Here is a 72,089-nt window from a genome sequence, read left to right as displayed (position 1 = left end):
TCATCAAAGAGGTGAGTAGTGAGTTTGTTAGTGTCTGAATATAAACAAATTAACTTTTGTTAGATGGCATGGGGTCAGTCAAAATTATTTGTTTTGAGAAGATTCTATTTGATTGTTTTTTAATTTTTTATTCGCAAAATACTTCTGTAAGGTCAGTTTACGTGTAAAGTTATTTAGATCAACAAAAATGTCAAACATTTAGGCGTATTTTTGTGGACAAGAAAGAAAGCCCTCGCTTTAGCACTCTTTTGTCTGGGATAGATAGTTTGTATGTGGAAAGATTAAAAATCCCTTGATCTAATCTGGATAATTCCTTTTCCTGGCGGCAAGGGCTTCTGCCTCTGGAGCCTCGTTTTCTATAGTGTGAGGTCTTTTGCCTGTTCTTATCTGTGGACTTTCCATTCTCATTTGGGGGGCCTACCCCTAAAAAAGGTAATGGGCTATTGCTGGTAGTAGGGCTCTCTGAGTCAAAGTAGGGTCCTCGGTGTTCAATAGATAATGCTCTAAATCTATTTGGATGTTCAAACGTATCGTGTTGTGATGTGTGTTGTGTAATGTTATGATGGTGAATTTGTCCATTGTTCCTTGGTCCCCAATATAGATTGTTTGGTGGTGGGACATACTCTATCTGTTGGTGACTGTTATTATTGGTCTTCCATAATACAAATCTTTATGGGTAGATGATGTTTCTCCCAATTGGTGTGTGTGTTGTGGTTGAAAAGATTTGTTAGGATTATGTTGTTGTGCTTGATCGTGTTGGTATGAATGTGGGTTATAAGGGTGTGGGTGCTGAACTGGTGTTGGTTGATGGGAATTTTTGTAATAATTATTTCTATGGTAGTTTTGGTATTGATTCCTTTGGAATCCATCTTTGTGATTGCGGTGTGTATAATATTGTGGTCTGTTATGACCTGTGTAGGGTGTTCTGTTGTGGGACCAGGTATTTGTGGTATGTGATTGGTTTGTCTGTATATGTGAGTTGTTAGTATTGATATCAGTTTGGATTGGTGGAGTCATCTGTTTTTTGTTTTTATTCCCCCTATGTTGGACCCTTGTCCATTCGTTCTGATTGTCATTACTATGATTCACTATATTTTCTTGTGAATCATTCCTGCGATTGTATGTGTAGACACAATCATTGATATAATCTTCGTGATCCCTTTGTAGTTTCTTGTTTTTGTTATTAACTAGATTCTCTTGGTATCTGTCAGTTCTATCATTAATATCTTTATTGATTTTATTGTATTCTGGATTTTGTTGATATACCTTCAGGTCTGTCTGGATTTTTTCTATATTAATGCTACTCTGATTGTACAGTTGTCTCCTATGATCTATTAGGATTTTGATAAGGCTGAAAGAGCATTCATCCAAGGCTTCATACCATCTCTTGATGGTTTCAGCATTGTCGTCCTTGAATGAACAGTGTTTCAGCAGTCTGAGTCCTCTGGGAATGTGTTTGATTTCTAAATATTTCTCTATAAAGCGGTGTGAGATCCCACCAATGTCTATTTTCTTTGTTAATTTCCTCTTCTAATAAGTAAAAAAGATCTCTCATGGGTTTAATATCATGAGTTTCAGATAGTATTTCCACCATAGAGATCTCTTTAGACAAATTGAAGCCCATACGCTTGAGTTCCTTTCTTCCTTAGACGTGCATGTTAAAATAGTAATCAATTAGTCCAAAAAGATATAAATCGTCTCAATATGTCTTAGATAAAAAATATGCTTAAAAAAATATTTATATAATATTAAAAATGTAAAATAGTGTGTAATTGTATAGTCTATTGCTTGCTCTTAGATAGAATGTATCTACTGAAGTATGTCTATTGTCGTTTTGGAGATCGTGAGCATAAAAGGGTGTACTTAGTCTTGGGTATAGAGACCTGTGTTAGCCTGACATCAGACGCACTGTTTTGTAAAATTCACAGAATAATCAAAAATTGTGACCATGAGATCTGAGTGGTCGTACTGGCTCACATGATTTGGTCGTCCGAGGGTGAAATGGATGATGGAGGGGAATCTATTAATGTTGTAAATTATTAGGTTGAATCGTGTTAGCACCTTAATATATAAAAATAATAATGATGCCAGTAATCCCTATACCTGCCTGTAATATAACTAAACATGTGCTATTAAATATAGTATCAATATAAACAAGATGTATACCTGTGGGTGTTTGGAAGACAGACGGACGATATTATGCTGTTCGTAAAGGACGTGTTGTTGGGGGCGTGTCAGGTAAGCGTGAGACCTGAGTGGTCAAAGTGATTGGTAGCGTGAACAGCGATACGTTGATTTGAAGATCAACGCTTGTAACATGTGTCAATATTAGAATAACAATCTAATGATATATTATGTACTAAAAAAGTGCTCAAATATAGTGACAGTGTACCAACAATAACCAATGTTCGGATGTTGTGTGAAAAAATATATATCCAATGCTGCAAACCATATAACATATAAATATAGTGTTATAACGTGAATTATAAATTGCATGTATAACTATAAATGTGATAGTTACTGAAAACAAAAAAGAATAGATATGACAATAAAAACAATACAGTGATGAAAAGTGATAATAAAACACAAAAAAATCAGCAGCTGCTTTGGATATTCTCTTAAGAAGTGAAGATAAAATATCCCAGACAGGGATATAAAAGTGCGCTGGAAAAAATACAAACAAAAGTCATGTAAAATCAACAATCAAGTTGACAAGTCAAAGTCAATGTGCAACTCTACCGTGAACCGGCGAGTCCTGGAAAAAAAGATTCTATGAATCCGTGTGGGTGTTTTTCTTCTTGGATGCAGTGATGGCGTGAAAAACAGGCAGCTCCTCTTGGTCCCGGGAGAGTAGGGAGAAATACTAGAAGAATGAAAAAAGGAAGAGAGGGCGCCATGATAACGTAATATTGTCTGGTTAGTGTAGGTAAAAAATATACAGACAGGTAATATGCTTACCAGAGCAAAAGGGCACTGTACTATGACCAGTGCGTGACAGCTTGCTAGCACTTAACAGTGGCTAGTACACTGGGGAGAAAAGAAGTTCCTTGGAGTCTTTTCTGATGCCCCCTAGGGCGAACTCCTCTTGGTGCTTGTAATTACAAATGGGTCGGTGGACTTAGCGTGGTTGTTGTATTAGGAAATAGGATACCACAAACACAAACAGACATCTCTGTTAAAATAGCTTTAATATGACGCTTTTCTCACCCCAACTGGGTCGTTTCCTCAGATAAAGAGCGAATAATAGTAGTTTACAGTATGTTGACATTATATACACATTGTATCACAGGCAAACAGGAAGGTTGTCATAGAAGGTATTTTGTCCAATGAGAATTACATTTTCAGCTGTGAAAGGCCTGTCTCGCCATCAGCTGTTACAAGTTAAAAACAATTACTAAATGATATACTATATGTGAAAGGGAATTGTATGATGAAAATAAATTAATATATATATAAAAATGATCCCTTTTGTGAGAACTCTTGTATTTTCTCGGTGCTGTTAAGACCTATTCGACAACAGGTATAACTAAAAACATATATCAAAAAACCTGTGAACCCTGCAAAAGAGAAAATTCCTACGTGGACAATGTATGATTTTAATGGCTATGTAATCCTCAACCATATTAGTCGGTGGTCAAGATTTCTAATGTCATGTCCAGAATTATATTGATGTCCTAAAAAGCCTGTAGAACTGTACCAGATACTCAAAAATAGTTAATCTAATATGTTAATGATATCTTAAAGATTAGTAAGAAGTTCTTGCGCTATATTTCTAAGATGTTCTTGTGTATATTTCCTAAGTGGATATTATTTTGCTGCATATTTGATCTACGATTCAATCGCTGTAATTCTACATCCACAATTGTCTGCTGTGTATGGTTATACTATTCCCTATTTGTATATGTTTATACGTCTACTAAAATACAAAATGTCCAGTAGTGTTTATGAATCTCCAATTGTCTATTGTGTAATGTAAAATATAGTATAGTATTAACTATACTCGTATGTTTAGGTAATGCTAAAAATCAGTGTGTGTTTGAACTTGTACCTATAACTGAATGTCCTGTTCAAAAAGTGAAACCTATTTATGGGTTATTTGAGGAAAGATACATCTATCCTGAAGAGTTTGGGGTGAACCTGGTCTTCTATGGCCGATATATAGATGATCTAATCTTTCTATGGGAGGGTGACATCACCAGGGCCAATCTTTTCATAGAACATCTGAACTGCAACGACATGGGGTATAGACTTCACTGCAAACATACAATCACAAGATATTGAATATCTAGATCTCGTATTAAGTATGAACAAATCCAATAAAAGTTCCAAAACATAATTTAAAGATGTTGATAGCAACAGCTTTCTAAATTACCACAGCAATCATCACAAAAATTGGTTATCTAATGTACCATACAGTCAGTTTCGTCGGATAAGACGCAATTGTAGCGATTATAACATCTTTCTAGAACAGAGCCAAATATTGTATAACAGATTTATAGAAAAAGAATTCCCCCAAGTTTACTTGACAGTGCTTTAACAAGAGCCAAAAACCTAAATCGAGAAGATATCTTATCAGACAAAAAAACTATTAACACAGAAACTACATTTGGAGAAAAGAAACTATTTTCACAACACAATACAACTCTAATTTTTACCAATCAAAAACATATTGCACAAACATTGGCATATAATACAAAGAGATCCTGTTCTTAAACATCTAGTAAAGGATACACCGAAAATTGGTCTATAGAAGAGCTGCCTACACTCAGAAACCAGCTAGCTCCCAGTAAGAAAGTAAAACACAAATCAGACAAAAAATATTACACTACTCGAACCAAAACAAAGGGCTTTTTGCATGTATGGAAATTATAAATGTGGGAAAGACAGGTTGTGGATCATGCAAAATTATAAGATCAGGCACAAAAAACTTCAAGTCCACAGTTACGGGCGAGTTATTCCAAATCCCAATTTTTTTCAATTGCAACTCATCTTTCACAGTCTATCTCATGGAGTGTGTATGTGGCCTCCAATACGTAGGGGCCGCACCCTCAGGAAGGCTGAGAAATAGATGGGGGAGAACCATCATCGCAACTGCAAAAAAATTCTAAAAAAACAAGATCAAACATAGTATACCCAATCATTGCTTAAACCAAACACAATGGGAACCCATATAATATACAAATATATTCCTATGGATTTTGTCCCACAAAAGTTCAGATTAAAATAGACTCAATAGACTCAGACAACGTGAGAACATATTGGATCTATCGATTGAAGACACTACATCCTTATGGGCTCAATGCAAATCTTGGATTTGGCAGCCTTCAATTGATAGATCCTCTCAATCTACATACCCCACGTTATTTCACCACCACCATCACCCAAATAAAATTTATCCACATTCTATCTAAACATCCTCTTATCTATACATCCTATACAATACCCTCCTATCACATACATTCAACGCATCATCCAACACCTATGTATATATCCATGAGCTTGATCCCACTCATAACAAATTCAGTATCCACATCCATTCACCTACAGTAACATCACCATTTGCATGTACAATTATGTAGTAGTTTCACCATCATGGTGTCCATCAGTGCATAGGGTTATGATTCACGCTTACAATGGTGTTCACACCTTCAAACCATGATGAGGTGACCTGATTTTAATTATCCATAGGAACTTAAATATCCACTCATATAATACATTTTTCTATCATTTTATCTATTTATTCAATCAGTGATAGGTCACGTACATACATTCCCTTTTCATATAATATAACCTTTCACTTTTTGAACAGACATTCAGTTATAGGACAAGTTCACACACACACAACTGATATTTAGCATTACCTAAAACATACGAGTATAGTTTAATACTATACTAAATTTACATTACACAATAGACAATTGGAGATTCATAAACACTACTGGACATTTTGTTTTTAGTAGACGTATAACATATACAAATAGGGAATAGTATACCATACACAGCAGACAATTGTGGATGTAGATTACAGCGATTGAATCGGTAGATCAAATATGCAGCAAAATAATATCCACTTAGGAAATATAACACAAGACCATCTTAGAAAATATAGCGCAAGAACTATTTTGAGTATCTGGTACAGTTCTACAGGCTTTTAGGACATCAATATAATTTGGACATGACATTAGAAATTTGTACCACCGACTAATATGGTTGAGGATTACATAGCCATTAAAATCATACATTGTCCACGTAGGAATTTTCTCTTTTGCAGGGTCACAGGTTTTTGATATATGTTTTTAGTATACCTGTTGTCGAATAGGTCTTAACAGCACCGAGAAAAATACAAGAGTTCTCACAATGGGATCATTTTATATATATATATATATATTTATTTATTTTTCATCATACAATTCCTTTCACATATAGTATATCAATTAGTAATTGTTTTTAACTTGTAACAGCTGATGGCCGAGAACAGCCTTTCACAGCTGAAAATGTATTCTCATTGGACAAATACTTTATGACAACTTCCTGTTTTGTGTGATACAATGTGTATATAATGTCAACATATGTAACTACTATTATTCGCTTTTATCTGAGGAAACGACCCAGTTGGGGTTGAGAAATGCGTCATATTAAAGCTATTTTAACAGAGAAGTTGTTTGTATTATGTGGTATCCTATTCCAATACAACAACACGCTAAGTCCACCGACCCATTTGTAATTACAAGCACCAAGAGGAGTTCGCCTAGGGGGCATCAGAAAAGTACTCCAAGGAACATTTCTCCCCAGTGTACTAGCCACTGTTAAGTGCTAGCAAGCTGTCACGCACTGGTCATAGTACAGTGCCTTTTGCTCTGGTGAGCATATTACCTGTCTGTATATTTTTACCTACACTACCAGACAATATTACGTTATTGTGGCGGCCTCTCTTCCTTTTTTCATGCCCAAAGAATTCTGCTCTTTTGCCTGTAAAAGAAAAAATACAACCCCCCAACATTAAAACCCACCACCCACATACCCCTAATCTAACCCAAACCCCCCCTTAAATAAACCTAACACTACCCCCCTGAAGATCATCCTACCGTGAGTCGTCTTCAGCAGCCGACCACCGATGGAACCAAAGAGGAGATCCGGAGCGGCAGAAGGTCATCATCCAAGGGGCGCTGAAGAAGTCTTCCATCCGATGAAGTCATCATCCAGGCGGCGCTGAAGAGGTCTTCCAACGGGCGATGTCATCTTCCAAGCGGCATCTTCAATCTTCTTTCTTCGGGATCCATCTTCATCCCGCCGACGCGGAACAATCCTTCTTCCCCGACGGCCGTCGACTGAATGAAGGTTCCTTTAAGGGACGTCATCCAAGATGGCATCCCTCGAATTCCGATTGGCTGATAGGATTTCTATCAGCCAATCGGAATTAAGGTAGGAAAAATCTGATTGGCTGATTGAATCAGCCAATCAGATTCAAGTTCAAATCCGATTGGCTGATCCAATCAGCCAATCAGATTGAGCTCGGCATTTTATTGGCTTGTTCCGATCAGCCAATAGAATGCAAGCTCAATCTGATTGGCTGATTGGATCAGCCAATCGGATTGAACTTCAATCTGATTGGCAGATTCAATCAGCCAATCAGATTTTTCCTACCTTAATTCCGATTGGCTAATAGAATCCTATCAGCCATTCGGAATTGAAAGGACGCATCTTCGATGCTGTCTCCTTAAAGGAACCTTCATTCAGTTGTCGGCCGCTCGGGGAAGAAGGATGTTCCGCGAAGATGGATCCGGAAGAAGAAGATTGCCGCTTGGAAGATGACATCACCCGGTTGGAAGACCTCTTCAGCGCCGCCTGGATGATGACTTCATTGAATGGAAGACTTCTTCAGCGCCCCTTGGATGATATCTTCAGCCACTCCGGATCTCCTCTTCAGTTCCATCGGTGGTCGGCTGGCTGAAGACGACTCAAGGTAGGATGATCTTCAGGGGGTATGTGTTAGGTTTATTTAAGGGGGTTTGGGTTAGATTAGGGGTTATAGTGGGTGGTGGGTTTTAATGTTGTGGGGGTTGTATTTTTCTTTTACAGGCAAAAGAGCAGAATTCTTTGGGGCATGCCCCGCAAAAGGTCCTTTTTAAGGGCTGGTAAGGTAAAAGAGCTGGTAACTTATTACTTTAGAATAGGGGTAGGGCATTTTTTTTATTTTGTGTGGCTTTGTTATTTTATTAGGGGGCTTAGATTAGGTGTAAGTAGCTTAAATTTGTTGTAATATGTTTGAAATGTTTGTAACTTATTTTTTTTTATTTTTTGTAACTTAGCTTTTTTATTTTTTGTACTTTAGTTAGTTTATTTAATTGTATTTTATTGTAGTTATTTGTAGGTAATTTATTTAATTTAATTTAATGATAGTGTAGTGTTAGGTTTAATTGTAACTTAGGTTAGGATTTATTTACAGGTTAATTTTGTATTTCTTTTAGCTAGGTAGTTATTAAATAGTTAATAACTATTTAATAACTATTCTAACTAGCTAAAATAAATACAAAGTTACTTGTAAAATAAATATAAATCCTAAAATAGCTACAATGTAATTTATTAATTACATTGTAGCTATCTTAGGGGTTTATTTTACAGGTAAGTATTTAGTTTTAAATAGGAATAATTAATTTAATGATAGTGTAGTGTTAGGTGTAATTGTAACTTAGGTAAGTTTTTATTTTACAGGTTAATTTCTCTTTATTTTAGCTAGGTAGCTATTAAATAGTTAATAACTATTTAATAGCTATTGTACCTAGTTAAAATAAATTGAAAGTTGCCTGTAAATAAAAATAAATCCTAAGATAGCTACAATATAATTATTATTTATATTGTAGCTATATTAGGGTTTATTTAAAGGTAAGTATTTAGCTTTCATAGGATTAATTTAGTTAATAAGAGAAATATTATTTAGATTTATTTAATTAATATTTAAGTTAGGGGTGTGTTAGGGTTAGTGTTAGACTTAGGTTTAGGGGTTAAATAATTTTATTACAGTGGCGGCGGTGTAGGGGGGGGCAGGTTAGGGGTTAATAAATTTAATATAGGTTGCGGTGGGGTCCGGGAGTGGCGGTTTAGGGGTTAAACTATTATTTAGTTGCGGCGAGGTCCGGGATCCGCAGGATAGGGGTTAATAACTTTATTATAGGTGGCGGCGGTATAGGGGGGGCCAGGATAGGGGTTACTAGGTATAATGTAGGTGGCGGTGGGCTCCGGAGCGGCGGTTTAGGGGTTAATAGGTATTATGTAGGTGGCGGTGGGCTCCGGGAGCGGGCGGTTTTAGGGGGTAATACATTTATTTAGTTGCGGCGGTGTAGGGGGGACAGATTAGGGGTGTTTAGACTCGGGGTACATGTTAGGGTGTTAGGTGCAGACAGCTCCCATAGGAATCAATGGGATGTCTGGCAGCAGCGAACATGAACTTTCGCTATGGTCAGACTCCCATTGATTTCTATGGGATCCGCCACCTCCAGGGCGGCGGTTTGAAAACCAGGTATGCTGGGCCGGAAAAGTGCAGAGCGTACCTGCTAGTTTTTTGATAACTAGCAAAAGTAGTCAGATAGTGCCGCACTTGTGTGCGGAACATCTGTAGTGACGTAAGAATCGATCTGTGTCGGACTGAGTCTGGCGGATCGAAGCTTACGTCACTAAATTCTACTTTTGACGGTATCTAGGGCTTGATAACTAAGGCGAATCAGCCTCGCCACAAATACGCTGCAGAATTCCAGCGTATTAGAGGTTGACAGCTGATGTCGCAAACCTAAAATTTTCGCCATTGACTTCAATAGGCAGGCGAACTTTAAAACCTACAAGGACTCTTTCTGGCCACAATAATGATGGAAAAGTTGTTTCAAGGTGACTAACACCTGTACTGTGGCATGCTGGAGGGGGATCCCTGGCAAAACTCCAATGGAAAAATTACATAGTTTATGCAGAGTCTGCTTTTAACCCATAAAGTTCCTAAATCACCTAACATTCCCCAATTGTTTGCAATAAACGTGCTTTAAAACAGTCAGTTATGATGTCGTATCTATCAGGTAGTGTAAAGGTTACGGCAGCATCACAGTGACAGAGCAAACTCCAAGTGTAACGCACCGCAATCAACCGCAAACAGTCCACTTGCAGAACCATGAGATAGATAGATTTGATAGATAGATAGATAGATAGATACATAGATTACATAGCTCAATCAATGCAATATACATATGATTGATACACTGTACATAGCTCAATAGATGCAATATACATTTGATAGGATACGATTACAATCGATCAATAGATGCCAATATACATTTGATAGATACGAATGTTATCGAATCAAAGATGCAATATACATTTTATAGATACGAATGACATCACCCAAAATATGTAATATACATTTATAGATACGAATTACATCGATCAATAGATGCAATCTACATTGATCGATACGTTTGATAGTTCGAGTCGATTTGATATATAAATAAATCGATTTGAAATATATATAATTTCCCTGACAGAGTATAACAATAAGACAATGTGGTCTGTGACCTGTGGTGTGTTTAAGTAGTACTATTCTTAACATTTTACTACAACCTGTTACTCCCCCTATCGGATGAGGTCTATATGGCCTTCATTTTTTGGAACCGGGAGATGGAAGAAGATGATTGTTCTGTCCTCCTACTTCAAATTTGTCAAAAACACAAGTGGCTGTCTCAAAACAGTCCGGACAGAAGATAGATCGATAGATAGGATAGATAGATATACATAGATTGATAGTTAGATAGAATCGATAGAAGAGAAATAGATAGATTTTTTAGATATATAATTACCCTGATAAAGTCTAATAATTAAAACATGCGGTCTTGGACCCAACTAGGTTGTGTTAAGTAGTAATATTCTTCGCACTTTCAGCCCTGTAACTCCCCCTATTGGTGGAGGTCTATATGGCGGTTATGATTACCCTGACAAAGTATAACAACAAGACACGCGTCTGGGAACCATGGTAATTTTTTTGTGTTAAGTAAAACTTTTCTTATCACTTGAATCCCTCTTACCCCCCCCTTTTGTTGGAGCTCTATATGGCCTGCATGATTAGCCTGACAAAGTATAATAATAAAACATCTGGTCTGGGACCCATGGTATTAGGTTGTGTTTAAGTAGTACTATTCTTAGAACTGTAATCCCTGTTACTCCCCCTATCAAGGGAGGTCTATATGGCCTGCATGATTACCCTGACAAAGTATAACAACAAGACACGCGGTGTGGGACCCATGGTAACTAGCCTGTGTTAATTAGTACTGTTCTTAGCATTTTAATACCTGTTACTCACCCTATCTGGGGAGGTCTATATGGCCTGCATGATTACCCTTACAAAATAGAATAACAAGACATGCGGTCTGGCACCCATGGTAACTAGGTTGTGTAAAGTAGTACTCTTCTTAGCATTTTAATACCTGTTACTCACCCTATCGGGGGAGGTCTATATGGCCTGCATGATTAACTGAATAAAATATAATAATAAGACATATGCTCTGGGACCATGGTAACTTTGTGTTAAGTAGTACTGTTCTTAGCATTACAATACCTGATACTCACCCTATTGGGGGAGATCTATATGGCCTGCATTATTACCCTTAGAAAATATAATAACAAAACATATGCTCTGGACCCATGGTAACTAGGTTGGGTTAAGTAGTACTGTTCTTAGCAGTTTAATACCTGTTACAACACCGAATGGTGGCAGGTCTATCTGGCCTTCATGATTAGCCGCACCCAAACCCAAAAAAAAGCAAGCGGTCTTAGACTAACACCCATTGGCTAAATCGGTTGTTTCAATTAGTACTTATTCTTAGGCACTTCATCCCTGTTACTTTCAGGCCTCTTGGGGGTGGTCTACTGGCCATCATGATTAGCCTAACAAAATACTACAATCCAACCTTTGCTCAGTCTTCATAGGCCCTTCATTGGCTGTATTTTGGTAGTACTGTCTTATTAGTTTAATAGCTGATACAACACCGAATGGTGGCAGGTCTATATGGCCTGCATGATTAGCCACACCCAAACCAAAAAAAAGCCAAGCGGTCTTGGATTATCACCCATGGCTAACTCGGTTGTTCAAGTAGTACTATTCTTAGCACTTTCATCTCATCCCTGTTACTTCCAGGACTCTCGGTGGTGGCTTACATGGCCATCATGATTAGCCTAACCAAATACTACAATCCAACCTTGGCTCAGTCTTCATAAGGCCCTTCATTGCTGTATTTTGGTAGTTCTGTTCTTATTAGTTTAAATAGCTGATACAACACCGAATGGTGGCAGCTCTATATGGGCCTGCATGATTAGCCGCACCCAAACCAAAAAAAGCCAAGCGGTCTTGGATTAACACCCATGGCTAACTCGGTTGTTTCAAGTTGTACTATTCTCAGCACTTTCATCTCATCCCTGTTACTGTCCAGGACTGTCGGTGGTGGTCTACATGGCCATCATGATTAGCCTAACCAAATACTACAATCCAACCTTGGCTCAGTCTTCATAAGGCCCTTAATTGGCTGTATTTTGGTAGATCTGTTCTTATTAGTTTTAATAGCTGATACAACACAGAATGGTGGCAGCTCTATATGGCCTGCATGATTAGCCGCACCCAAAACAAAAATAAAGCCAAGAGGTCTTGGATTAACACCCATGGCTAACTCAGTTGTTTCAAGTAGTACTATTCTTAGCACTTTCATGTCATCCCTGTTACTTCCAGGACTCTCGGTGGTGGTCATGATTAGCCAAACCAAATACTACAATCCAACCTTGGCTCAGTCTTCATAAGGCCCTTCATTGGCTGTATTTTGGTAGTTCTGTTCTTATTAGTTTAATAGCTGATACAACACCGAATGGTGGCAGGTCTATATGGCCTGCATGATTAGCCGCACCCAAACCAAAAAAAAGCCAAGCGGTCTTGGATTAACACCCATGGCTAACTCGGTTGTTCAAGTAGTACTATTCTTAGCACTTTCATCTCATCCCTGTTACTTCCAGGGACTCTCGGTGTGGTCTACATGCCTATCATGATTAACCTAACCAAATACTACAATCCAACCTTTGCTCAGTCTTCATAAGGCCCTTCATTGGCTGTATTTTAGGTAGTTCTGTTCTTATTAGTTTATAGCTGATACAACACCGAATGGTGGCAGGTCTATATGGCCTGCATGATTAGCCGCACCCAAAGTCCAAAAAAAGCCAAGCGGTCTTGCACTAACACCATGGCTAACTCTTTGTTTTCAAGTTGTACTATTCTTAGCACTTTAAATCTCATCCCTTACTTCCATGCCTCTCGGGGGTGGTCTACATGGCCATCATGATTACCCTCACCAAAATATAACAACAATACGTGCATGCAGGGAACCATGGTAAGGTTACTCCCTTTAGCAAAATCAAGTATAACAGTTGCAGGCAGAGGTTCTGACCCTGCATTATGGCTGCACCTCTCCCTAAAAGAGGCATGCGTTACAGAGTCTGTGGGCATGTATGCAAAGAGCTTGCCTGCCTAAAAGTAGCAGCAAGGCAGTACAGGTCGTTCTCCTTCAGCCGTTTTATACGCTGTCCCACGGCCACGACCCTCAACAGCCACAACAGAATGAAACACCACATATGCCATCCTTTTGAACAATAGAGTACAGGTATGGCATTGATTTTAGTTACACAGCGATATTTATTATGAACCGTGAAATTGAAACAAAAACATGATTGGACACCCAGTACAGTACAGGGTCGTTCTCCTTCGGCCTTTTTAGAAGAGTGTTCCGGACCCTCAACAAAAACAACAGCAGGAAAGAGGACATATGGCATCCTTTGAACAATAGAGTACAGGTACATCATTGATTTTAGAAACCCAGAGATAATTTTTGGCAAATGGGAATTAGAAAAAAACATTCATTGGACACCCAGTACACTTCTTTATCCTTAGGCCTTTTTATAAGAGGGTCCCGGGACCCTCAACAGAAACGACAGCAGGAAAAAGGGACATATGGCATCCTTTTGAACAATAGATGACAGGTAAGGCATTGATTTTAGAAACCCATAGATAATTTTTTTTGCAACTGGGAAATAAAAAAAAACATTGATTGGACACCCAGTACACTTCTTTATCCTTAGGCCTTTTATAAGAGGGTCCCGGAGCCTCAACAGAAACAACAGCATGAAAGAGGACATATGGCATCCTTTTGAACAATTGATTACAGTTAAGGCATTGATTTTAGAATCCTTGAGATAATTTATATGAACAGGGAAATAGAAAAAAAACATTGATTGGACACCCCAGTACACTTCTTTATCCATAGGCCTTTTTATAAGAGGGTCCCGGAGCCTCAACAGAAACAACAGCATGAAAGAGGACATATGGCATCCTTTTGAACAATTGATTACAGTTAAGGCATTGATTTTAGAATCCCTGAGATAATTTATATGAACAGGAAAATAGAAAAAAACAATTGATTGGACACCCAGTACACTTCTTTATCCTTAGGCCTTTTTATAAGAGGGTTCCGGAGCCTCAACCGAAACAACAGCATGAAGAGAGGACATATGGCATCCTTTTGAATAATAGATTACATGTAAGGCATTGATTTAAGAATCCCTGAGATAATTTATAGAACCGGGAAATAGAAAAAAACATTGATTGGACACCCAGTACACTTCTTTATCCTTAGGCCTTTTTATAAGAGGGTCCCAGAGCCTCAACAGAAACAACTGCAGGAAAGAGGACATATGGCATCCTTTTGAACAATAAACAACAATAAGGGTAGATGGCGCTAAACAGCTATTGGGTAACTAAATAGTGGTATATAGTGAGGGATAATTCTCAAAACTCTCTTCTAAATTTAGACTATATCTGGATAGTCACAATTTTTCCAACAAACTGATTCCCACTCTGTAGTTCAATCAAATCTATAACAACTTTTATTATCAGTATTTGTGAACAATTTTGCTCTAATAGACCAACTTGTACAATAAAATTTCTTCAAGCATTTCAAAATGCAAATAAATCTAAAATCATATATATTAACTGACTGTCAGCTTAAAACATCTTAAAAAACGTTTGATAGACACCATATCTCTAAAATTCTTGCTACAGTGACTGCTTCGTTTCTATGCAGTTAGAAAACACAGCTCTAATGCTTCAAATGTAAAACATATTCACAGTGATAAATGACAGCGGTATCTCTTTAAAAAAAATTTTTGTCTGCAGGCTGTAACGTTTTTTTCAGATAGTACAGTCTTTCCTTTGTATGCTGTTTTCACAGACAATTGATGCAGGTGGCTTTAAGTTGCAAAATTACAGTCTCTGCTTCTATTTCAATTGGTGTGGGTGTATTTCTTTAAAAAACTTTGTGCTCTGAGACGTGGTGATTATACAGTTCAGAGTATAATAAAATATTGGTTCTTGTGATTTATGGGAGGGTAGCTCCCTTACGCTTAATCTATTTCAGCCTCTTTGTGTTCAGATGATTTCTCACCTCTTTGGCTGCCGTCTGCAGGAAACTTTAGGTGTATATACACTCTCAGCTGCTTTTGGCTTTCCTTCCGGCTGGTCTTCTCCCGCTGAGACACGCTGTGCACTGGCGCGTCTCAGTCTGCTGGAAAACTTTGTGTGGTTCTTCACTTGCGCAAGCCTTACTTACCACAATCGGACTCCCATCCAAGGAATGAAGATGCAATAGTTGCTCTGCTCTTAAGTACCAAGTACGCAGAGTTTCTCCTTTCAAGTGTCTTTCTGTTACCTCTCACAGCAGCTTGCATACAATCCTTTCTACGATTTCACCCTTTCACTCAGGGCTTTTTCAAGATCTTGAGCAGAGCAACTATTGCATCTTCATTCCTTGGATGGGAGTCCGATTGTGGTAAGTAAGGCTTGCGCAAGTGAAGAACCACACAAAGTTTTCCAGCAGACTGAGGACACACAGTGCACAGCGTGTCTCAGCGGGAGAAGACCAGCCGGAAGGAAAAGCCAAAAGCAGGTGAGAGTGTATATACACCTAAAGTTTCCTGCAGACGGCAGCCAAAGAGGTGAGAAATCATCTGAACACAAAGAGGCTGAAATAGATTAAGCGTAAGGGAGCTACCTCCCATAAATCACAAGAACCAATATTTTATTATACTCTGAACTGTATAATCACCACGTCTCAGAGCACAAAGTTTTTTTAAAGAAATACACCCACACCAATTGCTAATAGAAGCAGAGACTGTAATTTGCAACTTAAAGCACCTGGCATCAATTGTCTGTGAAAACAGCATACAAAGGAAAGACTGTACTATCTGAAAAAAACGTTACAGCCTGCAGGCAAAAAAAAAAAAAATTTTTAAAGAGATACCGCTGTCATTTATCACTGTGAATATGTTTTACATTTGAAGCATTAGAGCTGTGTTTTCTAACTGCATAGAAACGAAGCAGTCACTGTAGCAAGAATTTTAGAGATATTGTGTCTATCAACGTTTTTTAAGATGTTTTAAAGCTGACAGTCAGTTAATATATATGATTTTAGATTTATTTGCATTTGAAAGCTTTGAAGAAATTTTATTGTACAAGTTGGTCTATTAGAGCAAAAATTGTTCAAAAAATACTGATAATAAAAGTTGTTATAGATTTGATTGAACTACAGAGTGGGAATCAGTTTGTTGGAAAATTGTGACTATCTAGATATAGTCTAAATTTAGAAGAGAGTTTTGAGAATTATCCCTCACTATATACCACTATTTAGTTACCCAATAGCTGGTTTAGCGCCATCTACCCTTATTGTTATTTGTATACCATATTTGAACTATCTAGGAAGGAGGTAGTATATTAAGATTGGCTAGTTGTGAGAGCCAAGCGCATCACTCACACTAAATCTATTAAATCCTTTTGAAACAATAGATGACAGGTAAGGCATTGATTTTAGAAACCCAGAGATAATTTGTTCAACTGGGAAATAAAAAAAACATTGATTGGACACCCAGTACACTTCTTTATCCTTTTTGCCTTGTTATAGAGGGTCCCGGACCTTCAACAAAAACAAGAGCAGGGAGCTGGGCATAGGAGTACAAGGGAGTGTGACAATAATAATGTGAAGGGGAAGATTGCGGAGTTGTGGCATTTTGAATTTGTTATCGTGGGAAGTACTTGCAATGACCTTGCTCTGGTGAATCCATATCGCAAATGTCTTTTTTTAAGGCACTGTTTGTCTATTTTTGAATATCAGCATTTGGTAAATGAAGCGTGAGAACGACCTTTCTTCTGGCTGTTTGAAAATGTTGTGGCTCTGGACAAACATGTGAATAAGGGGCCATCTGCCATAATTTGCACGCAACCCCTTTAATGATTGACGCTAAACATGTGTCACCTGCAAGCAGAGCTCGTTACTTCTGTCTAAATCTTCCTGGTATGGACACGCCACTGTTTCCCACAGCAAGTCATAAGCTTGAACTACAAGATTGTCTTGAGTATGGTAGGAAATCAATGTTTATTAAAGTCTGTACTATCACCACAAAAGCTGAACTTCTTGAAGCAAGGAAAATGCCAGCATTTTCCTGTGCTTATGGATGGACAAGGACGTCCTGTGGTGCACAGAGATGGAGAGGATTTTTGGTTTGTCCCTGTACACTACACAGATGTCTCCAACATCACCAGAAACACAAGACAGCGACTCTTGGGAAGTTCCTGGAGTGTTCCGGTAGCCATCTCTTTGCGCCCTGAAAGGAATACTTTATCAGTCTTTTTGTAGGACATTTGACATCAGATTTGGAGACTGTGGTGACGCACATTTTATTTACTGTTGTGCAAGCTGTGGCAATTTCAATTGGCATTAAAAGTAAGATTTGGAGAGGTGACACACATTTATGCAAGCTGTGGCAATTGCAATTTGCAGTGAAAAGAATCTGCTAACAACCACTACCTAGGACCACGCCTGACTCCTGAAGTCATGCTTCAGTTAGTAACTCAAGTTAAATTAAATAAAAAAAAATTTTTTATTATTATGCTCAGCAGATTCAAAACATACCATTCTTCTAGTCATATCACACGACATGTCAAAGATGCTGCATGGAAAATGGCATTTTGCAAAGTCATAATCTTAGTTAACCTATAAGTGCATTAAATTTTCTAAAATAAACAAAAATACCGAAAAAAAAAAAAAAAAAAAAGGAAAGAGGACATATGGCATCCTTTTGAACAATAGATTACATTTAAGGCATTGATTTTAGAATCCCTGAGATAATTTATATGTACAGGGAAATAGAAAAAAACATTGATTGGACACCCAGTACACTTCTTTATCCTTAGGCCTTTTATAAGAGGGTCCCCCCGGAGCCTCAACAGAAACAACAGTATGAAAGAGGACATATGCATCCTTTTGAATAATAGATTACAGGAAAGGGCATTGATTTTAGAAACCCAGAGATAATTTGTTGCAACCGGGAAATCTAAAAAAACATTAATTAAGACACCCAGTACACTTATTTATGCCTAGCCTTTTTAGCAGAGGCTCCAGGACCCTCATAAAACCAGCAGCAGGAAGAGGACATATGGCATCCATTTGAAAAAATAGATTACAGGAAAGGCATTGATTTTAGAAACCCGGAGATAATTTGTTGCACCGGGAATTTGAATAAAAAAAATTATTCGATGGACACACAGTACACTTCTTTCTCCTTAGGCCTTTTTATAAGAGGGTCCAGGACCCTCAAACAAAACACCAGCATGAAAGAGGACATATGGCATCCTTTTAAATAATATATTACAGGAAAGGCATTGATTTTAGAAACCCAGAGATAATTTGTTGCAACCATAAATTTGAATAAAAAAAATGATTTGATGGACACCCAGTAAACTTCTTTCTCCTTAGGCCTTTTTATAAGAGGGTCCAGGACCCTCAAACAAAACACCAGCAGGAAAGAGAACATATGGCATCCTTTTGAACAATAGAGTACAGTCACAGCATTGATTTTACAAACCCAGAGATAATTTTTGGAAAATGGGAAATAGAAAAAAACATTGAGTGGACACCCAGTACACTTCTTTATCCTTGAGCCTTTTTATAAGAGGGTCCAGGACCCTCAAAAAAACACCATGCAGGAAAGAGAACATATGGCATCCTTTTGAACAATAGAGTACAGCATTGATTTTACAAACCCAGAGATAATTTTGGGCAAATGGGAATAGAAAAAATACATTGAGTGGACACCCAGTACACTTCTATCTCCTTATGCCTTTTTATAAGAGGGTCCAGGACCCTCAAAAAAAAACACCAGCAGGAAAGAGAACATATGGCATCCTTTTAAACAATAGAGTACAGGTACAGCATAGATTTTACAAACCCAGAGATAATTTTGGGCAAATGGGAAATAGAAAAAAACATTGAGTGGACACCCAGTACACTTCTTTCTCCTTAGGGCTTTTTATAAGAGGGTCCAGGACCCTCAAACATAACACCAGCAGGAAAGAGAACATATGGCATCCTTTTGAACAATAGAGTACAGGTAAAGCATTGAATTTAGAAACCCAGAGATACATTTTTGCAACTGTGAAATATAAAAAAACATTGATTGGACAGTTGGACACCCAGTACACTTCTTTCTCCTTAGGCCTTTGTATAAGAGGGTCCCAGGACCCTCAAACAAAACACCAGCAGGAAAGAGGACATATGGCATCCTTTTGAACAATAGAGTACAGGTAAAGCATTGATTTTAGAAACCGGGAGATCATTTTTTGCAACCTGGAATTTGAATCAAAAAAAGGTTTGGATGGACACACAGTACACTTCTTTCTCCTTCAGCCTTTTTATAACAGGGTCCAGGACCCTCAACAGAAACACCAGCAGGAAAGAGGACATATGGCATCCTTTTGAACATAGAGTACAGGTAAAGCATTGATTTTAGAAACCCGGAGATAATTTGTTGCAACCGGGAAATTGAACCAAAAAAATGATTGGGACACCCAGGACACTTCTTTCTACTTCAGCCTTTTTAGTCCAGGACCCGCATATGAAACAACAGCAGTAAAGAGGACATATGTCATCCTTTTGAACAATAGAGTACTGGTACGGCATTGATTTTAGAAACCCAGAGATAATTGTTTGGAAACGTGAAATTGCCCAAAAAACCATGTTTGGACACCCACTCCAGGTCGTTCTCCTTCAGCATTTTTATAAGAGGGTCCAGCACCCTCAACAGAAACAACTGCAGGAAACACCACATATGCCATCCTTTTGAATAATCCAGTACAGGTATGGCATCCATTTTAGAAACCCGGAGATAATTGAGAGGAAACCGGGAACATTTTCTAAAAATTTGCTGGGGCACCCATTACAGGTCGTTCTCCTTCAGCCTTTTTATACCATGGGCCATGGACCCACAACAGCACAACAGCATGAAACAGGTATGGCATAGATTGAACACAGAGATAATTTAGAGCAACCAAGAGATGGATAAGATGCTTGGTCGGTCCTCCTCCTTCAAATGTGGGGCACTGCGCGTTCAATTTAATGGTCCACCAGATATGAGTGGTGTGCTAAGTTGTACTATTCGTAACAGTTTAATCACTGTTATGTACCTTATTTTTTTTTATTTGAGTTTTGTACCCACAGAGCAGCAGCAGAGGCCAGAAAAATTAGGAATGTACAAAATGACTGAAACATTTGGGTATTGTTGTATCAACTGCTGTAGCAGCGGCCAGAAAAATTGATGTTTGTAAAACATTTTAAGTGCCCTAAAAGCTTGTGGCTTGAACACTAGTTGTTGGCGGATAAGTCAAGCAAGTCCTCCGGCTTTATAACAAAAAAAAGGCCAGCCTGTGTACCAGTTGTAGCCCAACGCAGCTCATCTCATCATCAGGCCTTTTTTAATCAAATGTATCGCCCAATGTCAGTCCCTTCAGGATCCATCCCTCATTTTATTTTTATAAAAAGTGAGATAGTCAAGGCTTTTTGACCTAGGCGACTTCTCCTTCTCAGTGACAAAACCTCCTGCTTCACTGAAAGTCCTTTCGGACAGGGACACTTGAAGCGGGGCAGGCCAGAAGTTCCATTGCAAATTGGGATAGCTCAGGCCACAAGTCAAGCCTGCACACCCAGTAGTCAAGGGGTCCATCGCTCCTGAGAGTGTCGAGATCTGCAGTTAAAGCTAGGTAGTCTGCTACCTGTCGGTTGAGTCTTTCTCTGAGGCTGGATCCCGAAAGCTCTGGGGATGCATGGGAGTTAAAAAGGTACGCATGTCCTCCATCAACAAGGACGTCAGGAAGCGTCCTGTCCTTGCCGCCGTGTTCGTGGGAGGAGGAGGAGGATTTAATTTCATCTCTTCCCCTGTTTACATTCCCGTGGTGCTGTGACATCACCCTTATATGCTGTGTAAAGCATTACTTTTTAATTTATTCTTAAAATGCTCCATCCTTTCCGACTTGCGGGAATTGGTAACATTTCAGGCACTTTATGCTTATACCCGGGGTCGAGGAGCGTGGACACCCAGTACAGGTTGTTCTCCTTCAGCTTTTTTATACGAGGTCCCTCAACAGGCACGATAGCATGAATGAACCATTTGAACAAGTTGGATGCCGAGCTAATCATGTCCCGTTCCTCGTCCTCACTGATCTCACTGAGGGTATCTTATTTCCCCCCAGCCACATACAACACCACGGGTTCCAGAGAGGTGACAAAAACGAGCACCCTGGGATGCCTGTTGTGCTCTGTCTTCCTCCTTCTCCTCCTCCTCAAAGCCACATTCCTCCTCTGACTCACTCTCTCCTCACAATCCCTCTTCCTGCATTGCCGCAGGTCCAGCAAGCGGTTGCTGATAAGGCTGTTTGTGGGGGTGATGGGACCACCACAACTCTTCCTCTTCACGCTCATCTACTGCCTGATCCAGCACTCTTCGCAGGCACGCTCCAGGAAGAAAACAAATGGTATGATGTTGCTGATGGTGCCTTCGGTGTGACTGACAAGGTTTGTCACCTCCTCAAAAGGACGCATGAGCCTACAGGCATTGCGCATGAGCGTCCAGTAATTTGGCAAAAATATCCCCAGCTCCCCAGAAGCTGTCCTAGCACCGGTCATACAAATACTCTTAACAGCTTTTTCTTGTTGGAGCAGGCGGTCAAACATTAGGAGTGTTGAATTTCCACGTGTCGGGCTGTCGCAAATCAAGCACCTCACTGGCAGGATGTTTCGACGCTGGATAACGGACAAGTGCGCCATGGCCGTGTAAACGCCTGAAATGGCCACACACCTTCCTGGCCTGCTTCAAGGACATCCTGTAAGCCTGGGGTACTTATGGACAAATCGTTGTGCAATTAGATTACACACATGTGCCATGCACGGCACATGTGTCAACTTGCCCAATTTCAATGCCGCCACCAAATTACTTCCATTGTCAGAAACAAACCTTGCCAATCTCCAGTTGGTGCGGAGTCAGCCACTGATCCACCTGTGCGTTTCAGGGCGGTCAGGAGTGCTGGTGCGTGTGACTCTCCGCTTTCAGGCAAGTCAACCCCAAGATGGCGTCACACTGCCGCACCCGGGATGTAAGCATAGTACCTGGGGAGCTGGGGGGGTGCCATAGATGTGGAGCAAGACGCAGAAGTTGAAGAGGACTCAGCCGAGGAAGAGGTTATGGAAGAGGATGGAGAAGGAGGAGTAGAGGAGGTGAGCAGCAGGCCTGCCTGCAAGTCGTGGCGGTGTCACCAACTCTTCTGCAGGAGCCACGCATTCCATGCTTGTCAGAAGTCAGCAGGTTTACCCAATGCGCAGTGTAGGTGATATACCTGCCCTTACCATGCTTTGCAGACCAGCTATCCGTGGTCATATGGACCCTTGCCCCAACGCTGTGTGCCAGACATGCCATAACTTCCTTTTTCACAACAGAGTACAGGTTTGGGATTGCCTTTTGTGAAAGAAATTTCTGCCAGGTACCTTCCCTGCGGTGTCCCAATAGATACACATTTTTTGAAAGCATCAGACTCCGCCAGCTTGTATGGTAAAAGCTGGCGGGCTAAGAGTTCAGACAAGCAAGCTGTCAGATGCCGGGCAAGGGGGTGACTTTGAGAAATTGGCTTCTTACGCTCAAACATGTCCTTGACAGACAGCTGACTGTGGGCAGATGACCAGGAACTGCTACGTAAGGAGAGACTGAGTGGAGGGATGGTTGAGAGGGGGCAATGAGGACAGCACTGGTTGACGTGGCTGAAGATGCTGGAGCAGGAGGAGGAGGGCGGCTTTCACTTTGTGTGCTGCTTCTACTCATGTGTTCTTCCCATCGGCCTTTGTGATGGGAGACCATGTGCCTTCGCAAAGCAGTTGTACCTAGGTGGGTGTTGGACTTCCCACGACTCAGTTTCTTTTGGCAACAGGTTGCAAATGGCATCGCTGTTGTCAGAGGCAGACACACACAAAAATGCCACACTGCTGAGCTCTGTGATGACGGCATTCTGGTGGTGGCAACAGCATGCGTTGATGGGCGTCGGCGTGCTGTCTGGCTGACCCCGGTGTGCCGATGCATGCTGTCTGACTGTGCCACTAGCTCCTTGAGACGACCTCCCCATGCTTCCAAATCGTCTCCTCCTCCTCCTCCTCTCTGTCTCCCCATCTGAACTTTCCCCCTCTTCCTCTTCTCTTCTAGCAGGCACCCACGTGACATCCACCGACACATCATCATCAACCACTTCACTTGTATCTGACCACATCAAGAAAGGAAGCAGCAGCGGGTACAACATCATCATCATCACACCGTACCTCCATGTCGGTAATGCTGCCTGACTGAGACTGATCACTATTATCTACATCCTCTGTCAATGATGCTTGCGCATCACTCATTTCTTCCAACTGATGTGTCAATAACTCCTGTGACAGATCAAGTGAAGCAGCTGTGGTGCTAGTGTAGGTGGTGGCGACAGGCGCGGCGAGTGGCACTGGTCACTTGAGACCTGCCCAAAGCACAGCTGGACGTAGATGGTGCGGTCAAGGTTAAGAGGACTAGCAGCGGAAGCTGAAGAAGATTGGGTGTCCTGTGTTAGCCATTCAACTAGGGCTCTCTCAGAACTTTTCGCGTCCCCCCTGGCACCCGGCGTACTGAACAATGTGCATATTTGTAGGGTCTAAAGGAATCACAGCACCACGACCACAACCACGGAACCTGCGGGTGGCCTGCCTCTGCCTGTCATTTCTTTTTAAATGGACACTAACAATACTATTACACCAATTATATGAGTGGTGGCACTGTGGCAAGTGGGCACAGTATACGCTGTGAGACTGACAACAACAAAAAAGACAGATGTTTTAAAAATCACAAATTGTTAATTTTTTAAAATATTAAAAGTACTGTGACAACAAATATGATTGTTGGCAATAGTTGGCAAATGGGCCTGTCTGGCACACACGCTGGGAGAAAGGAAACTGCAATTCAATGGCACTAGGAGACTGAAGAATCACAGTCAAAACAGTTATGATTAACAAAAATTTCATTCCTGTTACAAGAAATATGATTGGGTGGCACTAATTGGCTAGTTGGGCCTTGCACACAGGCAGGAGAAAATGCAATTCAAGGGCACTAGTAGGACTGCAGATTGACAGTCAAAACAGTGATGATTTGACAATTTTTGCAATACTGTTAAAAGAAATATGATTGCTGGCACTAATTGGATAGTTGGGCCTGGCACACAGGCTGGCAGGCAGGAGGAAAGTGCAATTCAATGGCACGAGCAAACTGAGGATTCAGAACAACAATCAAATTTTTTTTAATTTTAATTAGTAACAATACTGTGACAACAATTATGATTGGTGTAAATAGTTGTCAAGACGGCCTGGCACACAGGCTGGCAAGCAGGAGGAAAGTGCAATTCAATGGCACGAGCAAAACTGAGGATTCAGAACAATCAAACATGTTTTATTTTTAATTAATAACAATACTGTGACAACAAATATGATTGGTGGCACTAATTGGCTAGTTGGGCCTGGCACACAGGCTGGCAGGCAGGAGGAAAGTGCAATTCAATGGCACTAGAAAACTGAGGATTACGAATAACAATCCAAAATGTTTTAATTTTAATTATTAACAATACTGTGACAACAAATAAGATTGGTGTAACTAGTTGGCAAGTCGGCCTGGCACACAGGCTGGCAGGCAGGAGGTAAATGCAATTCAAGGACACTAGGAGACTGAATACTGACAGTCAAAACAGTGATGATTGACAATTTTTGCAATACTGTTAAAAGAAATATGATTGCTGGGAATAATTGGCTAGGTGGGCCTGGCAGCACAGGCTGGCAGGCGGAGGAAAGTGCAATTCAATGGCACGAGCAAACTGAGGATTCAGAACAACAATTACCAAAAATTTTAAATTTTAATTATTAAGAATACTGTGACAACAAATATGATTGGTGTAAATATTTGAAAGTCGGCCTGGCACAACAGGCTGGCAGGCAGGAGGAAAGTGCAATTCAATGGCACTAGCAAACTGAGGATTACGAATTACAATCAAAAATGTTTTATTTTTTAATTATTAACAATACTGTGACAACAAATAAGATTGGTGTAACTAGTTGGCAAGTCGGCCTGGCACACAGGCTGGCAGGCAGGAGGTAAATGCAATTCAAGGACACTAGGAGACTGAATACTGACAGTCAAAACAGTGATGATTGACAATTTTGCAATACTGTTAAAAGAAATATGATTGCTGGGAATAATTGGCTAGATGGGCCCTGGCACACAGGCTGGCAGGCAGGAGGAAAGTGCAATTCAATGGCACGACGCAAACTGTGGATTCAGAACAACAATTACCAAAAATTTTAATTTTAATTATTAAGAATACTGTGACAACAAATATGATTGGTTGTAAATATTTTGAAAGTCGGCCTGGCACACAGGCTGGCAGGCAGGAGGAAAGTGCAATTCAATGGCACGAGCAAACTGAGGATTACGAATAACAATCCCAAATTTTTTTTAATTTTAATTATTAACAATACTGTGACAAACAAATAAGATTGGTGTGTAACTAGTTTGGCAAGTCGGCCTGGCACACAGGCTGGCAGGCAGGAGGAAATGCAATTCAAGGACACTAGGAGACTGAATACTGACAGTCAAAACAGTGATGATTGACAATTTTTGCAATACTGTTAAAAGAAATATGATTGCTGGGAATAATTGGCTAGGTGGGCCTGGCACACAGGCTGGCAGGCAGGAGGAAAGTGCAATTCAATGGCACGAGCCAACCTGAGGATTCAGAACAACAATTACCAAAAATTTTAAATTTTTATTATTAGAATACTATGAAAAAATATGATGGCTGTAAATATTTTGAAAGTCGGCCTGGCACACAGGCTGGCAGGCAGGAGGAAAGTGCAATTCAATGGCACAAGCAAACTGAGGATTCAGAACAATAATCAAAAAATATTTAATTTTTATTATTAACAATACTGTGACAACAAATATGATTGGTGTAAATAGTTGGCAAGTCGGCCTGGCACACAGGCTGGCAGGCAGGATGAAAATGCAATTCAAGGACACTAGTAGACTGCAGATTGACAGTCAAAACAGTGATGATTGACAATTTTTGTAATACTGTTAAAATATATATGATTGCTGGCACTAATTGGCTAGGTGGGCCTGGCACACAGGCTGGCAGGCAGCAGGAAAGTGCAATTCAATGTCACGAGCAAACTGAGGATTAAGAACAATAATCAAAAAATATTTAATTTTTATTATTAACAATACTGTGACAACAAATATGATTGGTGTAAATAGTTGGCAAGTCGGACTGGCACACAGGCTGGCAGGCAGGATGAAAATGCAATTCAAGGACACTAGTAGACTGCAGATTGACAGTCAAAACAGTGATTGATTGACAATTTTTGCAATACTGTTAAAATATATATGATTGCTGGCACTAATTGGCTAGTTGGGCCTGACACACAGGCTGGCAGGCAGGAGGAAAGTGCAATTCAATGGCACGAGCAAACTGAGGATTAAGAACAACAATCAAATTTTTTAATTTTAATTAGTAACAATACTGTGACAACAATTATGATTGGTGTAAATAGTTGGCAAGACGGCCTGGCACACAGGCTGGCAGGCAGGAGGAAAGTGCAATTCAATGGCACTAGGAGACTGAATATTTCCAGTCAACAAAATTATGATTTAAAATTGTTTATATACTGTTAGAAGAAATATGATTGGTGGCACTAATTGTCTAGTTGGGCCTGGCATTTATGATTAAACAACTAAAAATCTATGCGCTGGTGGTAGATAATACTTCACATAAAAATCAGATACCCCAAGTCATCTGAATAAATAGTTTTAGTACACAGGCTGGCAGACAGGAGGAAACTGCAATTCAATGGCACTAGGAGACTGAATATATGCAGTCCAAAAAATTATGATTTTAAATTTTTTATATACTGTTACAAGAATTATGATTGGTGCCACTAATTGGCTAGTTGGGCCTGGCACACAGGCTGGCAGGCAGGAGGAAAAGGCAATTCAATGGCACTAGGAGACTGAATATTTGCAGTCCAAAAAATTATGATTTTAAATTTTTAATATACTGTTACAAGAATTATGATTGGTGCCACTAATTGGCTAGTTGGGCCTGGAAAACACGCTGGCAGGCAGGAGAAAAGTGCAATTCAATGGCACGAGCAAACTGATGAATCACAAGCTAACAATTTGGAATTTTTAAGATTAACAATACTGTTACAACAACTAGGATTGGTGGCACTAATTGGCTAGTTTGGGCCTGGCACACAGGCTGGCAGGCAGGAGGAAACTGCAATTCAATGGCACTAGGAGACTGGAGATTTGCAGTCCAAAAAATTATGATTTAAATTTTTTTATATACTGTTACAAGAATTATGATTGGTGCCACTAATTGGCTAGTTGGGCCTGGAAAACACTCTGGCAGGCAGGAGGAAAGTGCAATTCAATGGCACGAGCAAACTGATGAATCACAAGAGAACAATTTTGAATTTTAAAGATTAACAATACTGTTACAACAACTAGGATTGATGGCACTAAGTGGCTAGTTTGGGCCTGGCACACAGGAGGAAACTGCAATTCAATGGCACTAGGAGACTGAATATATGCAGTCCAAAAATTATGATTTTAAATTTTTTATATACTGTTACAAGAATTATGATTGGTGCCACTAATTGGCTAGTTGGGCCTGGAAAACACGCTGGCAGGCAGGAGGAAAGTGCAATTCAATGGCACGAGCAAACTGATGAATCACAAGAGAACAATTTTGAATTTTAAAGATTAACAATACTGTTACAACAACTAGGATTGGTGACACTAAGTGGCTAGTATGGGCCTGGCACACAGGCTGCCAGGCAGGAGGAAAATGCAATTCAATGGCACTAGGAGACTGAATATTTGCAGTCCAAAAAATTATGATTTTAAATTTTTTATATACTGTTACAAGAATTATGATTGGTGCCACTAATTGGCTAGTTGGGCCTGGAAACACGCTGGCAGGCAGGAGGAAAGTGCAATTCAATGGCACGAGCAAACTGATGAATCACAAGCGATCAATTTGGAATTTTAAAGATTAACAATACTTTTACAACTAGGATTGGTGGCACTAATTGGCTAGTTTGTGCCTGGCACACAGGCTGGCAGGCAGGAGGAAACTGCAATTCAATGGCACTAGGAGACTGAATATTTGCAGTCCAAAAAAATTATGATTTTTAATTTTTTATATACTGTTACAAGAATTATGATTGGTGCCTCTAATTGGCTAGTTGGGCCTGGCACACAGGCTGGCAGATATGAGTCGTGGGTGGTAGTTAGGGCAGCAATTTAACACAGTATGCTGTGTAAGTGACAAAAACACAGGCCTGATAGAAAATTAAGTTAGATTACACTAGCAAAATAATTTAAAATTTTATATTTTAATATTAAAATAATGTTAAGAAGTGCAATGCACATATGAGTGGTCGCACTGACTGGCTGCTACATAGGGCAGCAATTAACAACAGTATGCTGTGTAAGTCAGATATACAGTTAGACACAGGCCTGATAGAAAATAAAATTAGATTACACTAGCATAATGATTTAAAGACTTTTTTTGGGAATTTAAAGAAAAAGGTTAAGCACATACATATGAGTCGTGGCTGATAGCCTTGGAAGGGCAGCTATTAAAAACAGTAGGCTCTGTAAGTCAGATACACACACGCCTGATAGAAAATACTATTAGATTACACTAGAAAAATGATTTAAATTTTTTTTTTGTGGGGGAAATTAAAAAAAGGTTAAACACATATGAGTCGTGGCTCATAGACTAGGGAGGGCAGCAAGTAAACACAGTAGGCTCTGTATGTCAGCAAAACACACAGGCCTGATAGAAAATGATATTAGATTACACTATCAAAAAAATTTAAACTTTTTTTTTATATTTAAATTAAGGTGAAGAAGGTATGAGTGGTGGCTGCCTGGCACAGACCAATTAACCAAAAGACTGAAAAAAATGAGGTATATTAATGCTGTATGAGCCTGACAGACACAGGCCTGATAGAAAATGGAATTAGATTACACCAGCAAAATTATTTAATTTTTTTTTTAAATTTAAAATAATGTTATAAACGGATATTAACACTGGTGGCTGGCACAGAGCAATGAACCAGAGTATATGCTGTGTGACACAGGCCTGATAGGAAATGAAAAAAAATTACACTAGCAAAATAATTAAAATTTTTGTTTGGTTAAATTTAAACTAATGTTGTTAGGCAGATATCAGTGGTGGCAGTAATCACAGCATATGCTGTGAGCCTTAAACACACAGGCTGAAAGCCAGGCAAATGCTAATAAAAATACGGAAAAAAAAAAAACCGGCTCGAATTATAGCCCTAAAAAGGGCTTTTTGGGGTGCTGTCCTTGCAGCAGAGATGAGTGGAGTCCTTCTGGACTGTAGTGGACACTAAATACACTAGCCTAGCTATGTATTTCCCTATAATGTCAGCAGCACAAACACAACACGTCCTCCTCAATAAGAAAGCAAGGTCTTATGAGTCTAAAATGGCCGGCTTCCGAGTAGCTGGGAGGGTCTGTGAGGGAGTGTCTGATGTTGATTGGCTCTAATGTGTCAGAAGGCTGTGACATAGAGGGTCAAAGTTTCCTCAATGATGACACATAGGGGGCGGATGCGAACAAGCTATGTTCGATGTGAACCCGTTCGCGGAGTGAACAGTTCGGGACATCACTATTGACAGCTTGATAACTAGGGGCCATAATCTTGTTTACACGAATATGATCAATAATATAATCCCTTATAATCCCTTCAAATATCTTCCCCACTATTGATGTCAGACTAACTGGTCTATAGCTTCCTGGATCATCCCTGCTTCCCTTTTTGAAGAGTGGCACCACATCAGCTTTACGCCAATCCTGGGGTACCATGCCTGAGGATAATGAGTCTTGAAAAATTAAGAGTAGAGGTTTGTCTATAACAGTGCTAAGTTCCCTTAACACCCTTGGGTGAATTCCATCTGGGCCTGGAGTTTTATTTACCTTAATATTATCCAGTTTTTTCCTGATATCCTCTATACATAAGCCAGTTAATGATATGTGCTGGCATATTCTAGTTTGTTCTAAAATATCTTCCATAGGTTCCTCTCTTGTGTATACTGAAGAAAATAACTGGTTTAGTACCTCAGCCTTCTCCCTGTCACTGTTAGAACTTAGAATCCTTTGCAATTAATTTTTCATTTTCAATTTTGGCTAATTTGATTGCTTTTTTGCATGCATTGTTACATTCCTTATAAATATGGTATGTTGAGTCTGTACTATTTGCTTTGAAAAATTTAAATGCCCTACGTTTTTCCTAATTTCTCTTAACACATTTAGCCACATTGGCTTGGATTTTTTTATTTTTATAACCATATGGTATTTGTTGATATGTATATTTATTTAACAAAGTTTAAAATGTTATCCATTTATCCTCTGTATTTTTATTAGAGAATACTTTGTCCCAATTTATGTTATTTAATGATTTCCTTAAATTGTTGAATTTTGCTTTCATAAAATTAAAAGTCTTAGTTAAACCTTTAAGACTCTGCTTATGAAAAAAGATTTCAAATGTGACCATTTTATGATCACTGTTACCCAAATGTTCTTTGACTTCTGTTTGCTATTATATCTCCACTCCTTTTTTTATTATTTTTTGGGGTGTTTTTTTTTTTAGATTAGGGATTATTTTATTTTAATGGGCTGTAGCTTAGTTGTTGTTGTTTTTTTTTTTTTTTGGGGGGGGGGGGTTGGTGGGTTGGAGGGGTTACTGTTAGGGGTTAATATGCATTTTTGAGGTAAAATAGCTGTTTAATTTAGGGTAATGCCCTACAAAAGGTGTTTTTATTTTGGGGGGCTTTTTATTTTTATAGGGGTATAAGATTAGGTTTAATAACTTGGTTTATTTTTTTCTGTAATTTTAGACTTTTATTTTTTGTAATTTTAGATTTATTTATTTTAATTTAATCTTAGGGTTTTTTAAAGTAATGTTAGGATTTTTTATTTTTTATTTTTAACTTAGTATTTTTTTTATTTTATGTAATTGGGGTTAATTTAGGGGGTGTTAGATTAGGGGGCTTAGTGATTAAATTAGTTATTTGTGTTGTGGGGGGGATTTGTGGTTTAGAAATTAATAGTTTAATTAGGTTTATAGGGTTGTGGGGGATGGCAATTTAGGGGTTAATAGGTTTATTTGATCAGTAGCGATGTGGGGGGCCAGTGGTTTAGGGGTTAATAGGTTTGTTTTATTAGTTGCGATGTAGGGGGCCAGCTGTTAAGGGGTTAATATGTTTATTATAGTAGTAGCAATGTGGGGGCCAGCGGTTTAGGGGTTAATAACTTTATTTAGGTGTTAGCAATGCGGGGGACAAGGGGGTGGCAGTTTAGGGGTTAATAGTTTTATTATAGTAGTAGCAATGTGGGGGGCCAGTGGTTTAGGGGTTAATAGGTTTATTTAGGTGTTAGCGATGGGGGGGGGGTTTAGGAGTTAAAACACTTTACTTAGTGTCGGCGATGTCAGAGGGTGGCGGATTAGGAGTATTTAGACTAGGGGTTTATGTTTGGGTGGTAGATTTTTACATAACTTTCTTTTCCCCATTGACATCAATGGGGACTGCATTACGGTGGTTGTAATTCCGCGATCGCAGGTGTTAGTTTTTTTCTAACTCTTTATCTCCATTGATGTCTATGGGGGAAAACGTGCATGAGCACGTCAAGTCAGGCCATGGGTTTTGTGCGGTATGGAGCTTATCGCACTATATAACACAACAAAATAAGGTTTTTCAATAACTTCTAATGGCAGCGCTATGGAGAGTGCGATACCACTAATTTGTATGCATTATTTACGCACCCAGTTTAGCACACAACTTGTAATCTTGATTAATGTTTATATTACATAGTTACCTAGCTTTACTCTTCAACAAAGGATACCAAGATCGGGTTGATTTCTGTCTGCTGCCTCAGAGCAGGTGGACAAGTTATGGAGCAATGGTCTTTAGACTTCTGTTTCCGGTGAGCTCGAAGGCTCGCGCGGAAACAGGGGCATCAAGCTCTATATGGAACTTGATAAATCAGCCCCTCTGACTCTACTGCTTACTGGCTGACAGGGACAATTTCCACAGAAAAAAAGGTGCAACAAACCTTACTCTCGCCCAAACCCGATCTCATATTCTCATGTGCGCTAACCCAGCATGAAAATATGTATATTTTCCTTTCCAATGTTCTTCACATAGAAGAATATGTTCTATTTATTTATATATATATATATATATATATATATATATATATATATATATATATATATATATATATATACACACATATATATATATATATATAAATATATATATACAGGGAGTGCAGAATTATTAGGCAAATGAGTATTTTGACCACATCATCCTCTTTATGCATGTTGTCTTACTTCAAGCTGTATAGGCTACCAATTAAGCATATTAGGTGATGTGCATCTCTGTAATGAGAAGGGGTGTGGTCTAATGACATCAACACCCTATATCAGGTGTGCATAATTATTAGGCAACTTTCTTTCCTTTGGCAAAATGGGTCAAAAGAAGGACTTGACAGGCTCAGAAAAAGTCAAAAATAGTGAGATGTCTTGCAGAGGGATGCAGCACTCTTAAAATTGCAAAGCTTCTGAAGCGTGATCATCGAACAATCAAGCGTTTCATTCAAAATAGTCAACAGGGTCGCAAGAAGTGTGTGGAAAAACCAAGGCGCAAAATAACTGCCCATGAACTGAGAAAAGTCAAGCGTGCAGCTGCCAAGATGCCACTTGCCACCAGTTTGGCCATATTTCAGAGCTGCAACATCACTGGAGTGCCCAAAAGCACAAGATGTGCAATACTCAGAGACATGGCCAAGGTAAGAAAGGCTGAAAGACGACCCACCACTGAACAAGACACACAAGCTGAAACGTCAAGACTGGGCCAAGAAATATCTCAAGACTCATTTTTCTAAGGTTTTATGGACTGATGAAATGAGAGTGAGTCTTGATGGGCCAGATGGATGGGCCCGTGGCTGGATTGGTAAAGGCAGAGAGCTCCAGTCCAACTCAGACGCCAGCAAGGTGGAGGTGGAGTACTGGTTTGGGCTGGTATCATCAAAGATGAGCTTGTGGGGCCTTTTCGGGTTGAGGATGGAGTCAAGCTCAACTCCCAGTCCTACTGCCAGTTTCTGGAAGACACCTTCTTCAAGCAGTGGTACAGGAAGAAGTCTGCATCCTTCAAGAAAAACATGATTTTCATGCAGGACAATGCTCCATCACACCGCGTCCAAGTACTCCACAGCGTGGCTGGCAAGAAAGGGTATAAAGAAGAAAATCTAATGACATGGCCTCCTTGTTCACCTGATCTGAACTCCATTGAGAACCTGTGGTCCATCATCAAATGTGAGATTTACAAGGAGGGAAAACAGTACACCTCTCTGAACAGTGTCTGGGAGGATGTGGTTGCTGCTGCATGCAATGTTGATGGTGAACAGATCAAAACACTGACAGAATCCATGGATGGCAGGCTTTTGAGTGTCCTTCCAAGAAAGGTGGCTATATTGGTCACTGATTTGTTTTTGTTTTGTTTTTGAATGTCAGAAATGTATATTTGTGAATGTTGAGATGTTATATTGGTTTCACTGGTAAAAATAAATAATTGAAATGGGTATATATTTGTTTTTTGTTAAGTTGCCTAATAATTATGCACAGTAATAGTCACCTGCACACACAGATATCCCCCTAAAATAGCTATAACTAAAAACAAACTAAAAACTAATTCCAAAACTATTCAGCTTAGATATTAATGAGTTTTTTGGGTTCATTGGCAACATGGTTGTTGTTCAATAATAAAATTAATCCTCAAAAATACAACTTGCCTAATAATTCTGCACTCCCCATATATATATATATATATATATATATATATATATATATATATATATATATATATATATATATATATATATATATATATATATATATATATATATATATATATATATATATATCAGTAAGAAATAATGGTTAAGCACATCTAATAAAAGCATGGTATGAGGCTTCCTGGCTACATGTTATTACACATACTTCAAACTTGTTTCCCAATGCTGCAAAAAAATGCCTTCTCAACACCTCTTAACACTATGAAGTTAGCCAATACAATTCTAATATACCAAAATAACATTCCAACATTGCAATACTATACCTCTCATCCAGACTGCATGGGATGAGGTTTTCTGGCTTTATATACACACAGTTAAATATCTGTGTCTGGAACACACCTGAACTGGGTGGAGTGCTTTAAACCAAAAGGGCTTTGGTCAGTTTCCCCAGTGATAAATCAGCAAGAAATAATGGTTAAGCACATCTAATAAAAGCATATGTTTTTAAATGCACATATTGTGGAGTGCTGCCAAAGTGACCAAAATGTATATAATAATAAGAGCAGGTATTGGCGCACCTCAAGACACATGAGACCACAAATTATTTCACATATTTTAACTTTTTGTATTATATACATTTTGGTCACTTTGGCAGCACTCCACAATATGTGCATTTAAAAACATATGCTTTTATTAGATGTGCAAGGGGTGGGACTGCTGTACTGCATAAAATTGCCTGTGTGAACAGGCTTTAGGACTTGTGTGTATATATATATATATATATATATATATATATATATATATATATATATATATATATATGTGGAGGAGAAAGTGTAAGTAAACTACACAGCGCTAATCCCTGACTTTGTGGAATGTAGAATATATCATATATAGAGTACGGGTAAATTTATTAAAAACCCATTACTAGACGGGTCAGATTATTCTTATAATATGGATCTGTCTTAATTTAAATATACTTAATACATGAGTGTTAGGCACACAATATACCAGCGTTACATATAAACAGTATCTGATCACAATGGGAAAGGGGTTTACAGCCCTGACCGATAAAAGAAATATCGGCAGAGAAAACCTTCAGTCCCGAAGTACAATTACAAGGGTAATTAGAAAAAATACATGCACACTTGTAGACCTTAACAAGATATGTATATATGTATATAAACAGGTATAAACATGTATAGCAAAGGATCTGCTGGAGTGAATACAGTAATCAAATAACCATTAGAGATTTTCGTCAAAACAGAATATAAAATCTTCCGATACAGAGATATTCAAATGTAAATGTTTACAGGACCCTCCAAATATTTTATCCTTAACCAGTCTCACAGTTCACTTACTTCTGTACCCCCAATCATATGAGGTAAGTGATGGGTGCTCTGCGAAGCCCGATATGGGAGCGATTTCCTCAGATCAAATGGAACCCTCCTTCTATCATCAGCATAGGACAGCGTTTCTCTGCTATATCTCGGTCACACTGTTGGTTCACCTTCCCCTATTCCTCCGGTGTGTACGATTAGGGATAAAGAAGGAGACTGGGCATAGTGTGATACAGTTAAACCAGAAGATATATTTATTAGGATAAAACAGGTACTCACAAATCTACCCTCAATTGTATATGAGGTATCAATGCAGCAGATAAAAATGTTACAGTACAACCGGAGCCGAGTGCCCGTGGGACACCACAAGAGAACCGTGTATTGTACAGCGTTGAGGAACAGCCAAATTCAACACCCAGGTAGCCTGACGCGTTTCAAAGTCAGTAATGACTTCTTCATCAGAGGTGGTGTTGAATTAGGCATATTGAAAAGTATTTGTATTCTCCCGCCTTTGCTTGGAGTGGGTGTGTGAAGCCGGCTGTTCCCTGATTGGTTGCTACAGTATGTCTTTGCAACCAATCATGATAGATAAAAATAAAATTAATAAAATTGATAAAAATTATTAATATCGTTAGAACTTTTCAGTACACCCCTTTCGGTCCTTTGATGTAAATGTCCCGTATGGTTTCATATACCTAATTTATCTGGAGGCATTTCTCACTTCACTTATTTGTACAGTAAGCGTGGCAAGTTTCCATACTCTTAGGGAAAAGCTAAGGTGCAATTTGTCATAAATTTTATTCTTTCAAAACACACCAAACTGGTAACAGCTTCACTTGTATTTGTATCAGTTAACTTGTCGATTGCTAATTCAAGGAAGGAATTGTCATAGGTACAGCTGTTTATGCATATTCTATTCACACATATATATGTTGTGCATTCATAGGCTTATAAAAACGCTACAATGTCAATATCTTTGTTCAGGCCTTTTGGATACAGTGTGTTAAAATGATGTATCCAGTACGTCTCTCTTTGCCTGAGTTTTTTAACCCTATCACCTCCATTTGTGTCAGGTGTTATTTGTTCAAGTATTGTGCCTTTTAGATGTTTTGGATTTTTGTTATGATGTGTTAGAAAGTGGTTAGACACACTGTGCCCTTTGAATCCTGTTTCGATATTTTTAATGTGTTCCAGGAGCCTGGTTTTATATACCCTTTTGGACCTGCCTATATATTGCAGGCCACAGCTACATTCAAGTAAATAGACACAAAATTCACTTTTGCAATTAGTTAGAGCATTAATGACACATTTCTTGTTATTTGTTTTAGAATCTATAACATGTGTAGGTTTATTACCATTGTAGGCGTGGGCACATCCTTCGCAATTCTTGCGATTACACTTAAAAAAACCTAGGCCTAGATTTGGAGTTTGGCGGTAGCCGTCAAAACCAGCGTTAGAGGCTCCTAACGCTGGTTTTAGGCTACCTCCGGTATTTGGAGTCACTCAAAAAAGGGTCTAACGCTCACTTTTCAGCCGCGACTTTTCCATACCGCAGATCCCCTTACGTCAATTGCGTATCCTATCTTTTCAATGGGATCTTTCTAACTCCGGTATTTAGAGTCGTGTCTGAAGTGAGCGTTAGAATTCTAACGACAAAACTCCAGCCGCAGAAAAAAGTCAGTAGTTAAGAGCTTTCTGGGCTAACGCCGGTTCATAATGCTCTTAACTACTGTGCCCTAAAGTACACTAACACCCATAAACTACCTATGTACCCCTAAACTGAGGTCCCCCCACATCGCCGCAACTCGATTAAATTTTTTTAACCCCTAATCTGCCGACCGCCACCTACGTTATCCTTATGTACCCCTAATCTGCTGCCCCTAACACTGCTGACCCCTATATTATATTTATTAACCCCTAATCTGCCCCCCACAACGTCGCCGCCAGCTACCTACACTTATTAACCCCTAATCTGCCGCCCGCACGCCGCCGCCAGCTACATTATAGCTATGTACCCCTAATCTGCTGCCCTAACATCGCCGACCCCTATATTATATTTATTAACCCCTAACCTGCCCCCCACAACGTCGCCGCCAGCTACCTACACTTATTAACCCCTAATCTGCCGTCCGCACGCTGCCGCCAGCTACATTATAGCTATGTACCCCTAATCTGCTGCCCCTAACACCGCCGACCCCTATATTATATTTATTAACCCCTAACCTGCCCTCCCTAACATCGCCGACACCTAACTTCAATTATTAACCCCTAATCTGCCGACCGAATCTCGCCGCTATTCTAATAAATGTATTAACCCCTAAAGCTAAGTCTAACCTTAACACTAACACCCCCTAAGTTAAATATAATTTAAATCTAACGAAATTAATTAACTCTTATTAAATAAATTATTCCTATTTAAAGCTAAATACTTACCTGTAAAATAAATCCTAATATAGTTACAATATAAATTATAATTATATTATAGCTATTTTAAGATTAATATTTATTTTACAGGTAACTTTGTATTTATTTTAACCAGGTACAATAGCTATTAAATAGTTAAGAACTATTTAATAGCTAAAATAGTTAAAATATTTACAAAATTACCTGTAAAATAAATCCTAACCTAAGTTACAATTAAACCTAACACTACACTATCAATAAATTAATTAAATACAATACCTACAATTACCTACAATTAAACCTAACACTACACTATCAATAAATTAATTAAATACAATACCTACAAATAACTACAATGAAATAAACTAACTAAAGTACAAAAAATAAAAAAGAACTAAGTTACAAAAAATAAAAAATATTTACAAACATAAGAAAAATATTACAACAATTTTAAACTAATTACACCTACTCTAAGCCCCCTAATAAAATAACAAAGCCCCCCAAAATAAAAAAAATGCCCTACCCTATTCTAAATTACTAAAGTTCAAAGCTCTTTTACCTTACCAGCCCTGAACAGGGCCCTTTGCGGGGCATGCCCCAAGAAGTTCAGCTCTTTTGCCTGTAAAAAAAAAACATACAATACCCCCCCCAACATTACAACCCACCACCCACATACCCCTAATCTAACCCAAACCCCCCTTAAATAAACCTAACACTAAGCCCCTGAAGATCTTCCTACCTTATCTTCACCATACCAGGTTCACCGATCGATCCAGAAGAGCTCCTCCGATGTCCTGATCCAAGCCCAAGCAGGGGGCTGAAGAGGTCCATGATCCGGCTGAAGTCATCATCCAAGCGGGAGCTGAAGAGGTCCATGATCCGGCTGAAGTCTTCATCCAAGCGGGAGCTGAAGAGGTCCATGATCCGGCTGAAGTCTTCATCCAAGCGGGAGCTGAAGAGGTCCATGATCCGGATGAAGTCTTCTATCAACGGCATCTTCAATCTTCTTTCTTCGGGAGCCATCATCTTCCATCCGACGCGGAACATCCTCTTCTCCCGACGCCTACTAGCCGAATGATGGTTCCTTTAAATGACGTCATCCAAGATGGCGTCCCTCGAATTCCGTTTGGCTGATAGGATTCTATCAGCCAATCAGAATTAAGGTAGGAATATTCTGATTGGCTGATGGAATCAGCCAATCAGAATCAAGTTCAATCCGATTGGCTGATCCAATCTGATGACGTCATTTAAAGGAACCGTCATTCGGCTAGTAGGCGTCGGGAGAAGAGGATGTTCTGTGTCGGATGGAAGATGATGGCTCCCGAAGAAAGAAGATTGAAGATGCCGTTGATAGAAGACTTCATCCGGATCATGGACCTCTTCAGCTCCCGCTTGGATGAAGACTTAAGCCGGATCATGGATCTCTTCATCTCCCGCTTGGATGATGACTTCAGCCGGATCATGGACCTCTTCAGCCCCCCGCTTGGGCTTGGATCAGGACATCGGAGGAGCTCTTCTGGATCGATCGGTGAACCTGGTATGGTGAAGATAAGGTAGGAAGATCTTCAGGGGCTTAGTGTTAGGTTTATTTAAGGGGGGTTTGGGTTAGATTAGGGGTATGTGGGTGGTGGGTTGTAATGTTGGGGGGGGGGGTATTGTATGTTTTTTTTTACAGGCAAAAGAGCTGAACTTCTTGGGGCATGCCCCGCAAAGGGCCCTGTTCAGGGCTGGTAAGGTAAAAGAGTTTTGAACTTTAGTAATTTAGAATAGGGTAGGGCATTTTTTTTATTTTGGGGGGCTTTGTTATTTTATTAGGGGGCTTAGAGTAGGTGTAATTAGTTTAAAATTGTTGTAATATTTTTCTTATGTTTGTAAATATTTTTTTATTTTTTGTAACTTAGTTCTTTTTTATTTTTTTGTACTTTAGTTAGTTTATTTCATTGTAGTTATTTGTAGGTATTGTATTTAATTTATTTATTGATAGTGTAGTGTTAGGTTTAATTGTAGATAATTATAGGTATTTTATTTAATTAATTTATTGATAGTGTAGTGTTAGGTTTAATTGTAACTTAGGTTAGGATTTATTTTACAGGTAAATTTGTAATTATTTTAACTATTTTAGCTATTAAATAGTTCTTAACTATTTAATAGCTATTGTACCTGGTTAAAATAAATACAAAGTTACCTGTAAAATAAATATTAATCCTAAAATAGCTATAATATAATTATAATTTATATTGTAGCTATATTAGGATTTATTTTACAGGTAAGTATTTAGCTTTAAATAGGAATAATTTATTTAATAAGAGTTAATTAATTTCGTTAGATTAAAATTATATTTAATTTAGGGGGGTGTTAGTGTTAGGGTTAGACTTAGCTTTAGGGGTTAATACATTTATTAGAATAGCGGTGAGCTCCAGTCGGCAGATTAGGGGTTAATAATTTAAGTTAGGTGTCGGCGATGTTAGGGAGGGCAGATTAGGGGTTAATACTATTTATTATAGGGTTAGTGAGGCGGATTAGGGGTTAATAACTTTATAATAATAGCGGTGCGGTCCGGTCGGCAGATTAGGGGTTAATAAGTGTAGGCAGGTGGAGGCGACGTTGTGGGGGGCAGATTAGGGGTTAATAAATATAATATAGGGGTCGGCGATGTTAGGGCAGCAGATTAGGGGTACATAGGGATAATGTAAGTAGCGGCGGTTTACGGAGCGGCAGATTAGGGGTTAATAATAATATGCAGGGGTCAGCGATAGCGGGGGGCGGCAGATTAGGGGTTAATAAGTGTAAGGTTAGGGGTGTTTAGACTCGGGGTACATGTTAGAGTGTTAGGTGCAGACGTAGGAAGTGTTTCCCCATAGCAAACAATGGGGCTGCGTTAGGAGCTGAACGCGGCTTTTTTGCAGGTGTTAGGTTTTTTTTCAGCTCAAACAGCCCCATTGTTTCCTATGGGGGAATCGTGCACGAGCACGTTTTTGAGGCTGGCCGCGTCCGTAAGCAACTCTGGTATCGAGAGTTGCAGTTGCGTTAAATATGCTCTACGCTCCTTTTTTGGAGCCTAACGCTGACATTCTGTGGACTCTCAATACCAGAGTTATTTTAAAGGTGCGGCCAGAAAAAAGCCGGCGTTAGCTACGCGGGTCGTTACCGACAAAACTCTAAATCTAGCCGCTAGACTCTTATTTTCCAACCAAGTTTGTTTCGCTTTATTTCTCTTAAGTTTGCTGGGCGCCAAAATATTCTTCAAAGATTTGTTTCTTCTGAAAGTTATTTTGGGGCCTTCTCCTATGATATCTTTAAGCAGCTTGTCCTGTTTAAGAACTGGCCAGAATTTCTGGAAAATAGTCTGGAGAATGTAGTTATAAAACCTGGGTTATTTTGTTTATGTTTGTTTGTATTCTTTGAGGATGTTACTTCACTCTCTTGTAAGGTGGATCTCCCTAGGATTTTATCATTGTCTAAATCTTTTGCTCGAGTGTAGGCTCTATCCACTAGTTTTTTGTAGTAATTTTTTTCAGCAAACTGTTGTTTTAGTACTTGTTAAGGATTAAGGATAAAATATTTGGAGGGTCCTGTAAACATTTACGTTTGAATATCTCTGTATCGGAAGATTTTATATTCTGTTTTGACGAAAATCTCTAATGGTCATTTGATTACTGTATTCACTCCAGCAGATCCTTTGCTATACCTGTTTATACCTGTTTATATACATATACACATATCTTGTTAAGGTCTACAAGTGTGCATGTATTTTTTCTAATTACCCTTGTAATTGTATTTCGGGACTGAAGGTTTTCTCTGCCGATATTTCTTTTATCGGTCAGGGCTGTAAACCCCTTTCCCATTGTGATCAGATACTGTTTATATATAACGCTGGTATATTGTGTGCCTAACACTCATGTATTAAGTATATTTAAATTAAGACAGATCCATATTATAAGAATAATCTGACTCGTCTAGTAATGGGTTTTTAATAAATTTACCCGTACTCTATATATGATATATTCTACATTCCACAAAGTCAGGGATTAGCGCTGTGTAGTTTACTTACACTTTCTCCTCCATATATATATATATATATATATATATATATATATATATATATATATATATATATACACACAAGTCCTAAAGCCTGTTCACACAGGCAATTTTATGCAGTACAGCAGTCCCACCCCTTGCGCTCTCTCCCTCCACCTCTCTTTTGCTCTCTCACTCTCCCCCCTCTCTTTTGTTCTCTCTCTCCCCCTCTCTTTTGCGCTCTGTCTCTCCCCCTCTCTTTTGTGCTCTCTCTCTACCCCATCTCTTTTGCACTCTCTCTCTCCCCCATCTCTTTTGCTCTCTCTCCCCCCCATCTCTTTTGCACTCTCACCTCCCCTCTCTCTCCCCCCTCTCTTTTGAGCTCTCTCTCTCCCCCCTCTTTTGCACTCTCTCTCCCCCCTCTTTTGCTCTCTATCTCCCCCCTTTCCTTTGCGCTCTCTCTCCCTCCTCTCTTTTGCGCTTTCTCTCCCCCTCTCTTTTGCGCTCTCTCTCCCCCCTCTTTTGCTCTCTCTCCCTCCTCTCTTTTGCTCTCTCTCCCCCCTGTCTTTTGCTCTCTCTCTCCCCCCTCTCTTTTGCATGCTCTCTCCCCCTTCTCTTTTGCGCGCTCTCTCTCCCCCTCTCTTTTGTGCTCTCTCCCCCCTCTTTTGCACTCTCCCTCTCCCCCTCTCTTTTGCGCTCTCTCTCCCCCATCTCTTTTGCGCTCTCTCTCCCCCTCTCTTTTGCACTCTCTCTCCCCTGTCTTTTGCTCTCTCCCCCCTCTCTTTTGCGTGCTCTCTCCCCCCTCTCTTTTGCGCGCTCTCTCTCCCCCTCTCTTTTGTGCTCTCTCCCCCCTCTTTTGCACTCTCCCTCTCCCCCTCTCTTTTGCGCTCTCTCTCCCCCATCTCTTTTGCGCTCTCTCCGCCTCTCTTTTGCACTCTCTCTCCCCCTCTCTTTTGAGCTCTGTCTCTCCCCCATCTCTTTTGCGCTCTCTCCCCCCTCTCTTTTGAGCTCTCTCTCTCCCCCCCCCCTCTCTCTCCCTCCTCTCATCTCTCTATCTACTCTCTCTCTCTCTCTCCCCTCCTCTCTCTCTCCCCCTCTATCTCTCCCCTCTCTCTTTCTCTCCCCCCTCTCTTTTGTGCTCGCTCTCTCTCTCCCTCTCTTTTGCTCTCTCTCCCCCTCTCTTTTGGGCTCTCTCTCTCCCCCTCTCTTTTGCGATCTCTCTCTCCCCCTCTCTTTTGCGCTCTCTCCCCCTCTCGTTTGTGCTCTCTCCCCCTCTCTTTTGCTCTCTCTCTCCCTCCTTTCTTTTGTGCTCTCTCTCTCTCCCCCCTCTTTTGCTCTCTCTCTCCCTTCTCTTTTGCGCTCTCTCTCTCCCCCTCTCTTTTGTGCTCTCTCTCCCCCTCTTTTGAGCTCTCTCTCTCCCCCATCTCTTTTGCGCTCTCTCTCCCCCTCTCTTTTGAGCTCTCTCTCTCCCTCCCCTCTCTCTCTCCCCCCTCTCTCTCTCCCTCCCCTCTCTCTCTCCCCCCCTCTCTCTCCCCCCTCCTCTCTCTCCCCCCTCTCTCTCCCCCTCCCTCCTCTCTCTCTCTCTCCCCCCTCCTCCTCTCTCTCTCCCCCTCTCCTCTCTCTCCCCTCCTCTCCTCTCTCTCTCTCCCCCTATCTCTTTTGTGTTCTCTCTCTCTCTCTCCCTCCTTCTTTTGCTCTCTCTCCCCCTCTCTTTTGTTCTCTCTCTCTCCCCCTCTCTTTTGCGCTCTCTCCCCCCTCTCTTTTGCTCTCTCTCTCTCCCCCATCTCTTTTGTGCTCTCTCTCTCCCCCTCTTTTGCTTTCTCTCTCCCCCCTCTCTTTTGTGCTCTCTCTCCCCCTCTCTTTGCGCTCTCTCCCCCTCTCTTTTGCTCTCTCTCTTCCCCATCTCTTTTGCGCTCTCTCCCCCTCTCTTTTGAACTCTCTCTCTCCCCCAGTTCTTTTGTGCTCTCTCTCCCCCTCTCTTTTGAGCTCTCTCTCTCCCCCCTCTCCTCTCTCTCCCTTCTCTCTCTCCGCTCTCCTCTCCTCTCTCTCTCTCTCCCTTCTCTCTCTCCCCTCTCTTCTCTCTCTCCCCTCTCTCCCCTCTCCTCTCTCTCTCTCTCTTTCTCTCTCCCCCCACTCTTCTCTCTCTCCCCTCCTCTCTCTCTCCCCTACTCTCTCTCCCCTCCTCTCTATCTCTCTCCCCTATCTCGTGACCGCGCCCACCCACACCCCCTTCATGCCCGGTCACGCCCCTTCATGGCCATTCACTTCCCTGCCACGCCCCCTTCACACCAGCCACACCCCCGCTCACGCCCGGCCGTGCCCACTTCTGCCGCAGATCAGCTAGGGAGTAGGACTCAAAGGCCAGGTGTGTTTGTCCTTGTGCCGTCTCTACTGTGCATGAAAGCTTTGGACAAACACACTTGGCCTTTTATATAATAGGATATATATATATATATATATATATATATATATATATATATATATATATATATATATATATATATATATAGGAATATGTATTCATAAATACATAGAACATATTCTGCTATATGCAGAACATTGGAATTTGAAATATTTACATTAAATACATACGGCTAGATTACGAGTTTTGCGTTATGAGGGGTGCGGCACTAATTTGCACGTTATTGCACCACTCACTTCCCTACAGCGCTGGTATTACAGGTTTTTCTAAACCCGGCGTTAAAAGACAAGAAGTGAGCATAGAGCAAAATTGTGGTCCATACCGCACTCCAATACCAGCGCTGCTCAAGTCAGTGGTGAGCTGGTTGTACGTGCTCGTGCACGATTTCCCCATAGACATCAATGGGGAGAGCCGGCTGAAAAAAAGTCTAACACCTGCCAAAAAGCAGCGTAAAGCTCAGTAATGCAGCCCCATTGATTCCTATGGGGAAACTAAAGTTATGTTTACACCTAACACCCTAACATTAACCCTGAGTCTAAACACCCCTAACCTTACACTTATTAACCCCTAATCTGCCACCCCTGACATTGCCGACACCTACATTATATTTATTAACCCTTAATCTTCCGTTCCGGACATCGCCGCCATCTACATTATACTTATTAACCCCTAATCTGCTGCCCCCAACATCGCCGCCTCCTACATTATATTTATTAACCCTTAATCTGCTGCCCACAACATCGCTGACACCTACATAATGTTATTAACCCCTAATCTGCTGCCCCCAACGTCGTCGCCACTATAATAAAAATATTAACCCCTAAACCGCCATACTCCCGCCTCGCAAACAATAGTTAAATATTTATATCCCCTAATCTGCCACCACTAACATCGCTGCCACCTACCTACAATTATTAACCCCTAATCTGCCGCCCACAATGTCACCGCCACTATATTATATTTATTAACCCGTAAAACTAAGTCTAACCCTAACACTCCCTAACTTAAATATAATTAAAATAAATATATATAAATCCTACAATTATTACCTAAATTATTCCTATTTAAAACTAAATACTTACCTGTAAAATAAACCCTAAGCTAGCTAAAGTATAACTAATATTTACATTGTAACTAGCTTAGGGTTTATTTTTATTTTACAGGCAAGTTTGTATTTATTTTAACTAGGTCGAATAGTTACAAAATAATTATTAACTATTTACTAACTACCTAGCTAAAATAAATACAAATTGACCTGTAAAATAAAACCTAAAATGTCTTATACTAACACCTACCCTTAGACTACAATTAAATAAATTCCCTAAAGTAAATACAATTAACTAAATTACAAAAACAATTAGCTAAATTACAAAAAACAAACACTAAATTACAGAAAATAAAAAACTAATTACAAGATCTTTAAACTAATTACATCTAATCTAATAGTCCTATCAAAATAAAAAAGCGCACCCAAAAAAAACCAAAAAAAAACCTAGCCTAAACTAAATTGACAATAGCCCTTAAAAATTCAGCTCTTTTACCTGTAAAAAAAAATACAAGCATTCCTCCCAACAGTAAAACCCACCACCCACACAACCAACCCCCCAAATAAAACCCTAACTAAAAAAAACTAAGCTCCCCATTGCCCTGAAAAGGGCATTTGGATGGGCATTGCCCTTAAAAGGGCATTTAGCTCTATTGCGGCCCAAGCCCCAACCTAAAAATAAAACCCACCCAATACACCCTTAAAAAATCCTAACACTAACCCCGAAGATCCACTTACCGGGAGAAGTCTTCATCCAAGCGGCAAGATGTCCTCAACGAAGCCGGCAGAAGTGGTCCTCCAGACGGGCAGAAGTCTTCATCCAGACCGCATCTTCTATCTTCATCCATCCAGCGCGGAGTGGGTCCATCTTCAAGACATCCGGAGCGGAGCATCCTCTTCCAACGACGACTACCCGACGAATGAAGGTACCTTTAAGTGACATCATTCAAGATGGCGTTCCTTAGATTCCGATTGGCTGATAGAATTCTATCAGCCAATCGGAATTAAGGTTGAAAAAATCCTATTGGCTGATGCAATCAGCCAATAGGATTGAACTTCAATCCTATTGGCTGATCAAATCAGCCAATAGGATTGAGCTTGCATTCTATTGGCTGAATTGGAACTAAATTCAAAACAATTATCTAAATTACTAAATCGTAATACCAGCGGTAGTGAAAAAGCAGCGTTATGAGCCTTAACGATGCTTTTTCACTCATACCACAAAACTCGTAATCTAGCCGATAGTTAAAGCCTTTATTAAAAATGAATATTGCATAAATATGCATAACCCTATAAAAAGGGAAAAATTCAACTTCTTTCATACGCCCTGATGAAGCCCCGCCTTTTCAATACGAGGGGGTGAAACGCGCGTCGGCATCAGTTGACCTGATCATGTGATTTTGAGCACTGTGTACAGTACCGCTTGAATACGGAGCCGCTTTTCAGCATGGAACTTGACACTTGGATGTCTTACGCTTTGGATGCCAGTGGTAGCCTGTGGTAGCAGCGACTCTGAACGGAAGGTGTAGTATACTTACACTACATACAGTCTGCAGCCTCAGATAAAATGGCTAACCCCCAAGCACGAAGTATAAAATACTCACGCTTATAAGCGCCCACGCCAAAATTTAACAAATTGCCTTTTGGAGACACCTGTTGAGGGGTCACTATGGAAAACAAACTTTGCACTAAAATATAAATGAGAATTCTGTGTGCCTAATTGGCGGTTTTCAGCTGCATGAACTTTGCTCTATATGTCCACTGGACTTTTTTCACTGATAACTCTTGTTTATGCATGCTAGAGTCTATTAATTGCATGTGCACTTCTTATTGTTTTCTGCTTGCGTACTACATCTGCTATATACAGAGTGACTTATCCTACAACTTAGATCCTATAGCTCTTTTACCTGCCCAGGATATACCACTTTATTCTTTAGAGGTTCTGTGTGCAGCAGGGTGTAATTGTTTGGATTCACTCTCTATCATGTTAAATGTCCTAATGCTCTATTCCATGATATGTACTAATGCTTTTTACTAACTTCTAGTTCTGTTTACATGCTGCATGTTTCTATATGCCTATATTTAACTTTTAATAACAGTGTATATTTGATAACCTAGATCCTGATATTTATCTGCCCAGGTTACACCTCCACTACATATGTGTGGGGGTTCTGAGGGCAGCTGGGTGTAGCTATCTAGAATACAACTCTTGGCTTTAAACGTATCTTGCTGCATGCCTATATGTATATAGGTACTTTGATTAACCTTGACCGGTCAGGTTTTTACAGTTCTTTGAAAATTGTTTGTTCATACTTGTTTGGCCATCGCTTTAAAATACAACTTATAGTTGCACATTTTTACTGTGAGGGATGCGGTGTGTCTAGAAACTGAATTGTTACACTAATAAATTGTTACTATGTTTATTTTAACAATGGAACTGAGTTTTTCTTGTTGAAAAAGAGTGCTGTAATCCCTGTCTTTTTTTAAACAAGTACCTTCTTGTTTTTTTCTTTCTCTAGTAATTCTTGGTATATTATTATAAAGGGTCTGCACCGATAGCCGTGTGTGTTTTTATATGTATACATATGTATTTATGTGTATATGTGTTTGTAAATACATATATACACATATAAATACAAAAATACACACACATATATTTATATATATATATTTATATATACTGTATATATATGTATACATACATACATATCCGTCTTTAGACATGTATATGTACTGTATGTATCTCTATGTGAAAGCCCTTTGGCTGCCTTTTTTTCTCATAGCTTTGAGCCCTTATAACTTTTGTGTGCTTTTTTTAAAATAATTTTTATTAGATAGTGTTATTATGAGTGTAACTGTACTTTGTAATGTATTTTTGTGTTTTGGGACACTTTTTAGTTTTGCGAAACAGTTAACCAGAGCTCTGAGGACGCAGTAATCATTCTAACGTAAATCATGATTGAGCTCAAGCAAACACCCACGATAAACCCCATATCGCTCTCTCACGCAAATGTTTGCGCCATGATCTGACCCTTACCTGTTTGGGTTGATTGGTTGGTCAAACATTGTGATTTCTTCACCTATGCTCAGGATAACATAATCGTCTTTACATAGTAAACTTTTAGAAATAACTGCTTTCAACCAACATTTAACTATGATGATGTTTACAGTAGAGAAGAACAAGCAAGACTTGATTTTTTTTCTATATTCAATTGCTGTTTTATGTCACACATTCATACCCCTTTAAATTAGTGTATACCTTTATTTGAATAAACAGTTAATAATGTTTCAGATACATAGAGTTATAATTTCTCTGAGAATGAAAACCTCTTTCATAGATTGGCATTCAATATAAATTGATATTAAAATTGTGAAGGGTATTTTTAGTTCAATTATATTTTAATTCTGATTTTCATTACAAACTGATTCAGACGTCATGCACTACTTATTTTATCTAACTTAATTTATGCACATTAAAATATTTTGTTTATGTATTAAGATAAACTGGTGTGTTTTCCCAAGGTTCCTTGATAGAAAGCTTTCTTATTTAATATTACTGTGTAGATGGATTCAGAAACAGCAGAGGCTCTTCCTTATTGACTAAACTTTGGAAGATCAATAGATTTAAAAAAAAAAAAAAATCTCACAAAATGTAATAAAAAACCAAAATGGGATTAGAATCCACTTGTGATTATTTTAAAATCTCATTTTAATTTCAGTGTTATTTTATTTCATATATCATTCATATCTCAGTATTTCATTACCCATTCAATGTTCATATGTCTGTCTCTGTGTTGAATCTTTTGAGGTTTATGTCTGAGAGCTATTAAGAGAACTAGATTCTTGCTTTATTGTCCTTTATTGGTGGAGATGGACTAAGGGTGAAGCAGTTATGTTTAATAAACAATGACAACACAAAAATAGTTACCATATACACTATAAATGATCTATTCCAAAGTACCGGTAAAAGTGCATACAAGGAACGCTTTATGAAATGTAAATTACTTATAGGCTTTCTTCAAATGACCACTTAAAATTGATCAGTAAAAAATAATATAAAGAGGTTTCATTTAAAGAACACACTCAAAGGGATGTGGCAGGAAAAATGTTAGTTTTTATCTAATTTCTCAGATCACTAATGGCATGTTCTTTATTAAAATGAAAGGTTAAATCATCTCTGATCACAGGGCATTGAATCTCATAATCAAAAATAAATTTGTCATGGATTTCCTAAAGTTAAAAAAAATATTACAGGGAGATATTAAATTGTATATATAAAAAAACTAACTTGGCTGGGTTAATTACATTTGGATATACTGTAGAGTGTTGCAATCACAGATGAGCCAACATGAGTCTTATTTATTCTTACTTACAAGAGTGGACATGTTTGAATCTAGCTTCCCTAATAATCTAAAGCTCTTTGCTATGGAATGATAATCTAAGTAGCCTCGTCAGTACTACAAGATCCCTCAAATTATTTTAGAAAGACAAATTGTAGCTTGATAGTTATTTATCTGGCTATGCAGGGTTCTAGATGTTAAAAAAAGGGCATCAACATTTCAATATAATCTTCAAAAAAACTCCCTAAGGTTTTGCTTGATTTCTTTCCATGCATTTAGATAATCAGGTTCTACATCATTTGTGTTCACTTTTACAGTATCTCTCTGACTTGAGCAAACACAGGTTATCTTTTGTTGTATACATCATAAGGATTTCTAATATACAGCTAGATTACGAGTTGAGCGTTATAAGTCAAATAGCAACGTTATGGCCCATAACGCATAATTTTCCCTAATGCAACGATTACAAGTTTCCGTAGCGCCACAAAACTCCCCATCTATGCTCAAATCCATAACGCTCTCCCAGACTAGTATTTATTGATATCCCGCTACCATAAACATTCACAAATCACTTCAAAAATATAAAGTACACTTACACTCATACAAACACTGTACAATTTTTAATTAATTTTTTTTTTTTTTTTAAATATAACAGATAAAAGATACGAGATCTTGGGTGTAAGAAAAAAAATGCACACAAACCCATTTTACATTGACTTACATAGACATACATGAACTTACTCTCATTTAGCTACATCTACGTACAAATATCATCACAAGCATATAGAAATCAATACAAACAAACAAAATACAGCAGATTACGTACACAAAACATTTTTTTAATATGAAATTATCACAATTTCTGTACTTTTTCTCAGAATGACATAACGTCACTCACTTTACGCTCAACAGGAGTGTTGGAAGTTTTTTTTCTTTCAATTTCTAACCTCCTTTGACTTCTATGGGGAATACGTGCTTGTGCACGTGTCCGGCCTCTTTCCGTAACGCACGCAATATTTTTCTCTTTTAAAACTTGTAATGGCAGCGTTATAATTGTGGCGCTAATTCATTAATTCTTGTGTTGGTCCCGCAATGACAAATAGATAAAAAAATACACTATTTGACACTGGAGTTATGTGTTTTACATGTGTGAACATCACTACAACATCAAATTCTTTTAGGAAATTACATTACATAAACTATAAATCACAATCAATTCTATCATCGCCAATAAGAAAACAGTTTCAAGAATTAACTCATATTTAAATGGACATAAAAATACTTTTTAAGATTTAATTATTCAGAAACAGTAGGCAATTTTAAATACTTGTCTCATTTACATCTATTATAGCATTTCATTTATTCTATTCATATGCCTTGACAATGATACATATCTAGATAGGCTCACCAGATGATGATTGGTGGCTGCACATAGATGCCTTTTGTCATTGCCTTACACATGTGCATTGCTATTTATTCAACAAACGATATATAAATAATGAACACATTTATATCATACAAGTACATTGGAAGGTTGTTTAACATTGGATTCTCCATCCGGTGAAAGGCTGCCTAATAGCCGCTATCCATACTTGATGGGAAACGTGAAGCTAGCCACTGGAGCAGAAATTTGTGTTATCTGCTGGAAGCACTATACAGTGAACTAAACCCCAAGTACTTTTATTTCACCCCTTTGTACTTTGTAATGAGCATCTAAAGTGTATATCGGGTGACAAAGCTAATTTATATTTACCTTTATACTGTCTCCCTTTCTAAATATCTCTCAGAGGGGGGAAAAAAGGGAAGAGAAAAAAAAGGAAAAAAAATCTGTTCTACTTACTCCGGAACAGATTAACAGTTGAACTGTATCCGGACCTTAAGCAAGAACGATTTGTTTGTACTAGACCCTTTAAGTTAATATACCACCTGGAAGTTATAAAAGGGAAAAGTATAAGAGAAAGAAAAAGGGCAAATCAAGTCACATAAAGGGAAAGAGATATTATGTCCCTCTGAAGCCCAGTTATTTTGCACTACGGAGAGACTAACTTTTGTTATGTTCAGGGATTATTTTTCCTGTTAAAACTGGAATGTATTTAAAGAGAGCATATTTTATTATTGTTCTGTTTTTTGCAGATTGGATTCTAACGCTGTTTCTGATTTTATTTGTTCTGCTTATACTTAGGGGGATATTCTAATACCAAAAGGAAGCTAATTCTTACATAAATTGCAAAGCTGGCCAAGATAAGCTTAATAACTAGTTTACCTGTTTACGGAAAAGTATAGGCCTGTGTTTACCTACTAGAGGGATATACATACTACCTCAAATGAGGATATATATTATTTTTATTGTCATAGTAATTATCTACCCCATATCACTTATATACAAAGAAGGCTCTAATATAGAGTTATTACATGGTAATCAGAAATAATCTACATATTGTTTCTTGTTAAATTAATTAAATAATCAGGGTAAGTTAAACTCAGGCAATAACTCTGGTATTGGCCAGGAACTACTCTAGAAAAGATAATAATTGTAACACGATGGAGGTGTACACACAATAAAAAGGAAAAAAAATATATTAAAAAAAAATTCACCTGCACTAAAGAGAGGGATTCTCCCTCTTCTTGACCTATAACTCAGATTATATATCTGTCTTTAGGATAAATGTTTTTTTTTTGTTTGTTCTTTCTTTTCTCACATTGTAAATTTAAGATATAAAAAACTTGGTTCTGTGTAAAGGTTGATTTGTATGCACATTAATGGAACAAATTGTCACACAGGGCAAATCTAAGTCACCTAAAATGGCTGTAAAACTTAAAGATAAAAAACCTAAAATGGCAGATACAAGTGTAGACACCTTAAAATATTCTGGTACACTCTCGATTGATACCCAAGCCCTGATACTGAAACTGACAGAAATGTTCACACCTCAATTTGAGACAATCAAAAAAAAATTAGGTACAATTTCTACTGAAAATTTCTACTGAAATTGGAGTATTATCTACTGAAGTTAAACAAATAGGATATCAGAAGCAGAGAGCAGAATTTAATATTTAGAGGATCTGGTTAATATACATGAGGAGCAGGACACAAAAATGAATAACATGCAGTTGCGTCTGGAGGATCTAGAGGATTGCTCCAGACGCAACAATCTTAGATTAGTGGGTTTACCTGAACTGCCAGAATATGATGATTTAATAAAATTTAGCTCTATTACACTCCCACAGGTTTTGGGTATGCCAGCACACCTCTTACCACTGAGTATAGAGAGAGTGCATAGAATTGGCCCTAGAAAATCCCTAGCAGATGGATCTACAAAAAGTAGAATGTGTATATTTAAACTCTTAAAATTTCAAGACAAGGTAGAATTACTTAAACTATTTAAAAATCCGATCCACCGGTATTTGGAAAAAACAGGATTTTAATGTTCCAAGACTTCTCCAGTGAGACCACCACTAAAAGAAGGTTAATGGCTCCATATTGCACCCAATTGATTAATAAAGGTATTAAAGCACGCCTGATTTACTCTGCCCGAATCATAATCGAAAATAATGGTGCGCTTCTCTCTTTTAACGATGCAACTGAAGTAAAAAAATTTTTAGAGTCCAAATAATTATATATTGAAATAAATGAAGGGGCTAAGATAAATCAGAAGGTAAAAGGTTACCATGTCAGATATTATGGATATATATATTCAGGAATTTTCTGTCCAGTACTGTATTGGTTTTTCTTTTATATTAGTTTATTCCTTTTTAACCTTTAGGTGGGGGGCCCCCTTTTTTCCCCTCCTTTTTCTCTCCCCTCTATCTCTCTCCCACTCCCTCAGTCTCTCACCTGCTCTGACTCCTCTCTTGTTGGCTTGTTATACATGAGCTATATTAGATTTTAAAAATTAAGGTTTTAACCGATGATAGGGATTAAGATTTTGTCATGGAATATTGGAGGAATATCTTCGCCGATCAAGCATAAACTAGTTATTATAACATTAGCTAAGCATAAACCAGATATTGTTTTCCTTCAGGAAACTCATCTTAATGAACAAGAGGCAGCAAAATTAAAAATATAATGGGTAGGTAAGGTTATTTCCACAACTGGGGTCAATAGAAAATGTGGGGTTGTGATTCTTTTAAATAAAGAATTGGATTACAACATAATAAAGGCAGAGACAGATCTCAATGCTAGATATATTCTCCTGCAAATTTATGTTGAAAACACAAGATTTGTCCTATGTAATGTATATGCGCCGAATAAATATTCGGTTGAGTTCTGGGAAAAGATTAAAAAAAATGTATTCCCTTTTATCAGTGATAACCTAATATTAGCCGGAGATTTCAATATGACACTATGTCCAGTACTAGACAGATTTTCTAATAAAAACATGTCAGAATATAAGAAAAATGCAAAATAGTTTAGAAATTTCTGTCACCATTTAAAATTGCTAGATGTATGGAGGGCTAGGAATCCAGAAACTGAATCATTTTCTTGTGAATCCAAAGCTCACAGAACCTTCTAACAGATTGATATATTTTTAATTGCTGAATGTTTAGCCAATTTTAACATGGAAGTTAATATCGGGGAAATCATAATATCAGACCATGCGATCATCTCTTTATATTTCTTTACTTTCATCAAAAATAAATCTCAAATACCGGCTTTCTTTTTCCTCAGATACTTATCTACTAACCCCAGGTTTAGTATATAGTTAAAACATACATGTGAGTGAGTGGGAGTGTCTTTCAGTACTCACCGATTTAAGATATTGCTTTATGCAGGTGATGTGTTGTTATTTTTGGATAATGTATATCACTCAATTACATTGATTATACAATGTTTGGATGAGTTTAGTTCATTTTCCGGGTATAAGGTGAATCTGGAGAAGAGTGAATTAATGTGTGTAGGCAAAATACGTAACTACCTGCCTCTATTTTCTCCGGGGATCCATCAAAGAGTCTTTAAAGACTGGGACGAAAAAAAGGTCTTCAATTGACAGGTCAGTTACTAGATGAAGATGATAAAATCTTTATGGCTGAAACGATCTTTCACAATGATGAGCTTCCCAGAGCTAATTTATTCGCTTATTTTCAGATTCGTCATTTTATCTCATCTCAGAACTGGCTCTTTACCCCGGCAAATGCATGGTCTGATATTAAGATTTGCATACAGAAATTTATATCAGGTGACACATCTATATCATTAATGTATGAAATAATGTTGACTAAACAAAGTACATGGTGTCTGGATAACATATCCAATAAGTGGATGAGAGCAATTCCATCAATATAGCATGAAAAAATGTAAAAGAGCTTTGAAACTTTACTTCAATGTAAAATATATATGAGCTGGATAGAATCACACATAAAATTGATAAATAAATATTATTTATCACCACTTAAATTATCAAGATTTTATACGACTAAGCCTAATATATGCCCTTATTGCTCAAAAGTTAATGATGATCTGATCCATATGTTTTGGTTATATCCTAAAGTCAATCAATTATGGCTGAAGATTTCCTTTTGGTTCAATAGATTATTTAAAACAGCAATAATATTGTCATTAGAGGATATCTTTTTATTACTTCCACGACAAAACATAGGTGATGATAAGTTAATAAAGAATCTAAATACGATTATACTGATAGTTAGATTCTATATACTGAGAAACTGGAAAGCTAGTCGGCCGCCGGGAATGTCTATGATTCTTAAAGGTATCCAGGATCAAATTTTATATGAATCTTATCATTTTCAACGTGTTTCTGAGAAAAAAATTAAGGAATTCTTATATACTGTAGATGGGCACCAGTAATTAAAACATATCCTATCACCAGTAATTAAAACATATCCTATCACATTACAGAAGCGAATACTATACCCATTTTTGTCATCAATTAGCTTTGCAGAATTAACACTACAAAATGTTTATCCTTCAATATGGATCACAAATGCTGGTGGGGTGGATTAGGGAGGGAGCTTGAGTGGAGGGGGGGGCTGAGAGAGAGACTAGTATAACAGTATTCCTTTTATGGTTTTTTTTTTGTTTGTTTTTTCTCTTCTTTCTTCTTTTTTGGAATAATATAATACAGACGGTCCCGGAGTTAGGGAGCTTAGAGGACAGATCTATAAACATTATATATGATCATTAATATAGTATGTTTAACTGGGATGTTTTACTTATTTTTTCGCATGTTATGGAATGTAATATGTGGATTATTCAGTGGATAGCAATATATGCTAAGGAGGCTGAAGAGGTTTTGTTTCTCCCTTTTTTTTTCTGAATAATACTAATGTTTCCAGGTTTCCTGTTCAATAGGAGCTGCGTTTCCATGGAATCTATAATTGATTAGGAGCTGCGTCTCCACATTTATAATTGTTTGATTATTTTTTTTTTTTTTTTTTTCTTTCCTCTTTTTTGTTTTCGTTCGTTTAAAAAATAATGATAAATAAATATATATATATAAAAAAAAAAACATTGGATTCTCTCTCTGAATCATGAAAGATAAATTGTGGCTTTAGTGTCCCTTTAACATCATGATTTACTCATAATATACCATTAGGAATTCTGTAAAATAATAAGATATCCTTAGAAAATATTATAGTTGTCGCTTTTTTGGAAGGAACAACAATGCTATACTGCGTTATATAAATGAACATATGTGGGAGAGAATCACAATACATACATATATGTACATAACACACATCACACAACAACAAAACACACATTTATCTTTTTAATCAGCACACAATAAGAATGTTGCAAACTACAACAAGAGAACGAAGATTTGGAAACTAGACAGGCATGTTGCTAATATGATGACATCATTCTAAGCTTCAACCATACAGATTCCAGCATTAGGACTTTACTGCCCTTTCATCAATTTCTCACTCAATATTACGTATACATAGATGAGAGATTTGGAAGATCTTCATTATTATTGTGATTTCAATGGGACACGTAAAATATTGAAATCTTGCCAATCACTTATATAAATAATATTATAGATGTCAGCCGTTACGTTATCGTTTTGCAACAATATTGAAGCAACATTGATCAATCAGATTCTATGCCATGTCTAGGCACACATTATACACAAGTATGCGCTTTGAATCATGTTAGCGTGGATGTGTGGTTTATAATATAACATTGTGTTTAATAAGTATTTGTTACGCATATGAACAAACATCACAAAGGTGCACTGTATGGCCTCCATTACATATAGAGCGTCACCCGCAAAAGCCAGAGCAAAGATTTTGCGCGATTTTGGTATTACATATATATAAGTTACGGCTGTATATTTCACCCATCGCTTGCAAATTTTTACTCCCATATGCTAACATGGAACCGCGTCGTAAATTGGTATCCAATATCCAGCGCAAGGCCTTAAGGGGCGAAAATGGAGAAATCTTACTCCATTTTCACCTCGCCATAAAAGGCAGCCGTAGCAGGCCTTGCGCTGAGTATGGGAGCACCGTAACTCCCGAAAATGCCTGCAAAAATAAACTGACACCTAACGCATGCGCAATGTCTATCTACCTGTCAACCGCAACCCCCCACCGCAATAACTAATAAAGTCTATTAACCCCTAAACAGCCATAGCCCACACCGCAAGTAATAACTAAATTATTAACCCCTAAACTGCCATAGCCCACACCGCAGTTAACCTAGTCTAGTATTAACCCCTAAACCGCCATAGCCCACACCGCAATTAACCTATTCTAGTATTAACCCATAAACCGCCATAGCCCACATAGACTATTAAATGTATTAACCCCTAATCTGCCGCCGCCAACGTCGCCGCCACTATAATAAAGTTATTATCCCCTAAACCTAAGTCTAACCCTAACCCTAACACCCCCTAACTTAAATATTATTTAAATAAATCTAAATAATATTACTATTATTTACTAAATTATTCCTATTTAAAACTAAATACTTACCTAGAAAATAAACCCTAAGATAGCTACAATATAATAGGATTTATTTTTATTTTACAGGCAACTTTGTATTTATTTTAACTAGGTACAATAGCTATTAAATAGTTAATAACTATTTAATAGCTACCTAGTTAAAATAATCACAAATTTACCTGTAAAATATAACCTAAGATACAATTACACCTAACACTATTAATTAACTACAATTAGCTAAAATTAAATACAATTAAATAAAATAAACAATAGTACAAAAAAACACTAAATTACAGAAAATAAAAAAATACAAGAATTTTAAACTAATTACACCTAATCTAAGCCCCCTAATAAAATAAAAAAGCCCCCCCAAAATAAAACAAAATTCCTACCATATACTAAATTACAAATAACCCTTAAAAGGGCTTTTTGCGGGGCATTGCCCCAAAGTAATCAGCTCTTTTACCTGTAAAAAAAGAAGTACAACCCTCCCAACATTAAAACCCACCACCCACACCCAACCTTACTCTAAAACCCACCCAATCCCCCCTTAAAAAAGCCTAACACTACCCCATTGAAGATCACCCTACCTTGAGCCGTCTTCACCCAGCCGGGCAGAAGTCTTCATCCGATCCAGGCACAAGTGGTCCTACATCCTTGCAGAAGTCTTCATCCAAGCCTGCATCTTCTATCTTCTTCCATCCGGAGCGGGTCCATCTTGAAGACATCCGACGCGGAGCATCCTTCCTGGCTGACGGATTAACGACAAATAAAGGTTCCTTTAAATGACGCCATCCAAGATGGCGTCCCTTCGATATCCGATTGGCTGATAGGATTCTATCAGTCAATCGGAATTAAGGTAGGAAAAATCCTATTGGCTGATGCAATCAGCCAATGGGATTGACCTTGCATTCTATTGGCTGTTTCAATCAGCCAATAATGCGAGCTCAATCCTATTGGCTGATTGGATCAGCCAATCTGATTGAACTTCAATCCGATTGGCTTATTGCATTGTGGGGGTTTGTCGGTCTAGGGGTTAGTACATTTATTATTAGTAGTGAGAGGGGGGATTGCGGATATAGGGTTTTTACGTGTCTGGCTATTTTGGGGAGGCAGGTTAGACTGTTACGGGAGATTTGATATTTCCTTTACTTTCCTTAGGCGCCAGCAGTTTTTAAAGTGCCGTAAGTCACTAGCGACTCCAGAAATTTGTAGTTACGCTCATTTCTGGACATCGCTAGTATATCAGACTTACGGCACTTTAGGAACTGCCGGCGGGGTATATGTAATACCCCGATGTGCAAGGTGAAATTACGGGCAGCCCAGGTTCCCAGGCTTGCTCCGAAAGCTGCGCCTTATATAGGATAGTGCTACAGATGTTAGATTTTACACTTTAACATTACGATTTATTGGGGAAAAACAAAATTTCATCAAACACAATAAAAAAAACGATCACTTTGAAAGCATTTGCGCCGCTCAGATACAATCAAGCATATACAATCAGTAATCATTACAAACATGCTACCTTGGACATTTTGCACTATAAATCACCCAAACACCATGGCCAAAGGGTCAACATTGTATCAAATCGCTTTTGTGTGTTTGCTCTGCTGTTTGGCTTTGTGCTGCTTGGATTTGCAAATATGGATAACCCTCAGTTAGATTGTGTAGGTGCTGTTGGACAAGTTTGGTACAACAGAATCAGACGGGCTCTGCATTTTCAAGAGAGGCGAGTGGAGCGTCTGATTAGGGGTCCTCGTGTCCACAGGGTGAGGCTCACCTTGGAGAACATGAGCGACTTCAAGGTTTTTGAATTCTATCAGCCAATCGGAATTAAGGTAGAAAAAATCCTATTGGCTGTTGCAATCAGCCAATAGAATTGAGCTTTCATCCTATTGGCTGTTGCAATCAGCCAATAGGATTGAGCTCGCATTCTATTGGCTGATTTTATCAGCCAATAGGATGAAAGCTCAATCCTATTGGCTGATTGCAACAGCCAATAGGATTTTTTCTTCCTTAATTCCAATTGAATTCTATCAGCCAATCAGAATCTAAGGGACGCCATCTTGGATGACGTCATTTAAAGGAACCTTTATTCGTTGGTAGTCAACGGAAGGAAGAGGATGCTCCGCGTCGGATGTCTTGAAGATGGAGCCGCTCCGCGCCAGATGGATGAAGATAGAAGATGCCGTCTGGACGAAGACTTCTGCGGGCTTGGATGAAGAATTCGGCTGATTCGTTGAGGACTTCTCCAGGCTTCTTGGAGGATGGATGTCGGATCTTCAAAACTGTAAGTAAATCTTCTGGGGTTAGTGTTAGGATTTTTTTAAGGGTTTATTGGGTTGGTTTTAGTTTTAAATTAGGGCTTGGGCTGCAATAGAGCTAGGCTGCAATAGAGCTAAATGCCCTTTTAAGGGCAATGCCCATCCAAAAGCCCTTATCAGGGCAATGGGGAACTTAGGTTTTTTTTTAGTTAGTGTTTTATTTGGGGGGTTGGTTGTGTGGGTGGTGGGTTTTACTGTTGGGGGTTGTTTGTATTTTTTTACAGGTAAAAGAGCTGATTACTTTAGGGCAATGACCTGCAAAAGGTCCTTTTAAGGGCCATTTGTAGTTTATTGTAGGCTAGGTTTTTTTTTATTTTGGGGGGGCTTTTTATTTTCATAGGGCCCTTAGATTAGGTGTAATTAGTTTAAAGCTTTGATCATTTCTGTTTTATTTTTTGTAACTTAGTCTTTATTTTTTTGTGTAACTTAGTGTTTGTTATTTTTTGTAACTTACGGCTAGATTTAGAGTTTGGCGTTAGCCGTCAAAACCAGCGTTAGAGGCTCCTAACGCTGGTTTTGGGCTACCGCTGGTATTTATAGTCAGTCAGGTAAGGTTCTAATGCTCACTTTCCAGCCACGACTTTTCCATACCGCAGATCCCCATACGCCATTTGCGTATCCTATCTTTTCAATGGGATCTTTCTAACGCCGGTATTTAGAGTCTTGGCTGAAGTGAGTGTTAGAAATCTAACGACAAAACTCCAGCCGCAGAAAAAAGTCAGGAGTTAAGAGCTTTTTGGGCTAATGCCGATTTATAAAACTCTTAACTACTGTGCTCTAAAGTACAATAACACCCATAAACTACCTATGCACCCCTAAACCGAGGCCGCCCCACATTGCCACCACTCTATTAAAATGTTTTAACCCCTAATCTGTCGACCGCACACCGCCGCAACCTACATTATCCCTATGTACCCCTATTCTGCTGCCATTAACACCGCCGACCCCTATATTATATTTATTAACCCCTAATATGCCGCCCCCAACGTCGCCTCCACCTACCTACAATTATTATCCCCTAATCTGCCGACCGGACCTCACCGCCACTATAATAAATGTATTAACCCCTAATCCGCCTCACTCCCGCCTCAATAACCCTATAATAAATAGTATTAACCCCTAATCTGCCCTCCCTAACATCGCCCACACCTAACTTCAAGTATTAACCCCTAATCTGCCGACCGGACCTCACCGCTACTCTAATAAATTTTTTAACCCCTAAAGCTAATTCTAACCCTAACCCTAACACCCCTCTAAATTAAATATAATTTAAATCTAACGAAATAAATTAACTCTTATTAAATAAATTATTCCTATTTAAAGCTAAATACTTACCTGTAAAATAAACCCTAATATAGCTACAATATAAATTATAATTATATTGTAGCTATTTTAGGATTAATATTTATTTTACAGGCAACTTTGTAATTATTTTAACCAGGTACAATAGCTATTAAATAGTTAATAACTATTTAATAGCTACCATGTTAAAATAATTACAAAATTACCTGTAAAATAAATCCTAACCTAAGTTACAATTAAACCTAACACTACACTATCAATAAATTAATTAAATAAAATACCTACAATTATCTACAATTAAACCTAACAATACACTATCAATAAATTAATTAAATACAATACCTACAAATAAATACAATTAAATAAACTAACTAAAGTACAAAAAATAAAAAAGAACTAAGTTACAAAAAATAAAAAAATATTTACAAACATTAGAAATATATTACAACAATTTTAAACTAATTACACCTACTCTAAGCCCCCTAATAAAATAACAAAGCCCCCAAAATAAAAAAATGCCCTACCCTATTCTAAAATTAAAATAGAAAAGTTCTTTTACCTTACCAGCCCTTAAAAGGGCCCTTTGCAGGGCATGCCCCAAAGAATTCAGCTCTTTTGCCTGTAAAAAAAACAACATACCATACCCCCCAACATTACAACCCACCATCCACATACCCCTAATCTAACCCAAACCCCCCTTAAATTAACCTAACACTAAGCCCCTGAAGATCTCCCTACCTTGTCTTCACCACACCGGGTCCTGATCGGTCCAGAAGAGCCTCCGAAGTCTTCATCCAAGCCCAAGCGGGGGCTGAAGAGTGACGTCCATCCTCCGGCTGAAGTCTTGATGCAAGCGGTGGCTAAAGCATTTCATCTTCGGGCAGAAGTCTTCATCCTATCCGGGCAGAAGAGTAGATCTGGACCGGGAAACATCTTCATCCAAGCCGCATCTTCTATGTTCTTCCATCCGATGACGAGCGGCTCCATCTTGAAGACCTCCAGCGCGGATCCATCCTCTTCTTCCGACGACTAGACGACGAATGAAGGTTCCTTTAAGAGACGTCATCCAAGATGGCGTCCCTCAAATTCCGATTGGCTGATAGGATTCTATCAGCCAATCGGAATTAAGGTAGGAAAATTCTGATTGGCTGATGGAATCAGCCAATCAGATTCAAGTTCAATCCGATTGGCTGATCCGATCAGCCAATCAGATTGAGCTTGCATTCTATTGGCTGATCGGAACAGCCAATAGAATGCGAACTCAATCTGATTGGCTGATTGGATCAGCCAATCGGATTGAACTTGAATCTGATTGGCTGATTCCATCAGCCAATCAGAATTTTCCTACCTTAATTCCGATTGGCTGATAGAATCCTATCAGCCAATCGGAATTTGAGGGACGCCATCTTGGATGACTTCCCTTAAAGGAACCTTCATTCGTCGTCTAGTCGTTGGAAGAAGAGGATGGATCTGCGCCGGAGGGCTTCAAGATGGAGCCGCTCGTCATCGGATGGAAGAACATAGAAGCTGCGGCTTGGATGAAGATGTTTGCCGGTCCGGATCTACTCTTCTGCCCGGATAGGATGAAGACTTCTGCCCGAAGATGGAATTCTTTAGCCGCCGCTTGGATCAAGACTTCAGCTGGAGGATTAACGTCACTCTTCAGCCCCCGCTTGGGCTTGGATGAAGAATTTGGAGGCTCTTCTGGACCGATCGGGACCCAGTATGGTGAAGACAAGGTAGGGAGATCTTCAGGGGCTTAGTGTTAGGTTTATTTAAGGGGGTTTGGGTTAGATTAGGGGTATGTGGGTGGTGGGTTGTAATGTTGGGGGGGGTATTGTATGTTTTTTTTTTACAGGCAAAAGAGCTGAATTCTTTGGGGCATGCCCTGCAAAGGGCCCTTTTAAGGGCTGGTAAGGTAAAAGAGCTTTTCTATTTTAATTTTAGAATAGGGTAGGGCATTTTTTTATTTTGGGGGGCTTTGTTATTTTATTAGGGGGCTTAGAGTAGGTGTAATTATTTTAAAATTGTTGTAATATTTTTCTAATGTTTGTAAATATTTTTTTATTTTTTGTAACTTAGTTCTTTTTTATTTTTTGTACTTTAGTTAGTTTATTTAACCCCTTAATGACCGCAGCACTTTTCCATTTTCTGTCCATTTGGGACCAAGGCTATTTTTACATTGTTGCGGTGTTTGTGTTTAGCTGTAATTTTCCTCTTACTCATTTACTGTAACCACATATATTATATACCGTTTTTCTCGCCATTAAATTGACTTTCAAAAGATACCATAATTTTCATCATATCTTATAATTTACTATAAAAAACATTATAAAATATGAGGAAAACATGGAAAAAAACACATTTTTTCTAACTTTGACCCCCAAAATCTGTTACACATCTACAACCACCAAAAAACACCCATGCTAAATAGTTTCTAAATTTTGTCCTGAGTTTAGAAATACCCAATGTTTACATGTTCTTTGCTTTTTTTGCAAGTTATAGGGCCATAAATACAAGTAGCACTTTGCTATTTCCAAACCACTTTTTTTCAAAATTAGCGCTAGTTACATTGGAACTCTAATATCTTTCAGGAATCCCTGAATATCCATTGACATGTATATATTTTTTTTTAGAAGACATCCCAAAGTATTGATCTAGGCCCATTTTGGTATATTTCATGCCACCATTTCACCGCCAAATGCGATCAAATAAAAAAAATTGTTCACTTTTTCACAAATATTTTCACAAACTTTAGGTTTCTCACTGAAATTATTTACAAACAACTTATGCAATTATAGCATAAATGGTTGTAAATGCTTCTCTGGGATCCCCTTTGTTCAGAAATAGCAGACATATATGGCTTTGGCTTTGCTTTTTGGTAATTAGAATGCTGCTAAATGACCCTGCGCAAAATACGTGTATTATGCCCAGCAGTGAAGGGGTTAATTAGGGAGCATGTAGGGAGCTTCTAGGGTTAATTTTAGCTTTAGTGTAGTGTAGTAGACAACCCCAAGTATTGATCTAGGCCCATTTTGGTATATTTCATGCCACCATTTCACCGCCAAATGCGATCAAATTAAAAAAAACGTTAATTTTTTCACAATTTTAGGTTTCTCACTGAAACTATTTACAAACAGCTTGTGCAATTATGGCACAAATGGTTGTAAATGCTTCTCTGGGATGCCCTTTGTTCAGAAATAGCAGACATATATGAATTTGGCGTTGCTTTTTGGTAATTAGAAAGTCGCTAAATGCTGCTGCGCATCACACGTGTATTATGGCTAGCAGTGAAGGGGTTAATTAGGTAGTGTGTAGGGAGCTTGCAGGGTTAATTTTAGCTTTAGTGTAGAGTTCAGCCTCCCACCTGACACATCCCACCCCCTGATCCCTCCCAAACAGCTCCCTTCCCTCCCCCACCCCACTATTGTCCCCGCCATCTTAAGTACTGGCAGAAAGTCTGCCAGTACTAAAATAAAAGATTTTTTTTTTTTTAAAGAAAAAAAAAAAAGCATATTTACATATGCTGTGTTTAGGATCCCCCCTTAGCCCCCAACCTCCCTGATCCCCCCCAAAACAGCTCTCTAAGCCTCCCCCTCTGCCTTATTGGGGGCCATCTTGGGTACTGGCAGCTGTCTGCCAGTACCCAGTTTGCACAATTAAATGTATATTTTTTTATTTTTTTTATTTTTTCTGTTGTGTTATTTCCCCCCCCCCCATAGATCAACCCCCACCACCTAAATAACGCCTAAGGGTTTTTTTTTTTAAATTATTGGTCCCACTTTTATTTTGGGACACATTTTTTTCTATAGTGCAGCGGTCCCCACCTGGTCCCTGCCCCGCGCGCGCCCCCTCGTGCCCGCGCGCGCGCCCGGACTTCCACGCCCACGATCCCGCCCCCCTCCACATGACCAGGGCCATCGATGGCCGCCACCCACCTCCCACACCGGCTCCCACCCACCAACGATACCGGCCATCGATGTCCGGTGCAGAGAGGGCCACAGAGTGGCTCTCTCTGCATCGGATGGCCATCTAAGGTTATTGCAGGATGCCTCCATATCGAGGCATCACTGCAATAACCGGAAAGCAGCTGGAAGCGAGCAGGATCGCTTCCAGCTGCTTTCCACACCGAGGACGTGCAGGGTACGTCCTCAGGCGTTAACTGCCTTTTTTCTGAGGACGTACCCTGCACGTCCTCGGTCATTAAGGGGTTAATTGTATTTATTTGTAGGTATTGTATTTAATTAATTTATTGATAGTGTAGTGTTAGGTTTAATTTTAGATAATTGTAGGTATTTTATTTAATTAATTTATTGATAGTGTAGTGTTAGATTTAATTGTAACTTAGGTTAGGATTTATTTTACAGGTAATTTTGTAATTATTTTAACAAGGTAGCTATTAAATAGTTATTAACTATTTAATAGCTATTGTACCTGGTTAAAATAATTACAAAGTTGCCTGTAAAATAAATATTAATCCTAAAATAGCTACAATATAATTATAATTTATATTGTAGCTATATTAGGGTTTATTTTATAGGTAAGTATTTAGCTTTAAATAGGAATAATTTATTTAATAAGAGTTAATTTATTTCTTTAGATTTAAATTATATTTAATTTAGGGTTAGAATTAGCTTTAGGGGTTAAAAAATTTATTAGAGTAGCGGTGAGGTCCGGTCGGCAGATTAGGGGTTAATACTTGAAGTTAGGTGTCGGCGATGTTAGGGAGGGCAGATTAGGGGTTAATACTATTTATTATAGGGTTATTGAGGCGGGAGTGAGGCAGATTAGGGGTTAATAATTGTAGGTAGGTGGAGGCCACGTTGTGGGGGCAGATTGGGGTTAATAAATATAATATAGGGGTCGGCGGTGTTATGGGCAGCAGATTAGGGGTACATAGGTATAATGTAGGTTGCGGCGGTGTACTGAGCGGCAGATTAGGGGTTAATATTAATATGCAGGGGTCAGCGATAGCGGGGGCGGCAGATTAGGGGTTAATAAGTGCAAGGTTAGGGGTGTTTAGACTCGGGGTACATGTTAGGTGCAGAGTTAGGAAGTGTTTCCCCATAGGAAAGAATGGGGCTGCGTTAGGAGTTGAGCGCTTTTTTTTGCAGGTGTTAGGTTTTTTTTCAGCTCAAAATGCCCCATTGTTTTCTATGGGGGAATCGTGCACAAGCACGTTTTTGAAGCTGGCCGCGTCCGTAAGCACCGCTGGTATTGAGAGTTGCAGTGGTGGTAGATTATGCTCTACGCTCCCTTTTTGGAGCCTAACGCAGCCCTTCTGTGAACTCTAAATACCAGCGGTATTTAAAAGGTGCGGGGAAAAAAAAGCCAGCGTTAGCTACGCGGGTCGTTACCGACAAAACTCTAAATCTAGGCATTAGTTTTTTGTAACTTTGTAAATTTTAAGTGCAGAATTAAATAATTTGAGTAGGGTTAGGTGTTTAAATATATAATATAGTTAATTTACAGCTAGATTACGAGTCTTGCATTAGCCTTAAAAAGCAGCATTGAGAGGTCTCAACGCTGCTTTTTAATGCCCGCTGGTATTACGAGTCTGGTAGGTACAGGTGTACCGCTCACTTTTCTTCCACAACTTGAGCTTACCGCAAATCCCCTTACGTAAATTGCGTATCCTATCTTTTTAATGGGATTTGCCTAACGCCGGTATTACGAGTCTTGGAAGAAGTGAGCGGTAGACCCTCTCCTGTCTAGACTCCTACCACATTTAAAAGTCAGTAGTTAAGAGTTTTATGGGCTAACGCCGTAACATAAAACTCTTAACTAAAGTGCTACAAAGTACACTAACACCCATAAACTACCTATTAACCCCTAAACCGAGCCCCCCCCCCACATCGCAAACACTTAAATAAAGTTTTTAACCCCTAATCTGCCGACCAGACATCGCCGCCACTGTAATAAATATATTAACCCCTAAACCGCCACACTCCCGCCTCGCAAACACTAGTTAAATTTTATTAACCCCTAATCTGCCGTCCCTAACATCGCCGACACCTACCTACATTTATTAGCCCCTAATCTGCCGTCCCCAACGTCGCCGCAACTATATTAAATTTATTAACCCCTAAAGCTAAGTCTAACCCTAACCCTAATACCCCCCTAACTTAAATATAATTTAAATAAAACAAAATAAAATTACTACAATTAAATAAATTAATCCTATTTAAAACTAAATACTTACCTATAAAATAAACCCTAAGCTAGCTACAATATAACTTATAGTTACATTGTATCTAGCTTAGGGTTTATATTTATTTTGCAGGCAACTTTGTATTTATTTTAACTAGGTACAATAGTTATTAAATAGTTATTAACTATTTAATAACTACCTAGTTAAAATAAGTACAAATTTACCTGTAAAATAAAACCTAACCTAAATTACAATTACAGCTAACACTACACTATCATTAAATTAATTACCTAAACTAACTACAATTAACTACAATTAAATAAAATAAACTAAAGTACAAAAACAAACAAACACTAAATTACAGTAAATAAAAAAAATATTTACAAGAATTTTAAACTAATTACACCTAATCTAATCCCCCTAATAAAAAAAAGCCCCCCAAAATAATAAAATTAACTACCCTATACTAAATTACAAATAGCCCTTAAAGGGGCTTTTTGTGGGGCATTGCCCCAAAGTAATCAGCTCTTTTACCTGTAAAAAAAAAATACAATACCCCCCACATTAAAACCTACCACCCACACACCCAACCCTACTCTAAAACCCACCCAATCCCACCTTAATAAAACCTAACACTACCCCCTTGAAGATCACCCTACCTTGAGCTGTCTTCACCCAGCCGGGCACAAGTGGTCCTCCAGAGGGGCAGAAGTCTTCATCCGATCTGGGCAGAAGAGGACCTCCAGATGGGCAGAAGGCTTCATCCAGGCGGCATCTTTTATCTTCATCCATCCGGAGCGGAGCGGGTCCATCTTGAAGCCAGCCGACGCAGAGCATCCTCTTCTTCCGACGATTCCCGACGAATGAAGGTTCCTTTAAATGACGTCATCCAAGATGGCGTCCCTTGAAATCCGATTGGCTGATAGGATTCTATCAGCCAATCAGAATTAAGGTAAGAAAAATCCTATTGGCTGATTGGATCAGCCAATAGGATTGAAGTTCAATCCTATTGACTGATCCAATCAGCCAATAGGATTGAGCTCACATTTTATTGGCTGTTCCAATCAGTCAATAGAATGCTATCTCAATTCTATTGGCTGATTGCATCAGCCAATAGGATTTTTCCTACCTTAATTCCGATTGGCTGATAGAATCCTATCAGCCAATTGGAATTCAAGGGACGCCATCTGGGATGATGTCATTTAAAGGAACCTTCATTCGTCGGGAGTCGTTGGAAGAAGAGGATGCTCCGTGTCGGATGTCTTGAAGATGGACCTGCTCCGCTCCGGATGGATGAAGATGCCGCTTGGATGAAGCCTTCTGCCTGTCTGGAGGTCCTCTTCTGCCTGGATCGGATGAAGACTTCTACCCCTCTGGAGGACCACTTGTGTCCGGCTGGGTGAAGACGGCTCAAGGTAGGGTGATCTTCAAGGGGGTAGTGTTAGGTTTTATTAAGGCGGATTGGGTGGGTTTTAGAGTAGGGTTGGGTGAGTGGGTGGTGGGTTTTAATGTGGGGGGTATTGTATTTTTTTTTTACAGGTAAAAGAGCTGATTACTTTGGGGCAATGCCCCGCAAAAAGCAGTTTTAAGGGTTATTTGTAATTTAGTATAGGGTAGGGAATTTTATTATTTTGGGGTGCTTTTTATTTTGTTAGGGGGATTAGATTAGGTGTAATTAGTTTAAAAAAATTGTAATTATTTTTTTATTTTTCTGTAATTTAGTGGGGGTTTTTTAACTTTAGTTTATTTAATTTAATTGTAGTTAGTTTAGGTAATTAATTTAATGATAGTGTAGTGTCAAGTGTAGTTGTAACTTAGGTTAGGTTTCATTTTACAGGTAAATGTGTACTGATTTTAACTAGGTAGTTATTAAATAGTTAATAACTATTTAATAACTATTGTACCTAGTTAAAATAAATACAAAGTTGCATGTAAAATAAAAATAAACCCTAAGATAGATACAAATGTAACTATTAGTTATATTGTAGCTATCTTATGGTTTATTTTATAGGTATTTAGTTTTAAATAGGATTAATTTATTTAATTGTAGTAATTTTATTTAGTTTTATTTAAATTATATTTAAGTTAGGGGGGTGTTAGACTAGGTTTAAGGGTTAATAAATTTAATATAGTAGACGGCGACGATGGGGGCGGCAGATTAGGGGTTAATAACTATAATGTAGGTGTCAGCGATGTTAGGGGCAGCAGATTAGGGGTTCATAGGGATAATGTAGGTGGCGGCGGTGTCCGGAGCGGCAGATTAGGGGTTAAAAATATAATGCAGGTGTCAGCGATGTCGGGGATGGCAGATTAGAGTTTAATAAGTTTAAGATTAGGGGTGTTTAGACTCGGGGTTCATGTTAGGGTGTAGACATTAATTTTATTTCCCCATAGGAATCAATGGGGCTGCGTTAGAAGCTAAACGCTTCTTTTTTGCAGGTGTTAGGTTTTTTTCCAGCTGAATCTGCCCCATTGATTCCTGTGGGGAAATCGTGCACAAGCACGTTTTGCCAGCTCACCGCTACCGTAAGCAACGCTGGTATTGAGGTGAGATGTGGAGCTAAATTTTGCTCTACGCTCACCTTTTTGCGGCTAACGCCGGGTTTAAAAAACCCTGGAATACCAGCGTTGTCTTAAGGGAGCGGTGAAAAAAAAAAGCTTGTTAGCAACGCACCCCTGTTACCGCAAAACTCGTAATCTCTGTGTTAATGTGTAGTTTAATGTAATTTTAGTATAACAGTTTAGATTAATTATTAATTTAATATAGTTTAATGTAATTTTATTATAATAGTTAGAATAGGTTAATTATTAGTTTAATATAGATTAATTTAAATCTAAAGGTAAATTTAAATATATTATAAGATAGGGATGAGTTAATATTTAATGTACAGTTAGCGGGTTGTTCGGTTTAGGGATTAATAGGTTAATTTAGTTTATCGATGTGGGGGGCTGGCGGTTTAGTGGTTAATACGTTTATTTAGTTGTGGTGGGTTCCGGGAGTGGCGGGATAGGGGTTAATACTTTTATATAGGTGGCGGCGGTGGTGGGCGGCAGATTAGTGGTTAATAAGTATAATGTAGGTGTTGGCGGTGTAGGGGGCGGCAGATTAGGGGTGTTTAGACTCAGGGTATATTTTAGGGTGTTAGGTGTAAACATAACTTTCATTCTACCATAGGAATCAATGGGATATCGGGCAGAAGCAAACATAAGCTTTCGCTGCTTTCCGACTTCCATTGATTCCTATGGCATCCGCCGCCTCCAGGACGGCAGATTGAAAAGCAGGTACGCTGGGCCAGAATAGTACCGAGCGTACCTGGTAGACATTTGTTAACTAGCAAAAGTAGTCAGATAGTGCCAAATTTGCATTCAGAACATCTGTAATGACGTAAGCATCGATCTGTGTCGGATCGTATGTTACGTCATAAAATTCTACTTTTGCCGGTCTGTAGGCTTTGCTAACTAAGGCAAATCAAGCTCGCCACCATTACGCTGCGGAATCCCAGCGTATTTACGGTTGACGGCTTGATAAATAGGCCCCATAGGATGCACTTTAACCATTTATTTGTCTCTTTCGGCAAACGTCTAGTTTTAGCTCCAAACAGATATGTAGCAGGTCATAGATTTAATGAGCAGATATAGGATGCGCTTTAACCATTTATTTGTCTCTTTCAGCAAATGTCTAGTTTTAGCGAAAAACAGATATGTAACAGGTCCTAGCTTAAATGTGCAGCTATAGGATGCGTTTTAACCATTTATTTGTCTCTTTCAGCAAATGTCTAGTTTTAGCTCCAAACAGATATGTAGCAGGTCATAGTTTAAATGGACATGCAACCCACATTTTTTCTTTCATGATTTAGAAAGAGCATACAATTTTAAACAAATTTCTTATTTACTACTATTATCTAATTTGCTTCATTCTCATGATATTATTTGCTGAAAAGCATATCTAGATAGGCTCAGTAGCTGCTGATTGGTGGCTGCATATAAATGCCTTGTGTGATTTGCTCACGGACCCCTCCACAACTTTAATAAAGTTATTAACCCCTATTCCACTGCTCCCCGACACTGCTGCTGCCTAAATTTAATTTATTAACCCCTAACACGCTGCTCCCGGACCCCGCCGCAGCCTAAATAAAAGTATTAACCCCTATTTTGCCGCTCCTGGACCCCGCTGACACTAAATAAACTCTGGCCTCCCACATCACTACCAATAACTAAACCTATTAACCCCTAAACCACCAGCCCCCCACATGGCCATAAACTAAATTAAGCTATTAACCTCTAAACCTAACAACCCGCTACCTTTACATTAAAATTACAACATCCCTATCTTAAAATAAATTTAAACTTACCTGTAGAATTAAAATAAACTAATTCTAAACTATTAATTAACCTACCCTAACTATTAGACTAAAATTACATTAAACTTGCAATTAAATTAACTA

The sequence above is a fragment of the Bombina bombina genome, chromosome 5 (assembly GCF_027579735.1).
Source record: "Bombina bombina isolate aBomBom1 chromosome 5, aBomBom1.pri, whole genome shotgun sequence".
NCBI classification, from domain to species: Eukaryota; Metazoa; Chordata; class Amphibia; order Anura; family Bombinatoridae; genus Bombina; species Bombina bombina.
Note: the sequence above shows the minus strand (reverse complement) of the source record.